Raw genomic sequence first — 71,071 nt, forward strand, 5'->3', positions numbered from 1 at the left:
TTGTTTGGTTTTCGTCTTGCAAGTGTTCTCCAGCTCGCTATGCACTAGAGGAAGGTGTTGAGCCACCGACACGTCAGTGGTACACCAACGGTACGTTCCACCTGAGGAATGGAGTTGGGTAGATGATTGATGAAGATTAAGCCACCCAAGAGGTGGCACGGGCATGAATAGCCCCGTAAAGGAACTCTCAAACACGAGTAAAAATAGTAAGCCAATCAATAGTAAACTTAAAAAAAAATAAAGATATTAAAGATATGAAGTAGATGCTCCCTCATTCATATTTCCCTCATTCATTCTCTCCCTATCTTACCTCTCTCTCTCTCCTTCCCTCCTCCTCCCCCCCTTTTTCCCCTCATCCCCCCCCCTCCCTCCATCCCTTCCCCCCCCTCCCTCCATCCCTTCCCCCCCCCCTCCATCCCTTCCCCCCCCTCCCTCCATCCCATCCCCCCCCTCCCTGATATAGCGCATGCGCGTTCCACCATTCACCTCGCGAAATTACAAGATGATGTGCGGTAATCGCGCCTGCTTGGAGCGGTTGTTTACAGCCGTGACTGTGACGCCGCTGGATTATGATTGCCTCCGACTCCGCTAACTAGCAACAAGGTGATGAGACTCTTCCTGTGCTTCTTGAGGACCATTTACATAATTTTATTCCGGGCCGGACGTAGCGCCAGTAATCGGGTAATTGCTCCTCTGGTCCGCCTTTTGTGCCTGGCTGTGACCTGGGTGAAGGGGGGGGGGTAAACATGACAAGCGCATGCGCACGCACTCATCATTCGCGCACCGGTGGGGGGGGGGGAGGGGGGAGAGGTTTGAAAAGCCTAAGCTACTCTATCCCTTTGCGATGTATTTCTTTCTTATGTCATTAAACATACTTGAACTTGAATTCGCGCACGCAAGCTTGCACGCTTACGTACTCAGCACAGGCATCATCGCAGGTATACGCACTCAACACACGCAAGCACGCTTGAGAACACAGCACACTCACTTATGCATGCAACCGCTTGTACTCAATACATTTACGCAGGCAAGTAAATGTCAATACAAAGCACACTCACGCATGCAAGCATGCTCGCGCACCTGAAACGTATGCACAACGCTACAAGCAGCCCTAGAAAACCTTCCAAGATTGTTCTAACAAGTGGCTATTAGAGTTCAGCTCAAGCAAATGCAAAGTAATGAAAATGGGTGATAGGGGCAGGAAGCCTTAGTGTACAAAAGAGGGAAAAACCCTAAAGAAGTCGGGCAGAGAGAAGGGAAAACCATCTGAATCAAAAATAAAGAGACTGACATCAGATCTGAACAATCTCAAAATACAATTGTTCAGCATATATTGAACAATTTCTGGAACAATCGCTATAACGAAACGTTCATTCCTCTTGTAACACAAAAATTTGAGGAAATATTTTGTGAGCGTAAGCCTAGCTGGGGAATGAATGAACTATACAACATTCTAAAAAGGTCATATGACGACCAGCGACTGGAAAGGCGGGGTCAGAGCGCTGAAGCTCGATCCTGCAGGCAGAAATAGGTTAGAGCCGTGAATAAATTGAAGAAATGCCAGTAACTAATTCAGTGCATCTGTCCTCTAGCCTATTACGTCAAATTTCTTACGGAATCGATTAATTTCTTAAAAACTGCACGCGAAAATAGTAAATACACACACACACATCTGTGGAATGGCTGACATGTTTTTAGTGGGATCCAAGAGCTAGAGCTCGATCCTACATGCACAAATAGGTGAGGAGTACACACACACACACACACACACACACACACACACACACACACACACACACACACACACACACACACACACACACACACGCACGCACACGCACACGCACACGCACACGCACACACACCACACATACACACACACTAAACATGGGATTAGGAAGCAATGTGTGCAGTTACGGCACAAACCCTCTGTATTCAGCAGATGAATTACAAAGCGCGGAGGTATGTGGCCATTATAGCTAGGTCGGGGTGTTTCTGGCAAGCAGGTCACTTATCCCTGTCAGGGTGGACACGGGGGCCGGCGACCAGTCCTTCATCCGTGGCAGCTTTATGACGGGAGGGGTTGGCAGCCCTGATGGATGTCAACAAACTGGGCAGCAGCCATCACCAACATGTCAGCCATCCCACAGATGTCGCACCTGTCAGCCTCCCCCCACAGATGTCACACCTGTGGGCTGGGGATCACCGCAGTCTCTGGGATTCCAGTTCACGATACGAATGGCCGGGACAGTGACTACGCGAATGGTGGGGAGGTACACGAACCAGGTATGGGAGATACAAGGTACCAGTGTGGCAGGCCCCCGTGAACCAACCACCCACCACAGCCTGGCAAACGACCCACCACAACCACTATTATATAAGGGTAAATATGCTGTGCACTTGCCGCCTCCCCACCATTAATTAGTGCAGGTCTTTGCTACACCGGTTAAATGACTCAATTTCTGCCTTGTTTATCGCTAGCCGTGTTTAGGGCTGAGTGACGCCCGGGTAACGACTCTGACTGCGAACAAAAATATATTACTTGCTGGTATGTTTTTGTTTGGGGGGGGGGTATGTTTTTGTTGGAGGTGGGTATGTTTTTGTTGGAGGTGGGTATGTTTTTGTTGGAGGTGGGTATGTTTTTGATGGAGGTGGGTATGTTTTTGTTGTAGGTGGGTATGTTTTTGTTGGAGTGGGCATATTTTTGTTGAAGGTGGGTATGTTTTTGTTGGAGGTGGGTATTTTTTTTGTTGGGGTGGTGGGTATTTTTTTGTTGGAGGTGGATATGTTGTCTTTGGGTAGGGCATATGCTTCCTACCTCTGTAGGAAGGAAGGAGTGGTACCTACCTGATTGCTTCCTACCCCTACCTTCCTGTTTATATTAGTAGCGACCCGCCTGTCGAAGCCGATGCTTACTTAGTAAACGTCACTATTATGTGCTTAAATTTTTACTAATGCATCGCATTTTTATCGGATTGGTCGATTTCCTTAAAGTGTGACGCATTAGGTAAAAAAAGACAGGTCATCTTAATATATTTATTTGTGTCCTGAGTAGTGAGTTATGGTGGGTCAAGTGGTGGGTTTTGGTGGGCCATGTTGGGTCTAACTTGACTTAGACCCCCATGGGAAGCCTTAGACTTAGCTGCCATGGGAAGCCTGATTTATTTAACCTGATTTAGTTCTCATGAACTTCTAGCAGCCCTTGAGTATTTTACATGTCTGGATCATGTATCCTCAGTGTACCCGTGGAAGCACAGACTAGATGATTCTGGAACTATCGCTCAACTGATAAGAATATATGTGAAGAGTAAGTGGAGACATGATAACCGCCTACAAAATTCTTAAGGGAATTGACAGGGTGGGCAAAGAGAAACTCTTTAGCACGGGTGGTACGCGAACAAGGGGGACACAGGTGGAAGCTGAGTACCCAAATGAGCCACAGAGACGTTAGAAAGAATGTTTTCAGTGTTAGAGTAGTTAACAGGTGGAATGCATTAGACAGTGATGTGGTGGAGGCAGACTCCATACACAGTTTCAAATGTGGATATGACAGAACCCAGTAGGCTCAGGAATTTGTACACCAGTTGATTGACGGTTGAGAGGCGGGACCTAAGAGCCAAAGCTCAACCCAGCAAGCACAACTAGGTGAGCACACACACACACACACACACACACACACACACACACACACACACACACACACACACACACACACACACACACACGCACACACACACACACACACGCATACTAAGACCTGTACAACAGCATAGGACGAAGACTGTGCTGTTGTACAGGTCTTAGTACGCCTGTGTGTGTGTGTGTGTGTGTGTGTGTGTGTGTGTGTGTGTGTGTGTGTGTGTGTGTGTGTGTGTGTGTGTGTGAACTCACCTAGTTGTGCTTGCGGGGGTTGAGCTTTGGCTCTTTGGTCCCGCCTCTCAACTGTCAATCAACTGGTGTATAAATTCCTGAGCCTACTGGGCTCTGTCATATCCACATTTGAAACTGTATATGGAGTCAGCCTCCACCATGTCACTGCCTAATGCATTCCACCTGTTAACTACTCTAACACTGAAAACATTCTTTCTAACGTCTCTGTGGCTCATTTGGGAACTAAGTTTCCACCTGTGTTCCACCCGTGCTAAAGAATTAGTCTTTGCCCACCCTGTCAATTCCCCCTGAGAATTTTGTAGGTGGTTATCATGTCTCTCCTTACTCTTCTGTTTTCTAAGGATGTGAGGTTCAGCTCCTTTAGCCTTTCCTCGTAGCTCTTGCCTCTCAGTTCCGGGACGAGCCTAGTGGCATACCGCTGAATCTTCTCTAACTTTGTCTTGTGTTTAACTAAGTATGAACTCCAAGCTGGAGCTGCATATTCCAGGAGTGGTCTGACATAAGTGGTATACAGGGGTCCTGAACGATTCCTTACACAAGTTTCTAAAGGCAGTTCGTATGTTGGCCCATCTAGCATATGCTGCTGATGATGTCCTTTTGATGTGGGCCTCTGGGGACAGGTTTGGAGTGATATCAACCCCCAGATCTTTCTCTCTTGCAGGATTTCACCTCCCAGATGGTACCTTGTGTTCAGCTTTCTGCTCCCTTCGCCTAGTTTCATTACTTTATACTTTATTGAGTTGCACTTTAGTAGCCATTTTCTAGACCATTCCTCCAGTTTGTCCAGGTCGTCCTGTAGTCTCTATCTTCTTCTGACTTGATTCTTCTCATAATTTTTGCATCATCAGCAAACATTGAGAGGAATGAGTCTATAACCTCTGGAAGATCGTTTACATATATTAGAATCAGGATGGGTCCGAGTACAGAGCCCTGTGGGACTCCGCTGGTGACATCTCGCCACTCTGATGTCTCCCACGCTCACAGTTACTAACTGTTTCCTTTTGCTTAGATACTCCCGTATCCACTGGAGCACCTTACCTTTTATTTCTGCTTGTTGCTCCAACTTTTGTAACAGCCTTTTATGGGATACTGTGTCAAAGGCTTTCTGACAGACCAAGAAAATGCTGTCTGCCCACCCTTCTCTTTGTTGCCTAATTTTTGTTGCTTGGTCATAGAATGCTATTAAACCCATGAGGCACGATTTACCATTCTGAGCCCATGTTGGTGGTGCGTTACAAACTCTTTCCCTCCAGATGCTCTACGAGCCTTTTCCTTACAATCTTCTCCATCACCTTGCATGGTTTACAAGTTAGGGAAACTGGCCTGTAGTTCAGTGCCTCTTGCTTGTCACCCTTTTTGTATATTGGGACCACATTAGCTGTCTTCCAGCTTTCCGGTAGGTTTCCTGTGATCTGTTGTACACCATAAAGAGTGGCGCACTTAGTGCCTCTGCACCTTCTTTTTAGTATCCACGGTGAGATTCTGTCAGGCCCAACAGCCTTTCTCACATTCAGCTCCAACAAATTCCTTTTAACCTCATCACTGGTGAGGTCAAATTCCTCCAAGGTTGCTTGGTTTGCCTCCTCTTCATTTAGTGCAGGGACTTCTTCTTGTTCTTTTGTGACGACCTCCTGGAATCTCTTGTTGAGTTCTTTACACACCTCTTTATCATTCTCTTTTCTCAGTTTCATCACTCTTTCCTTCACCGCTGTTTTCCTCCTGATGTGGCTGTGGAGCAGTTTTGGTTGGGTCTTGGCTTTACTGGCGATGTTATTCTCATACTGTCTCTCTGCTTCTCTCCTCACTCTGAGGTACAGTACTCATTTCTTGTTGACCAAACTACACACTAGAAAGTGAAGGGACGACGACGTTTCAATTCTCATTTGAAAGTATGTCCCACGACGTGCTCATTGCTTGCCCTCTGGTATCTCTCCCTACTCTCAGGTGTTCTGTTATTCCTGCAGTTTCTCCATGTTCTTTTACTCAAGTGCTTCGCTACCTTACATTCCTGGTTGAACCATGTATTCTTCTTATGCTTTTCGTTTTTCTCCTTTTGAACCGGGATAAACCTATCTGCAGCTTCCTGGTACTTCTGGGTGACATAGTCCATCATATCCTGTACGGTCTTCTCTCTGAGTTCTGTTTCCCATGATATTCCCCTTTGGAAGTTCCTCATCTCGTCATATTTTCCACTTCGGTAATTTAGTCTTTTCCCTTCCGATCCCATCCTTGGATAGGTTATTCCTACCTCCACCAGATTCTCAAATGTCAATTCACTGTGGTCACTAATTCCTATGGGGGCTTCAAATTTGATTTCCCATATTTTTGACTCATTCAAGGTGAATATCAGGTCGAGTCTAGCTGGTTAATCATTGCCTCTCATTCTTGTGGGTTCCCTGACATGTTGGCTCAGAAAGTTCCTTGTTTCCACTTCCAAGAGTTTAGCTCTCCATGTATCTGCACCTCTATGTGGAGTCCCAATTCTCCCAGTCCATCTTTCCATGGTTGAAATCACTCATGATTAAGAGTCTGGAGCCATTCCTGCAGGTAACTGAAACTGCTCTCTCTATTATATTATTGGTTGTCATGTTGTTGTTCCTATCAAACTCCTGTCTGGGTCTTCTGTCATTTAGTGGAGGGTTGTAAATGACTGCTACTATTATCTCAGGTTTACCCATTGTCATAGCTCCTGTTACGTAATCTCTGAATCCGTCACAGGTCGGAATTTCCATCTCATCAAACCTCCAGTCCTTCCTTATCAGCAGGGCCACTCCTCCACCTCCTCTCCCTTCCCTTTCTTTCCTTACTATGTAGTAGTTCTTTGGAAACACAGCGTCTGTTATGACTCCTGACAATTTTGTTTCTGTAAGTCCTATTACATCTGGGTTTTCTTTCTGCACCCTTTCTGCCAGTTCACTTGCTTTATTGGTAATCCCATCGATGTTTGAGTACATTACCTTGAAGCTGTGTGTGTGTGTATGTGAGTTTACTCACCTAGTTGTACTCACCTAGTTGTGTTTGCGGGGGTTGAGCTCTGGCTCTTTGGTCCTGCCTCTCAACCGTCGAACAACTGATGTACACCAGTGTTAAAAAGTTTATCCTTATCTACCCTGTCAATTCCTCTGAGAGGATTCCTGTGTGTGTGTGTGTGTGTGTGTGTGTGTGTGTGTGTGTGTGTGTGTGTGTGTGTGTGTGTATCTACCGTGTGTGCGTCTCTACCAATGTGCATTCCGCACGCTCATGTGCATCAATGTGTGCGTATATACGCGTATACGCCTGAGTGGGTTGGCCACACACCACAAAACATACGATAGCCGTGATAAAAAAAAAATCATGAAAGACCAAGTTGAGGAATACACAGTACCTCTAATTGAGTTTTCCCGCCAATATTGTTGAATTTCCACGTGATTGACAGTAAATTTAAATTTGATGGCAAATATGTTAGATTGCGTAATATGTGCGATAAATGTCATGTTTGTGTTAATTCAAATGCTTGTTACAGGGCTATTGACGTGCACAGCTGGTCGGTACGTGCTTTAAACGTACACTTGTGGATGGTACTGGGCTACAGGCGTACACAGACTGTCCTTACGTGCAGTTGGCGTATTCACGTTGTTAATATTACGGGGTTTAAGACCCAAACAATTGGTCATTACTGGGCTACAGACGTTCACATGTGGTCGGTACTGGGCTATAGACGTACACATGTGGTCGTTACTGGGCTACAGACGTACACATGTGGTCGTTACTGGGCTACAGACGTACACATGTGGTCGTTACTGGGCTACAGACGTTCACATGTGGTCGTTACTGGGCTATAGACGTACACATGTGGTCGTTACTGGGCTACATACGTTCACATGTGTTCGGTACTGGGCTATAGACGTACACATGTGGTCGTTACTGGGCTATTGACGTACACATGTGGTCGTTACTGGGCTATAGACGTACACATGTGGTCGTTACTGGGCTATTGACGTACACATGTGGTCGTTACTGGGCTATAGACGTACACATGTGGTCGTTACTGGGCTACAGACGTTCACATGTGGTCGGTACTGGGCTATAGACGTACACATGTGGTCGTTACTGGGCTACAGACGTACACATGTGGTCGTTACTGGGCTACAGACGTTCACATGTGGTCGTTACTGGGCTACAGACGTTCACATGTGGTCGTTACTGGGCTATAGACGTACACATGTGGTCGTTACTGGGCTATAGACGTACACATGTGGTCGTTACTGGGCTATAGCCGTTCACATGTGGTCGTTACTGGGCTATAGCCGTTCACATGTGGTCGTTACTGGGCTACAGACGTTCACATGTGGTCGTTACTGGGCTATAGCCGTTCACATGTGGTCGTTACTGGGCTATAGCCGTTCACATGTGGTCGTTACTGGGCTATAGACGTACACATGTGGTCGTTACTGGGCTATAGACGTACACATGTGGTCGTTACTGGGCTACAGACGTACACATGTGGTCGTTACTGGGCTACAGACGTACACATGTGGTCGTTACTGGGCTACAGGCGTACACATGTGGTCGGTACTGGGCTACAGACGTACACATGTGGTCGGTACTGGGCTACAGACGTTCACATGTGGTCGTTACTTTGCTACAGACGTACACATGTGGTCGGTACTGGGCTATAGACGTACACATGTGGTCGGTACTGGGCTATAGACGTACACATGTGGTCGTTACTGGGCTATAGACGTACACAGAGGCATACTCATATATTGGCGTTACAAGGTATAGGGTATCCATACCGTTGCTGCATACTCAAGGCTTTGTCTCACGTACGCAGCGTAACATATTCGGAATTATACCTTATTAGAGTTCTTGTAAGTGGTTCTCGTGTCTGCCATCCTTGTATATCGAATTGCCTCGTATTGGTGTGATGTAGCTTTTGGGAAATGGGAAGAAAGGGAAGGGAAGGGAACTATCAGAGGGAAAGCGCCAAGCCATTACGACTATGTAGCACTGGGAAGGGGTCAGGATAAGGATTTTGGGATGGGACGGGGGGAAGGAATGGTGCCCAACCACTTGGACGGTCGGGAATTGAACGCCGACCTGCATGAAACGAGACCGTCGCTCTACCGTCCAGCCCAAGTGGTTGGGCACCATTATGAATCTACAGCTATATCTCGCTCGTTAATGTGTATGGTAACGATCCGCGAATTTGACGTGATGTCCCGTTTTCTGTTGGTTTTCTGTTGTTACAATGCTCGTAAGAACGAACATTGTAACTTCACAACCCAAGCAAGGTTGTTACTGTTGTAAACAACCTCGTAACGCTTCGGAGCTCATAAACTGTTTAATAAACGTAAACAAAGCCGCCATGATTTAAGACAGATGTAAATGTTTCGTCAAGTGGACACGTAAATGCTAAATGAATTATGGCCTTGGTCGTTTTTCTGTCATCTAACACCTGTTTCTGGACAAACAGGTGTTAGATGAGACCTGTAACTGATCTTATATACCCGGAACTCCTGTAGTCAGGTTGTGGAGTAGTCATGAGGTCTGTCCAAGCATCTTTGGCACCTCCTCGTTAACTGCTTGGACAGACGGCATTTGTATCGCTTCTTACACCACTACACAAAACGTTCCCTCTATCTATCTATCTATCTATCTATCTATCTATCTATCTATCTATCTATCTATCTATCTATCTATCTATCGAACACACACACACACACTCGTTGACAGATTGATAGACAGACAGACAGGAACACAAGCAAAATATAGACATGCAGAGACACAAAAAATAACATGCGAGGGTAAAAACCCACTGACCGATCAGAACTAGAAAATGACTGACGGACACAACGGAAGAGGAGCAAATATGGGAATAATTAAAAAATTAAAGGTTGCAACTTCACACACACACACACACACACACACACACACACACACACACACACACACACACACACACACACACACACACACACACACACGCACACACACTGGAGTATGCGGCTCCATCATGGAGTCCATATCTAGTCAAGGATACGACTAAACTGGAAAAGGTTCAAAGGTTTGCCACCAGACTAGTACCCGGGCTCAGAGGTATGAGCTACGAGGAGAGGCTACGGGAATTAAACCTCACGTCACTGGGACTCAGAAGAGCTAGACGGGACATGATCACCACATACAAGATTCTCAGAGGAATTGATAGGGTAGATAAAGACAGGCTTTTTACCACAAGGGGCACACGCACTAGGAGACACAAGTGGAAATTGAGTGCCCAAATGAGCCATAGAGACGTTGGAAAGAATTTTTTCATTGTCAGAGTAGTAGACAAATGGAATGCATTAGGCAGTGATGTGGTGGAAGCTGACTCCATACACATCTTCAAGTGTAGATATGATAGAGCCCAGTAGGCTCAGGAACCTATATATTAGTTGATTGACAGTTGAGAGGCGGGACCAAAGAGCCAGAGCTCAACCCCCGCAAGCACAACTAGGTGAGTACACACACACACACACACACACACACTCACACTCACACACACACACACACTCACACACTCACACACACACACACACACACACACACTCACACACACACACACACACACACACACACACACACACACACACACACACACACACACACTCACACACACACACACACACACACACACACACACACACACACACACACTCTCACACACACACACACACACACACACACACACACACACACACACACACACACACAAGAAAGGGGATAGACAGGAGGCACTGAACTACAGGCCAGTGTCCCTAACCTGCATACCATGCAAGCTGATGGAGAAGATTGTGCGAAAAAAACTAGTGGAGCATCTGGAGCGAAGGAACTTTGTAACACAGCATCAACATGGGTTCAGGGATGGCAGGTCCTGCCTCACAGGGTTACTTGAATTCTACGACCAGGCAACAAAAATAAGGCAAGAAAGAGAAGGGTGGGCAGACTGCATATTTTTGGATTGTCAGAAAGCCTTTGATACAGTACCACACAAGAGGCTAGTGCGAAAGTTGGAGATGCAGGCTGGAGTGAGAGGGAAGGTACTCCGGTGGATAGAGGAATACCTAAGCAACAGGAGACAACGAGTCTGTGTGAGGGGTGAGGTCTCAGATTGGCGAGACGTCACAAGTGGAGTCCCGCAGGGGTCAGTCCTTGGACCTATACTGTTTCTGGTATATGTAAATGATCTCCCAGAGGGTATAGATTCGTTCCTCTCAATGTTTGCCGACGATGCAAAAATTATGAGGAGGATTGAAACAGAGGATGATAGTAGGAGGCTACAAGATGACCTGGATAGACTGAGTGAATGGTCCAACAAATGGCTGTTGAAGTTCAACCCGAGTAAATGCAAAGTAATGAAACTAGGCAGTGGAAACAGGAGGCCAGGCACAGGATACAGAATAGGAGATGAAGTACTTAATGAAACAGACAGAGAGAAAGATCTAGGAGTTGATATCACACCAAACCTGTCTCCTGAAGCCCACATAAAGAGAATAACGTCTGCGGCATATGCGAGGCTGGCTAACATCAGAACGGCGTTCAGGAACCTGTGTAAGGAATCATTCAGAATCTTGTACACCACATATGTAAGACCAATCCTGGAGTATGCGGCCCCAGCATGGAGCCCGTACCTTGTCAAGCACAAGACGAAGCTGGAAAAAGTCCAAAGGTATGCTACTAGACTAGTCCCAGAACTAAGAGGCATGAGTTATGAGGAAAGGCTGCGGGAAATGCACCTCACGACACTGGAAGACAGAAGAGTAAGGGGGGACATGATCACAACCTACAAAATCCTCAGGGGAATCGACCGGGTAAACAAGGATGAACTATTCAACACTGGTGGGACGCGAACAAGGGGACACAGGTGGAAGCTGAGTACCCAAATGAGCCACAGAGACGTTAGAAAGAACTTTTTCAGTGTCAGAGTAGTTAGTAAATGGAATGCATTAGGAAGTGATGTGGTGGAGGCTGACTCCATACACAGTTTCAAATGTAGATATGATAGAGCCCAATAGGCTCAGGAATCTGTACACCAGTTGATTGACGGTTGAGAGGCGGGACCAAAGAGCCAGAGCTCAACCCCCGCAAGCACAATTAGATGAGTACACATCATCATCCTAAATCCCCCCTATTGAAAAATCTGCTGTTCTCATTAGGGACATATTAACAATACATATTAATATGTCCCCAATATGGGAAAGTGTGCCATGTTGATAATTTTGGCGCTGTGTTGCACAGTGAGTGACGCCTTGTTTTGCTGCCCTCATTATACGGCGAGTGTTGCTGGGTGCAACAATGACTGACATTCTGAGTAGTTGCAACACATTTTCCGCTCAATTGGCAGTGTTCATAGCGGCAGTTTTAGTGCCTCAGATGAATTGCTATTAGTGGCTGCGGTATTTACGTGGGAGGGGGTTGTGTGTGGGCCGTGGGAAGGGGGGTGTGGTGTGTAGTAAGTGGGAGGATGCCACAATGTTGGGCACTGTGTCACAGTCATTGGCACTGTGCCAGAAAGGCGAACACTCTGACACAGTGGTAGGCTCTGAGCCGGCAGGAAGGGCACTGGGCCACGCAGGTAGACTGTGTTATCTGGTGTAGACAGGTGAGGCCGCTGTGCCCCCAGGCTGTGTACACAAGAACCAAGTGGAATATTACCAGCCACGCCCCGCCGACCCGCACGGCGGAATTAATCTGCCATTGGTGGTCAGTCTGGCTAAATGTGGAGAGCTCCGGCCGGTTAGTTGAAGGGACAAGTATATGGTATGCTCAGGAGGAGGGGTATCGAAGCCCTCTTTGGCACCCTTCTCCACAATGCCACCGTCCCCCCCTCTGTAGAAGGTCAGCGTTACCCTCTGTAGAAGGTCAGCGTTACCCTCTGTAGAAGGTCAGCGTTACTCTCTGTTGAAGGTCAGCGTTACTCTCTGTAGAAGGTCAGCGTTACCCTCTGTAGAAGGTCAGCGTTACCCTCTGTAGAAGGTCAGCGTTACTCTCTGTAGTAGGTCAGCGTTACCCCTCTGTAGAAGGTCAGCGTTACCCTCTGTAGAAGGTCAGCGTTACTCTGTAGAAGGTCAGCGTTACCCCTCTGTAGAAGGTCAGCGTTACCCTCTGTAGAAGGTCAGCGTTACTCTCTGTAGTAGGTCAGCGTTACTCTCTGTAGAAGGTCAGCGTTACTCTCTGTAGAAGGTCAGCGTTACCCTCTGTAGAAGGTCAGCGTTACTCTCTGTAGTAGGTCAGCGTTACCCCTCTGTAGAAGGTCAGCGTAACCCTCTGTAGAAGGTCAGCGTTACTCTCTGTAGAAGGTCAGCGTTACTCTCTGTAGAAGGTCAGCGTTACTCTCTGTAGGTCAGCGTTACTCTCTGTAGAAGGTCAGCGTTACTCTCTGTAGTAGGTCAGCGTTACCCCTCTGTAGAAGGTCAGCGTTACCCTCTGTAGAAGGTCAGCGTTACTCTCTGTAGAAGGTCAGCGTTACCCCTCTGTAGAAGGTCAGCGTTACTCTCTGTAGAAGGTCAGCGTTACTCTCTGTAGGTCAGCGTTACTCTCTGTAGTAGGTCAGCGTTACTCTCTGTAGAAGGTCAGCGTTACTCTCTGTAGAAGGTCAGCGTTACTCTCTGTAGAAGGTCAGCGTTACTCTAGATGGTCAGCGTTACCCTCTGTAGAAGGTCAGCGTTACTCTCTGTAGAAGGTCAGCGTTACCCTCTGTAGAAGGTAAGCGTTACCCCTCTGTAGAAGGTCACCGTTACCCTCTGTAGAAGGTCAGCGTTACCCTGTGTAGAAGGTCACCGTTACCCTCTGTAGAAGGTCAGCGTTACTCTCTGTAGAAGGTCACCGTTACCCTCTGTAGAAGGTCAGCGTTACTCTCTGAAGAAGGTCAGCGTTACCCCTCTGTAGAAGGTCACCGTTACCCTCTGTAGAAGGTCAGCGTTACCCTGTGTAGAAGGTCACCGTTACCCTCTGTAGAAGGTCAGCGTTACTCTCTGTAGAAGGTCACCGTTACCCTCTGTAGAAGGTCAGCGTTACCCTGTGTAGAAGGTCACCGTTACCCTCTGTAGAAGGTCAGCGTTACTCTCTGTAGAAGGTCACCGTTAGCCTCTGTAGAAGGTCAGCGTTACTCTCTGTAGGTCAGCGTTACTCTCTGTAGTAGGTCAGCGTTACTCTCTGTAGTAGGTCAGCGTTACCCCTCTGTAGAAGGTCACCGTTACCCTGTGTAGAAGGTCACCGTTACCCTGTGTAGAAGGTCACCGTTACCCTCTGTAGAAGGTCAGCGTTACCCTCTGCAGTTCGACTTTCATCTACATGATCCATTAGCGTTCAGGGTTCGACCCCAGTCTAAACCGTCCGTGGGAGGAGGAGACACTATGTAGCTCTAGTATGGACCCTTCGGCGCTAGGATCCTCGGTGGCAGCTTCCACTCACAGGCTGACACATCAATATCTAATCAACTGGGTTGCACTTGTGAGTTAGTAACTATAAATAGTAAACTAGATGTGTGTAAATCACGAAAATAGACACGTGATTAAAAATGTGACAGTGTCAGACCACGGAGGAAAATTGAAACAGGAATTTCCTTAAGTACTTTCGTATATTAATACATCATCAGAAGGAGTGAAGTAAACTAGATATATCAGGGTAATACAGGTTGGGCTCAATGAATTCACATGGAGTTTAATTGGTCCAAATTGGATCCGGATAGTGTAATTTGTGTTCATTTGGAACACATTGGATCAAGAGAGCACCATTGAACAATCACGTGGTCCACAATGGATCAGAATAGTAGAATTGGTCTTTATGTGGAACCAATTGGATAAAGATTGTGTAATTGAAAATGACATGATATGAAATTGGATTATGAGAATAAAAAGAGATGTAGAGGTGGTAGAAGAAGGCTGGGAGGAGGTATATGGTTAGGAAGGTGGGGGTCGTGGGGCTGTAAGTAGCGGGTGAGATGCTGGCAGGGCGAGCCCCTGTTGGCCGCAGGTAACAGGAGAATACATTGACAGCTGGTTGTGTTAAGCGGACCTTGCCGCAGCCTGTCTTCAAGCCTCCGCATTAATGGTCCAGGAAGTGCCTCCTCTCGGCTGAAATTCGAGTAGACGCCTTAGGATGAATTAAGTTGATTGTCGCTCCTCCTCCTCCTCCTCCTCCTCCTCCTCCTCCTCCTCCTCCTCCTCCTCCTCCTCCTCCTCCTCTTCCTCCTTCTCCTCCTCCTCCTCTTCTTACCTTGTTTACGAATGTTTTTGTTTCATATATTTTCAATAGTGTTGCTTTTTTCATTACCTTTCACATGGGAAGTTGGGCACCATTCCTTTCCCTCCGTCCCATCCCAATATCCTAATCCTGACCCCTTCCCAGTCCTATATTAGTCGTAATGGCTTGGCGCTTTCCCCTTCGCATGGGAAGAATTAAGACTAACTTATCTTATCCTGGGGGGGGGGGGACCTAGTTCAGTTGTCACCAAGTCAAGATGCTATGGATATATATTGCTAAATATATATGAAAGATATAATGCCGAACATAGGTTCATAGTTCAGTCGTGGCAGATATGCCGGTGTTGCAGGGACCTCACCGGACTCGCTGTAACCGGATCAGAAACTGTATCTGTCACCCTGAGAGTCCTGTCACGCTGAGAGTCCTGTCACCCTGAGAGTCCTGTCACGCTGAGAGTCCTGTCACCCTGAGAGTCCTGTCACGCTGAGAGTCCTGTCACGCTGAGAGTCCTGTCACGCTGAGAGTCCTGTCACCCTGAGAGTCCTGTCACCCCTGAGAGTCCTGTCACCCCTGAGAGTCCTGTCACCCCTGAGAGTCCTGTCACCCCAGAGAGTCCTGTCACCCCTGAGAGTCCTGTCACCCTGAGAGTCCTGTCACCCTGAGAGTCCTGTCACCCCTGAGAGTCCTGTCACCCCTGAGAGTCCTGTCACGCTGAGAGTCCTGTCACCCTGAGAGTCCTGTCACCCCTGAGAGTCCTGTCACCCCTGAGAGTCCTGTCACCCCTGAGAGTCCTGTCACCCCAGAGAGTCCTGTCACCCCTGAGAGTCCTGTCACCCTGAGAGTCCTGTCACCCTGAGAGTCCTGTCACCCCTGAGAGTCCTGTCACCCCTGAGAGTCCTGTCACCCCTGAGAGTCCTGTCACCCCTGAGAGTCCTGTCACCCTGAGAGTCCTGTCACCCTGAGAGTCCTGTCACCCTGAGAGTCCTGTCACCCTGAGAGTCCTGTCACCCTGAGAGTCCTGTCAAGTGTTCCGGCAAGCATCTGGGTCATATTGTCTCCTCAAACATCCCGCCTGTCAACGTTTGTCATGCCATCATGCTGAGGGAATGTCATACTGAGGGAATGTCATTCTGAGGGAATGTCATGCTGAGGGAATGTCATACTGAGGGAATGTCAAGCTGAAGGAATGTCATGCTGAGGGAATGTCATGCTGAGGGAATGTCAAGCTGAGGAATGTCATGCTGAGGGAATGTCATGCTGAGGGAATGTCATGCTGGGGGAATGTCATACTGAGGGAATGTCATACTGAGGGAATGTCATGCTGAAGGAATGTCATGCTGAGGGAATGTCATGCTGAGGGAATGTCATGCTGAGGGAATGTCATGCTGAGGGAATGTCAAGCTGAGGAATGTCATGCTGAGGGAATGTCATGCTGAGGGAATGTCATGCTGAGGGAATGTCAAGCTGAGGGAATGTCATGCTGAGGGAATGTCATGCTGAGGGAATGTCATGCTGGGGGAATGTCATACTGAGGGAATGTCATGCTGGGGGAATGTCATACTGAGGGAATGTCATACTGAGGGAATGTCATGCTGAAGGAATGTCATGCTGAGGGAATGTCATGCTGAGGGAATGTCATGCTGAGGGAATGTCATGCTGAGGGAATGTCAAGCTGAGGAATGTCATGCTGAGGGAATGTCATGCTGAGGGAATGTCATGCTGAGGGAATGTCAAGCTGAGGGAATGTCATGCTGAGGGAATGTCATGCTGAGGGAATGTCATGCTGGGGGAATGTCATACTGAGGGAATGTCATGCTGGGGGAATGTCATACTGAGGGAATGTCATACTGAGGGAATGTCATGCTGAAGGAATGTCATGCTGAGGGAATGTCATGCTGAGGGAATGTCATGCTGAGGGAATGTCATGCTGAGGGAATGTCAAGCTGAGGAATGTCATGCTGAGGGAATGTCATGCTGAGGGAATGTCATGCTGGGGGAATGTCATACTGAGGGAATGTCATACTGAGGGAATGTCATGCTGAAGGAATGTCATGCTGAGGGAATGTCATGCTGAGGGAATGTCATGCTGAGGGAATGTCATGCTGAGGGAATGTCAAGCTGAGGAATGTCATGCTGAGGGAATGTCATGCTGAGGGAATGTCATGCTGAGGGAATGTTATGCTGAGGGAATGTCATACTGAGGGAATGTCATACTGAGGGAATGTCATGCTGAGGGAATGTCATACTGAGGGAATGTCATACTGAGGGAATGTCATGCTGAGGGAATGTCATGCTGAGGGAATGTCATACTGAGGGAATGTCATACTGAGGGAATGTCATGCTGAGGGAATGTCATACTGAGGGAATGTCATGCTGAGGGAATGTCATACTGAGGGAATGTCATACTGAGGGAATGTCATGCTGAGGGAATGTCATACTGAGGGAATGTCATACTGAGGGAATGTCATACTGAGGGAATGTCATGCTGAGGGAATGTCATACTGAGGGAATGTCATACTGAGGGAATGAACAGTTATTTAATTAAGAGTGAGTGAGGCAGGTGTTGTGTACTCTTACCTGAGACACACTGACCCTGGCAAGCTGAACTGTGTATGGAAGAAATAGTCAAGACGAATCTTAGGTCTCCTGCCACGCACCCCTTGACCTCTCTTGCCAGGGCTTATGGCCACCCCTTGACCTCTCTTGCCAGGGCTTATGGCCACTCCTTGACCTCTCCTGCCAGGGCTTATGGCCACTCCTTGACCTCTCCTGCCAGGGCTTATGGCCACTCCTTGACCTCTCCTGCCAGGTCTTATGGCCACTCCTTGACCTCTCCTGCCAGGTCTTATGGCCACCCCTTGACCTCTCTTGCCAGGGATTATGGCCACTCCTTGACCTCTCCTGCCAGGGCTTATGGCGACTCCTTGACCTCTCCTGCCAGGGATTATGGCTACTCCTTGACCTCTCCTGCCAGGGCTTATGGCGACTCCTTGACCTCTCCTGCCAGGGATTATGGCTACTCCTTGACCTCTCCTGCCAGGGCTTATGGCCACTCCTTGGCCTCTCCTGCCAGGGCTTATGACCACTCCTTGACCTCTCCTGCCAGGTCTTATGGCCACTCCTTGACCTCTCTTGCCAGGGCTTATGGCCACTCCTTGACCTCTCCTGCCAGGGCTTATGGCCACTCCTTGACCTCTCTTGCCAGGGCTTATGGCCACTCCTTGACCTCTCCTGCCAGGGCTTATGGCCACTCCTTGACCTCTCCTGCCAGGGCTTATGGCCACTCCTTGACCTCTCTTGCCAGGGATTATGGCCCCTCCTTGACCTCTCTTGCCAGGGATTATGGCCACTCCTTGACCTCTCCTGCCAGGGCTTATGGCCACTCCTTGACCTCTCTTGCCAGGGATTATGGCCACTCCTTGACCTCTCTTGCCAGGGATTATGGCCACTCCTTGACCTCTCTTGCCAGGGATTATGGCCACTCCTTGACCTCTCTTGCCAGGGCTTATGGCCACTTCTTGACCTCTCCTGCCAGGGCTTATGGCCACTTCTTGACCTCTCCTGCCAGGGCTTATGGCCACTCCTTGACCTCTCCTGCCAGGCCTTATGGCCACTTCTTGACCTCTCCTGCCAGGTCTTATGGCCACTCCTTGACATCTGCCAGGCCTTATGGCCACTTCTTGACCTCTCCTGCCAGGGATTATGGCCACTCCTTGACCTCTCCTGCCAGGGCTTATGGCCACTCCTTGACCTCTCCTGCCAGGGCTTATGGCCACTTCTTGACCTCTCCTGCCAGGGCTTATGGCCACTCCTTGACCTCTCCTGCCAGGCCTTATGGCCACTCCTTGACCTCTCCTGCCAGGGCTTATGGCCACTCCTTGACCTCTCCTGCCAGACCTTATGGCCACTCCTTGACATCTGCCAGACCTTATGGCACCGTAAGTCTTGTTTCTCTATACAGGTGCTCACTCCTGCTGACTCGCCAGATCTTTGCTACAAATATCAGAAGGACTGTAAGAATATATTGGATATGACTGAGAGTATGACGACGTAGCAGACCTGCACCATAGAATATAATTACTAAAAAAAATTAGTGAGATAGTAGTTGTACCTCTTGGGATAATAATATTATTAAGGAATTTCTGATATATATATATATATATATATATATATATATATATATATATATATATATATATATATATATATATATATATATATATATATATATATATATATGTATAAATATATATATATGTGTGTGTGTGTGTGTGTGTGTTAGGTCTAAGATCTGATTTTATATTTATGCAACGGTTAAAAAAAGTTTGTCATTTGGCCAAATGGAAAACGACAGATTTATACACTGTGAAAATAACATGTGCTATAATTGAACAGTTTTGTGTATGCAACAGGAAACAGCGCTGATGAGAGATGGTGACGATATACACCGCGGGCGAGTTGCTCTTTGTTGTATGATAGTGTGGCATACACTGGAATGTCAAGGGGGGGGGGGGGATTATCGCATACACAGATTTGACAGAAGAGCATACACAGACGTGACAAAAAAGTATTACACACACACACACACACACACACACACACACACACACACACACACACACACATACACACACACACACACACACACACACACACACACACACATACACACACACACACACACACACACATACACACACACACACACACACACACACACACACACACACACATACACACACACACACACACACACACACACACACACACACACACACGACTCGTTGAACGTATGATATACACAAGCGGGTACCCAGAAATAGTGAAGACCGCTTCCAGGGTATTCATGATTAATTACAAGTACATATATACACAAATACACACGTACAAGTGTATAAGTACAATAATTTATTATACATAATCCATCACCAACTCAACATCTTGTTAAAGAAATATGATGTATAAAAGTATCTATATATTGAGTAATAATTACATATTTCAAAGTTATATTAAATGTGTGTATTAAAGAAACGTAATTTTGAAATTCTCGTTACCCCTATAACACTGGAAGAATGATTAACAAGCCACCATATCATACCAGGATACTGGGTCTTTTATAATGATTTAAAACAGTACAAAAAACTAGTTAAACTGGTTAAATAAAACCATAATATATATTGACTTTTTTAAGAGCGAAGGAATTTATATTAAAGTTTATACAAATTGAATGAATTTTAACTTATAAACGAGAGGTTAAAATTTTACATTTCAGAGCTAATGTTAATGTTATTTTTCAGAGATTATAACTTGAAGGTGACCCTTGACGCTACAACAGTCGCTACATGACCCTTGACGCTACAACAGTCGCTACATGACCCTTGACGCTACAACAGTCGCTACATGACCCTTGACGCTACAACAGTCGCTACATGACCCTTGACGCTACAACAGTCGCTACATGACCCTTGACGCTACAACAGTCGCTACATGACGCTACAACAGTCGCTACATGACCCTTGACGCTACAACAGTCGCTACATGACCCATGACGCTACAACAGTCGCTACATGACCCTTGACGCTACAACAGTCGCTACATGACCCTTGACGCTACAACAGTCGCTACATGACGCTACAACAGTCGCTACATGACCCTTGACGCTACAACAGTCGCTACATGACCCATGACGCTACAACAGTCGCTACATGACCCATGACGCTACAACAGTCGCTACATGACCCTTGACGCTACAACAGTCGCTACATGACCCATGACGCTTCAACAGTCGCTACATGACCCATGACGCTAAAACAGTCGCTACATGACCCATGACGCTACAACAGTCGCTACATGACCCTTGACGCTAAAACAGTCGCTACATGACCCATGACGCTACAACAGTCGCTACATGACCCTTGACGCTACAACAGTCGCTACATGACCCTTGACGCTACAACAGTCGCTACATGACCCATGACGCTACAACAGTCGCTACATGACCCATGACGCTACAACAGTCGCTACATGACCCTTGACGCTACAACAGTCGCTACATGACCCTTGACGCTACAACAGTCGCTACATGACCCATGACGCTACAACAGTCGCTACATGACCCATGACGCTACAACAGTCGCTACATGACCCATGACGCTACAACAGTCGCTACATGACCCATGACGCTACAACAGTCGCTACATGACCCATGACGCTACAACAGTCGCTACATGACCCATGACGCTACAACAGTCGCTACATGACCCATGACGCTACAACAGTCGCTACATGACCCTTGACGCTACAACAGTCGCTACATGACCCATGACGCTACAACAGTCGCTACATGACCCATGACGCTACAACAGTCGCTACATGACCCATGACGCTACAACAGTCGCTACATGACCCTTGACGCTACAACAGTCGCTATATCACCCATGACGCTGCAACAGTCGCTCCATGATCCATGACGCTACAACAGTCGCTACATGACCCATGACGCTACAACAGTCGCTACATGACCCATGACGCTACAACAGTCGCTATATGACCCATGACGCTGCAACAGTCGCTACATGACCCATGACGCTACAACAGTCGCTACATGACCCTTGACGCTACAACAGTTGCTACATGACCCATGACGCTGCAACAGTCGCTACATGACCCATGACGCTACAACAGTCGCTACATGACCCATGACGCTACAACAGTCGCTACATGACCCTTGACGCTACAACAGTTGCTACATGACCCATGACGCTGCAACAGTCGCTACATGACCCATGACGCTACAACAGTCGTTCCATGACCCATGACGCTACAACAGTCGCTACATGACCCATGACGCTACAACAGTCGCTACATGACCCATGACGCTGCAACAGTCGCTACATGACCCATGACGCTACAACAGTCGCTACATGACCCATGACGCTACAACAGTCGCTACATGACCCATGACGCTACAACAGTCGCTACATGACCCTTGACGCTACAACAGTCGCTACATGACCCTTGACGCTACAACAGTCGCTACATGACCCATGACGCTACAACAGTCGCTACATGACCCATGACGCTACAACAGTCGCTACATGACCCATGACGCTACAACAGTCGCTACATGACCCTTGACGCTACAACAGTCGCTACATGACCCTGATCAATCCAGTTGAAGGTTGCAAGACTCAGCTTCTGCGAGCGTTAAACCGCCAAGTATCCGGATTTTTCCTATTAAAATATACACGTTTAATCTGTATAATGAATTATATTCGGTTATGGCCTCAACAGCTGCATAAAAAGCATGCCGGCCATTTTTGTGATGATTTAAACTCGTTGCTCTTCGAATTAAGATCCTTTTTTTCCTTGCGTTAGTTTGCGAGTGACATTTCGTGAGTGTGAATGGCACATAAATTGGATTAAAAGTGGCACCCCTAGTGACAGGAAGTTTTATTAAGCGTGTTGAGTGACAGGTTAATGGCAGGGTCAGGAGGAGGAGTGTCAGGACCCCTTGGTGGTGGCCGTGTTTATGTCGCACTAACAACTCCACACTGCATAATAGTGCCCCAACCTCTGTCACCGCTACGCCTCATATTTTTGTTCTCGGCCGGAGCCTCGCCGCTAGTTTGTCTCACCTTCCTCCCTCGTCCGGAGCCTCGCCGCTAGTTTGTCTCACTTTCCTCCCTCGTCCGGAGCCTCGCCGCTAGTTTGTCTCACTTTCCTCCCTCGGCCGGAGCCTCGCCGCTAGTTTGTCTCACTTTCCTCCCTCGTCCGGAGCCTCGCCGCTAGTTTGTCTCACTTTCCTCCCTCGGCCGGAGCCTCGCCGCTAGTTTGTCTCACTTTCCTCCCTCGTCCGGAGCCTCGCCGCTAGTTTGTCTCACTTTCCTCCCTCGTCCGGAGCCTCGCCGCTAGTTTGTCTCACCTTCCTCCCTCGGCCGGAGCCTCGCCGCTAGTTTGTTTCACTTTCCTCCCACGTCCGGAGCCTCGCCGCTAGTTTGTTTCACTTTCCTCCCACGTCCGGAGCCTCGCCTCTAGTTTGTCTCACCTTCCTCCCTCGGCCGGAGCCCCACCGCTATAAAGGGTCCCAGAGGCACCAATCCAACACAGCAGAGCCATGCTATCCAACTAAAATTTTAGGCCTTCCCTGAGGTGCCACTGTGGCATGAAGGTGTTGGATGATCCACGTCCTGGTTATTGCTTGCCAAAGTAACACCGGTGAGAAGGCCTAAAGTCCCAGTTGAACAGCAGAGTTGTCTCTGAGTTCCGTCTCTATTGGAGGTGCCGGGGACTCAGTAGGTCGCGCTCCGGGCTCTGCTTTTGCGGTCTGCGTTTGGAGGCTCCTATAGTTCAGGTGGATGAAATGTTGTTATCCGAGGTATGGTAGTTAGCAATTTGTGATTGGGAGGTGAATCACCTAACACCTTCATGCCAAAGTGGCACCCCGGGCAAGGCCTGAAATTCCCGTTAGACAGCAGACGTGTCCTGAGCAACTTACTGAGCCACAATAAAGCGGGACAGTTTGGTGTCCCGCTTTATTGTGGCTCAGTAAGTTGCTCTACGGACTATCCTCTTGGGCTATACAGCCTACGGGCTATCCTCTTGGGCTATACAGCCTACGGACTATCCTCTTGGGCTATACAGCCTACGGGCTATATATATAATATTTGTAAAAGCAATATTGCATTTTGTGCAAAAACTTGTCGCGCAGGTAATCAGACGTTGTGGGAGGCAGAGGGTCGGGTACTCTTACTAAGTCAACACTGACAATGACATTGTGAGTGATTACCTCTGACACAGCCTCACTCAAGCAGCCCCGGGGGAGTATTGTCGATACTGTGAAAGACAGTGTGTCAGCTGCTTGGTACTGGGGAATGGGGGGTTGGTACTGGGGTAGGGGGTTGGTTGGTACTGGGGAGGGGGGTGGGGGTTTAGTACTTGGGAGGGGGGTGTGGTGGTTTGGTACTGGGGAGGAGGGGGTCGTGGTGTGGTACTGGGGCGGGGGGGGGATGGTTTGGTACTGGGGCGGGGGGGGGGGGGGGTGTGGTACTGGGGCGGAAGGGGGGGGGGGTGTGGTACTGGGGCGGAGGGGTGGTGGTTTGGTACTGGGGAGGGGGGGTGGTGGTTTGGTACTGGGGAGGGAAGGGGTAGTTTGGTACTGGGGGAGGGGGGTGGTGGTTTGGTACTGGGGAGGGGGGGTGGTGGTTTGGTACTGGGGAGGGGGGGGGGTGGTGGATTGGTACTGGATGGAGGGGGGATGTTAGATTTGTCCTATAAAATCTCTTCCCCTTCCCGCCAACCCTCCCCCCCCCTCCCCCCCCCCCCTCCCCCCGCCCCTCCCCCCCCCTCCCCCCGCCCATCCCCCCCCCTTGACACCACTACAGCTGCGTGACACCAACAATTGCCTGACTGTCATGCTTTTATTACATAATTGGCAGAACAGGCGTTCGACACCTGTCATTCACACCACACACCTGTGCTTAAGAAATAATCGCGAGGAAAGTTTGGTCCGGGGGTTGTAATTGGCACTTAATCTGTAATTGGCACTGAGCTTCTCCTCCCACTGTAAATGGCACTGTGCCTCTCCGTGCCTTGTGATTCCTGCCCACGCTGGATTGATCTCAGTAGCGTGAGAGAGAGTTTGTACTCACCTAGTTGTGCTTGCGGGGGTTGAGCTCTGGCTCTTTGGTCCCGCCTCTCAAGTGTCAATCAACTGGTGTACAGATTCCTGAGCCTATTGGGCTCTGTCATATCTACATGTGAAACTGTGTATGGAGTCAACCTCCACCACAACACTTCCTAGTGCATTCCATTTACTATCTACTCTGACACTGAAAAAGTTCTTTCTATTGTCTCTGTGGCTCATTTGCGTACTCAGCTTCCACTTGTGTCCCCTTGTGTGTGTACCACCCGTGTACATCCTTGTGTCAGTTCAATTCCTGTCAATTCCCTTGAGAATTTTGTATGTGGTGGTCATGTCTCGCTGAGCTCTTCTGTCTTCCAGCGGCGTGAGGTGCAGTTCAGGCAGCCTTTCCTAATAGCTCATGCCTCTTAGTTCTGGGACTTGCCTAATGGTATACCTGTGAACTTTTTCCAGCTTCGTCTTGTGCTTGACAAGGTACGGGCTCCATGCTGGGGCCGCATACTCCAGGATTGGTCTTACATATGTGGTATACACGTTCTTAAGGATTCCTTACTCAGGTTTCTGAAGGCTGTTCTGATGTGGGCATCAGGGGACAGGTTTGGTGTGATATCAACTCCTAGATCTTTCTCTCTGTCCGTTTCATGAAGGACTTCATCTCCCATTCGGTATCCAGTGACTGGCCTCCTGTTTCCACCGCCTAGTTTCATTATTTTACATTTACTTGGTGTGTGTGTGTACCTATCAGTACTTACCTCTCAGTGACTAGGAGGCAGTGAGGTCTAGCTCCTTATGCCCCGCCTTCCAGCCTTGTTGTATCTCTTCCATATATTTTTACTATTCTGACGTTCGAAATTCTTGTCGTATCTGACTTGAAAGTTGTGGATGGAGGTGGCTTCTACAACCTCTTCTTTCAGTGCAAAACTCGTGTTGAACATCCATACAGTATACGAATGTTTCCCTGTATTTTTTACTCGTTTGCATTTCCAGCTTCCACTTATGTCCTCTTGTCCTACTTTCTCTCAATTTCATAACACAGTCGTTGTCCATCTTGACTATTCCCCTCAGTATCTTGTATGTTGCGATCATAACACCTCCGATTCTTCTATCCTCTTGGATTCCATAGTCTACCCTCATAGCTTAACCCTCTTAGCTCTGGCACCAGTTTTGTTGCGAACTTCTGCACATTTTTAATTTTGGTTTTATACGTCACAAAGTGTGTGTTCCATGCTGGTGCCGCATATTCCAGTACTGCTCTGGATACATGGACCTGGACCTGGATGGGGTTCTGGAAGTTCTTCTACTCCCCAAGCCCGGCCTGAGGCCAGGCTGGACTTGTGAGAGTTTTGGTCCACCAGGCTGTTGCTTGCAGCAGCCCGCAGGCCCACATATCCACCACAACCCGGTTGGTCCGGCACTTCTTGGAGAAAAAGTCCAAGTAAAAGTTTATACTTGGAGGGAGGGTATTGAACAGTTGTGAACCTCTGATGTTCATAAAGTGTTCTCTGATTGTGTCTATGGCTCCCCTGTTCTTCACTGGCTGTATTTCGCATTTAATTCCATACGTTCACTCCCGCCATCCCATCCCAAAATCCTTATCCTGACCCTTTCCCAGTGCAATATAGTCGTAATGGCTTGGCGCTTTCCCCCTGATAGTTCCTTACTGTGCAAATTTGGGACCTGGCCCTCCAGTATTTTCCACGAATATATTATTTTATACGTATTTCGTCTTCTTTCTTGAGAATACATTTTGAGAGCTTTGAGACGATTCCAATAGTGTAGGTGCTTTATCGCGTCTATGTATGCCGTATATGTTCTCTGTATTCCCTCTATTTCAGTAATCTCTACTGCTCTGAAGGGGAAGTGAATATCGAGCAGAACTCAAGGCAGGACATCACAAGATATTTGAAGATGGGATACAAACATTGTGATGGGATCCCTGGATTTGAAAGTTCTCGTAATCCATCCTATCATTATCTGGCTGACGCAATATTTGCTTGGTTATGTTCCCTAAACGTTAGGTCGTCAGACACCATTATTCCCAAATCCTTGGCATGTTGCTCTCCTTCTATGGGCAGATTTGATTGTGTTTTATACCTGTAATATTTTAAAGTTCCTCATTTCCACCATGCCTAAGTACCTGACATTTATCACTCTTGAGCAGTGTTATTTTCTGCTCCCCAGTCGACAACTTTATTAATATCAGCTTCTATTTTTTCAATGACTTCTACATAAATAATCTATTTTTGTCTATATCTGATATGAAAAAAATTTAAAAGCAGATGACACAAGAACCAGCATGATGATTACTTGTGTGAGATAGATGTTAAACAGTGGCTTGTAACTTGTAACTACTGGTACACCAGTTACAGCCCGCTCCTGTGCCGGGAAAGTCCACTACGGGCTCGCCATAGCCCGTGCTACTTGCAACTGTTGTTCTTGGTCAAAATTATAATAATTATGATAATAACAATGCACAAAGATATCCTATTAAAGTGATGTATCAGTGAGAAAATTAGTAGGAGTCCTGGGAGAGGATTCGAACCTATGTTCTGGGTACTCCCAAGCACGCGCCTTAAACCACTACACCACGACATGGTAAAAAGTAATCCCCATGGCTGGGGATTGAACTGAATCCTCTAGGGGACCTGAGGCTTCCAACTGAACCCTATAACCAGGATTTCACCCATTTCCCCCCCCCCCTCCATGTCATGCTGTAGTGCTCAAAGGCGTGTGCATGGGAGTACCCAGAAAATAGGTTCGAATCCTCCTCAGGACTCCTGCAAATTTTCTCAATAATAATAATATCATAATAATAATAATTAAAAATAGGCGTAATAATAATATATAAAATTAAAAAATTATAGGCGTATAATATCGGTACCCCGAGGTGCGGTCAATGTTATTCACCACTAAGCTACCAATTTAACCACGATAGTAATTCCACCATTAAGGTGATTAATGAGGGTTGTTAAAAGAAAATGTTGGGTAACAATTTGCAGATCGTTTGTGTTAAACCCCTCAGCTCTAGGCCCACTGCTGTTAGCGGACACTCTCTTTAGCGACCACTGTGGTGACGCAGTAGTTCAGAGCCGCAAGCGGTAGTCCAAGGCCGTACGCAATAGTCCACAGCCGCAAGTGATAGTTCAAGGCCGCACGCAATAGTTCACAGCCGCAAGCGGTAGTCCAAGGCCGCACGCAATAGTTCACAGTCGCAAGCGGTAGTCCAAGGCCGCACGCAATAGTCCACAGTCGCAAGCGGTAGTCCAAGGCCGCACGCAATAGTCCACAGCCGCAAGCGGTAGTCCAAGGCCGCACGCAGTAGTCCACAGCCGCAAGCGGTAGTCCAAGGCCGCACGCAGTAGTCCACAGCCGCAAGCGGTAGCCCAAGGCCGCACGCAGTAGTCCACAGCCGCAAGCGGTAGCCCAAGGCCGCACGCAGTAGTCCACAGCCGCAAGCGGTAGCCCAAGGCCGCACGCAGTAGTCCACAGCCGCAAGCGGTAGCCCAAGGCCGCACGCAGTAGTCCACAGCCGCAAGCGGTAGCCCAAGGCCGCACGCAGTAGTCCACACCCGCAAGCGGTAGCCTAAGGCCGCACGCAATAGTCCACAGCCGCAAGCGGTAGTCCAAGGCCGCATGCAATAGTCCCCAGGCGCTTGTAATGACCCAAGGCAGCATGCAATACACAATGGCCGCACGCAACACCCCCACGAACGCACGCAAGAGCAGCGGTCAACACTAGTCACATGTCATAGACACCGCCGAGGACATTAGCAGCACACATGTTGGGATTAATATTCTAATTTGCGTGCGGGGTGACTGCGTGCGGCGCGCGCGTGCGTGGTCAGTGAGTGAAACGAGCGTTTAATTACGGGTGTTACTGGTAATGTGCGTGCGTTACGCCTGGGTCCTTGTGGACGCCTGGTGATGGGGGGCAGTATTGCGTGCAGGACCTGGTGATGGGGAGCATGTTACGTGCAGGACCTGGTGATGGGGAGCAGTGTTGCGTGCAGGACCTGGTGATGGGGAGAGCATGTTGCGTGCAGGACCTGGTGATGGGGAGCATGTTGCGTGCAGAACCTGGTGATGGGGAGCATTATTGCGTGCAGGACTTGGTGATAGGAGAGCATTGTTGCGTGCAGCCCCTGGTGATGGGGAGAGCGTGTTGCGTGCAGGACCTGGTGATGGGGGACAGTATTGCGTGCAGGACCTGGTGATGGGGGAGCATGTTGCGTGCAGGACCTGGTGATGGGGAGAGCATTGTTGCGTGCAGGACCTGGTGATGGGGGGCAGTATTGCGTGCAGGACCTGGTGATGGGGAGCATGTTACGTGCAGGACCTGGTGAGGGGGAGCATGTTGCGTGCAGGACCTGGTGATGGGGAGAGCATTGTTGCGTGCAGGACCTGGTGATGGGGGACAGTATTGCGTGCAGGACCTGGTGATGGGGGAGCATGTTGCGTGCAGGACCTGGTGATGGGGGGCAGTATTGCGTGCAGCCCCTGGTGATGGGGAGCATGTTGCGTGCAGAACCTGGTGATGGGGAGAGCATGTTGCGTGCAGGACTCGGTGATGGGGAGAGCATGTTACGTGCAGGACCTGGTGATGGGGAGCATGTTGCGTGCAGGACCTGGTGATGGGGAGAGCATGTTGCGTGCAGGACCTGGTGATGGGGAGCATGTTGCGTGCAGAACCTGGTGATGGGGAGCATTATTGCGTGCAGGACCTGGTGATGGGGAGAGCATGTTGCGTGCAGGACCTGGTGATGGGGAGCATGTTGCGTGCAGGACTCGGTGATGGGACGAATGCTAGTTGGAAGCACCGAGAAACACACGTACGCCAGCCTGGGTAATATCAGAGGATTGTGCTGTCGAATAAAACCAAGACAGAACGTGTATGAAACGTGTATTGAACATGTATGAAACATTTATGGAACGTGTTTGGAGCGTGTATGAAATGTGTATGGAGCGTGTATGGAACGTGTATTGAATATGTATTAGAAGGAAGTGTTGGACTAAGCTGAACACCACCTCCTAGTGATCATGCACTCACCTTAGTGATCATGCACTCACCCTAGTGATCATGCACTCACCCTAGTGATTATGCACTCACCCTAGTGATCATGCACTCACCCTAGTGATCATGCACTCACCCTAGTGATCAGGCACTCACCCTAGTGATCATGCACTCACCCTAGTGATCATGCACTCACCCTAGTGATCATGCACTCACCTTTCCCTAGTGATCATGTACTTGACTCTAGGTAACAGATCGCGTGTTTGGCTTCATCGATCACAAGTCCTTTAAAAACCTGCGACATTTGACTTTTAACTCAGTCTAAATTGTTCTTAGGTGAAGGAGTTGTTGTAACTCCACGTTCGGGGTTGTGGGAGAGGTAGGGGTTGAGGGTGAGTTCCGTGAGGGGTTGGGGGAGGGGTTGAGGTGTAGGGTGAGTAAGGTGAGGAGGATGTAGAAGCAGGGTGAAGGGTGGGAAGCTGAGCAGAGTAGGGACATTGGTTAGGTTTACTGGGATGTAACAGTGAAGGTAACTGTTCCTAACATTCAGTAACCTCCGGAGCACCAGCTCTGGAGGTCACCTCGAGGCTGGTGAAAGAAGGCACGACGGTCCACCCCTGCAAGGGCAAGAACGACCCCAACCTATATATATATATATATATATATATATATATATATATATATATGACAGTGTGGGTGCGTACATCTCACCCTTCTGAAGATGTTTTATTAAATACTTTCGTATTCAATAAATCTTCACACACATACACACACACACACACACACACACACACACATCTATATAAATATAAAAGGAAATGTTCGTTTGTGCATAATCGCTAATCTCCGAAAGTTCTTCACTGATTGCTTTGAAATTTTCACACAACGTTCCATTCGCATCCGAGCAGGTTTTTATATACATACTATATATAGATGTCGCGTCTGTGACGGTAAAAAAAAACAAAAAAAACATGCTTTTTCTGAAAAACTGTGTTTTTCATGGTTTTTTCATGTGAGGGAAATCTTCGAAACCACTTTACCGATTGCTTTGAAATTTTGACACAACGTTGCATTCGAATAGGCGCGTCTTTTTACATATCTACTATATACATGCCTCAACTATGACAGGAAAAAAACATGCTTTTGTGGAAAAACAGCGCCATCTGTCGGACGAAAGAGCAACACACGCTGTAATCTTCGAAACCCGAAACACCTATTGCTTTGAATTTTTGACACAACGTTGCATTCGAATAGGCGCGTTTTTTTATATACCTACTATATAGATGCCACCCCTGTGACAGGTAAAAACATGCGTTTTTGAAAAACAGCGCCATCTGTTGCACATAAGACCAACACATGCTATACTAACTATGTTACGATTCCATTTCAATCTTTCCGATTTCAATGATAAATTGAATTTTCATAAATTTCGATTTATTTTAATTTTGATTTAATTATTTTGTGTGACGTTGCATTGGAATTAAGCTGTGTTGTTTATCATTCCGTTCATTTTATAAGTATAAGTATAAATGCCACACCTGAGATAGGTAAAAACATTCTTATTTTTAAGAAACAACGCCATCTGTTGCAGGTAAGAGTAACTCACGCCATCCTAACTATGTTATACGATTCCGTTTCAATGTATCCAATTGCATTGAAAATTTTAATTTTCTTAGATTTCGATTGTTTTTCATCTGATTTAATTATTTTGTGTAACATTGCGTTGGAATTGAGCTGTGTTGTTTACCGTAACGTTCAGTTTGTGTGTAGAGTTTATACTTATATTTCTTCATTCTTTTTATTTCGTTTTTTTTAACTGTTTTTCTTATATTTCAGTGATGGGAACATCAGATGATTGGATGTTCCCAATTCTCTGATGGGAACATCAGATCATTTGGGAATACATCGGACGAGGGAGTGGGGAATGGTGGGGAGGACTGGGAGACCGGAGAAGGTTGCTGAGCCACAGCAACGCGTGGCCGGGTACAGCTAGTATATATATATATATATATATATATATATATATATATATATATATATATATATATATATATATATATATATATATATGACAATGTCAGACCACGGAGGAAAAATGAAACAGGAAATTTCCTTAAGTACTTTCGTATATTAAATACATCTTCAGAAGGTCATTTTACAGATCGAGTGATGGGTATAAATAGGCAGGAGAGAGTGGTGAAGTAAGGTGAGGTACAATACTTGGACAACGCAGAAGGCCCATTGGCCCATCAGATGCACCCAATTGGCCCATCCGATGTAGCCCAATGGCCCATCTGATACAGCAGACATACAAGCATAATACATAGGTAATTATAACATAAAGAGATAAATATATACAATAAATTAGTGAGACAAATGTTTTTCAATGATTCTACTTAAATCGCCCTTTAGCTGATCTATTAGAAATGGATCTAAGTTATATAGACCACTGCTAATATTCAAATTACTTTCTTTGGTGATCTGTATCAAAGCGGATTCAATTATGTTTCTGTTATAGGTGCTTTTACAATTTGTTATTGAAGACGCACTCTCCCAATCAATTTGGTGAGCTTTTTCTGACAAATGCACAAACAAAGCATTAGATAATTGGCCATGTCTTACAGAGTATTTATGTTGCGATATTCTACATTTTAAATCTTTAGATGTTTGCCCGACATAGAACTTATTACATTCCTTACAAGGTATTTTATAAATGACGCAATTATCACTACGAGGGCTGTTCCTTACTAATAGCTTACCAACAGTGTTTTCGTAGCTAAACATTACATCTATATTAAAAAGTTTCAAGGCCTTGACAATATTCTCAAACCCAGAGAAATATGGTAAACATAACACATTCTTTGGGCGAGTCCTTTCACTGCATACATTATTATAATATGTACGACGAGCTTTGTTACGACAAACTTCCAAAAAAATTCAGTGGGTAACAAAGCTTAAGACCAATCGAATCAATATTCTTAAATTCTTCATCTAAGAATTCTGGACTCACAACTCGAAGAGCTCTTAGATACATTGAAGCAAAAATTGACTTTTTTACATTGTATTTATGCCCTGAAAAATAATGAACATAAGATAAATTGTTCGTAGGTTTTCTGTAAACACTAAACTTTAATGAACAATTTATCTTATGTTCATTATTTTTCAGGGCATAAATACAATGTAAAAAAGTCAATTTTTGCTTCAATGTATCTAAGAGCTCTTCGAGTTGTGAGTCCAGAATTCTTAGATGAAGAATTTAAGAATATTGATTCGATTGGTCTTAAGCTTTGTTACCCACTGAATTTTTTTGGAAGTTTGTCGTAACAAAGCTCGTCGTACATATTATAATAATGTATGCAGTGAAAGGACTCGCCCAAAGAATGTGTTATGTTTACCATATTTCTCTGGGTTTGAGAATATTGTCAAGGCCTTGAAACTTTTTAATATAGATGTAATGTTTAGCTACGAAAACACTGTTGGTAAGCTATTAGTAAGGAACAGCCCTCGTAGTGATAATTGCGTCATTTATAAAATACCTTGTAAGGAATGTAATAAGTTCTATGTCGGGCAAACATCTAAAGATTTAAAATGTAGAATATCGCAACATAAATACTCTGTAAGACATGGCCAATTATCTAATGCTTTGTTTGTGCATTTGTCAGAAAAAGCTCACCAAATTGATTGGGAGAGTGCGTCTTCAATAACAAATTGTAAAAGCACCTATAACAGAAACATAATTGAATCCGCTTTGATACAGATCACCAAAGAAAGTAATTTGAATATTAGCAGTGGTCTATATAACTTAGATCCATTTCTAATAGATCAGCTAAAGGGCGATTTAAGTAGAATCATTGAAAAACATTTGTCTCACTAATTTATTGTATATATTTACCTCTTTATGTTATAATTACCTATGTATTATGCTTGTATGTCTGCTGTATCAGATGGGCCATTGGGCTACATCGGATGGGCCAATTGGGTGCATCTGATGGGCCAATGGGCCTTCTGCGTTGTCCAAGTATTGTACCTCACCTTACTTCACCACTCTCTCCTGCCTATTTATACCCATCACTCGATCTGTAAAATGACCTTCTGAAGATGTATTTAATATACGAAAGTACTTAAGGAAATTTCCTGTTTCATTTTTCCTCCGTGGTCTGACATTGTCACATTCTTAATCACGTGTTTATTTTCGTGATATACACACACATATATATATATATATATATATATATATATATATATATATATATATATATATGAAACAGGAAATTTCCTTAAGTACTTTCGTATATTAAATACATCTTCAGAAGGTCTTAATCACGTGTTTATTTTCGTGATATACACACATATATATTTTATTAAATATGACCGAAAAAGTAAGATTAATAATTCTAACACGAATTTTCTCAATCTTTCGTACATTATGCTTCACTGTTGGAGGTAAATCAAAAATCACTTCTCCAAAATTCATTTTTATTTCTAGTCTGACGCGACACGGGCGCGTTTCGTAAAACTTATTACATTTTCAAAGACTTCACAAATACACAACTGATTAGAACTTGCGTTTCCCTGATTTTATATCTACATTTGAGTGAGGTGGGAAGGGTGATGTGGCATTACATTTGAGTAAGGTGGGAAGGATGATGTGGCATTAGAGGATATTAATAGGGTATTAAAAGTATCAACACAAGACAGAACACGAAACAATGGATATTGAATAGAAGTGTTTGTAGAAAGCCTATTGGTCCATATTTCTTGATGCTTCTATATTGGAGCGGAGTCTTGAGGTGGGTAGAACTACAGGAAAGACTGCTACCAAAATATACACACATATATATATATATATATATATATATATATATATATATATATATCTTATAATAATAATAATAATAATAACCCAGCGGTCAGTGTTGTCCACGACCGTCCAGGATATTGAAAAAAACGACCGTAAGGCTATGATAATATCAGTAATGATTCCTTTTGCTCTGACAAGATTCATTTTGTTGTCTTGTGATCGACTGCTGACCTGAACTACCTTGTCGAGGTGGTCAGTGAGGGGTGGCACGCTAGTTAGCCTCCCCCCCCCCCCTCTACCTCACGGGCACAGCTCGGTGTTCAGCTGAACTAAGAACTTCATGAAGAGTGCCATAGAGCTCACTGAATCTCATCATACACGAGAGATGTTCATTCAGGTACAATGTGACAAGATCACTGAGACACAATAAATATGTTACCTCCTCCTCCTCCTTTTTCTTCCTCCTGTTCATCCTCCTCCTCTTCCTCCTCCTCTTCATCCTCCTCCTCCTCCTCTTCCTCCTCCTCCTCCGCCTGAGGCACAAATCAGCTCGTGTGTCGAGGAATTAAAAAATACGAAAAAGGTAAGTTAATAAAATGGAGAATGTAGATGACAGGTGCCTCGTGCCGTGTGAGGGGAGGCGGCCTCCCTCCCGTTTCTTTCCCCTATATATATCCTCTCCCATACCTCCTCTTCCTCTACTCCTTGGTTACCCCTTCCTCTAATTTCTAGTTATCCCTTGTTCCCTCAATCCGCTCCATAACACACTCACTCCATTCTTCAACTGCCTCATTCCCCTCTCTCTCTCTCTTTCTTCACCTCCTGCCCTCACCCTCCCCCCACCCCCCCCCCCTTCCCTCACTCCTCACCGCCTCCCTCACGTCCTTCCTCACTCTTCACACCCCCTCCCTCACCCCTCACCCCCTCCCTCACTCCTCACCCCCCTCCCTCACTCCTCACCCCCTCCCTCACTCCTCACAACCCCCTCCCTCACCCCCCCCTCCCAGACCGGCCGCGCCTCGTCAATATAAGATATCAGAAAATTATACGAAGAAATATGCAACAAATTTTTAAACATTTCGTGTTAGGGACTAGCAAGGCTGTGGGGGGGGAGGGGAGGGACCGAGGGGAAGGGGAGTGCTCATCAGGGCGCATTAGCTCACTTTGATCTGTTGTTGTCAAGCAATGGTGAATTGACACTTGACTCGTGTTGTCGCTGTCAACCAATGATAAGGTGACACGTCACTCGTACTCTCGCTCTCAACCAATAATATACTGACAGGTCACTCATGCTACCAATCAAAGTTGAGTTGACACGTTAAAAAAGAAAAAATAAAGCAATCCAATTGCTAATGCCGGAATAGGGAGCAAATCAGGAAATAGCTACATAAAGAAATTAAACTTGTAGAGTAGATTACCGGGCAGTAGATTATCGGGGAGTAGATACTGAACAAGGAACATCTAGGTCATTGAAATAAAATATTAAGGGAGACATAATGCGTTACAAGATTCTAAGGGGTTGACCATGCAGCCGGAGAAGTAATGATTAAATTACAGAACAGCAGAACGAGAGGTACCAATAGAAACTTGATACATCAATGTCCTTATAGGAACTTAACCGGTTCTCACACACATACACATACATGCACAAACACATATACATACGCGGACACACACATTTACACCCACTCAAACACCCACCCATACACCCACCCAAACACTCACCCAAACACCCACCCATACACCCACCCAAACACCCACCCATACACCCACCCAAACACCCACCCAAACACCCACCCAAACACCCACCCACACACCCACCCAAACACCCACCCACACACCCACCCAAACACCCACCCATACACCCACCCAAACACCCACCCACACACCCACCCACACACCCACCCAAACACCCACCCATACACCCACCCAAACACCCACCCAAACACCCACCCACACACCCACCCAAACACCCACCCAAACACCCACCCATACACCCACTCAAACACCCACCCATACACCCACCCACACACCCACCCAAACACCCACCCACACACCCACCCAAACACCCACCCATACACCCACCCAAACACCCACCCAAACACCCACCCAAACACCCACCCATACACCCACCCAAACACCCACCCATACACCCACCCAAACACCCACCCATACACCCACCCAAACACCCACCCAAACACCCACCCAAACACCCACCCATACACCCACCCAAACACCCACCCAAACACCCACCCATACACCCACTCAAACACCCACCCACACACCCACCCACACACCCACCCAAACACCCACCCACACACCCACCCACACACCCACCCAAACACCCACCCATACACCCACCCAAACACCCACCCAAACACCCACCCAAACACCCACCCATACACCCACCCAAACACCCACGTGTGGAGAAGATGGCGACCTGAGAAGACAGGAAACTTGTGCAGGTGGAGAAATTAAGAGAAGGAGTTTTGTGAGGTGTTTTTGGAGGAGTGAGACAGAGGAGATGGGTGTAAGGAAGACTAATTGTAAAAGTAGAGCTATAAAGGAGAAAAATTGGGTGTTGGAAGGTGTGGTGTCTGTGTGGGTGTGTGGCTGTCGGAGGTGTGGTGGTTGGGTGGGTGTGGCTGTCGGAGGTGTGGTGGCTGTGTGGGTGTGGTAGCTGGGTGGGTGTGGCTGTCGGAGGTGTGGTGGCTGGGTGGGTGTGGCTGTCGGAGGTGTGCTGGCTGGGTGGGTGTGTGGCTGTCGGAGGTGTGGTGGCTGGGTGGGTGTGTGGCTGTCGGAGGTGTGCTGGGTGGGTGGGTGTGTGGCTGTCGGAGGTGTGCTGGCTGGGTGGGTGTGGCTGTCGGAGGTGTGCTGGCTGGGTGGGTGTGGCTGTCGGAGGTGTGGTGGCTGGGTGGGTGTGGCTGTCGGAGGTGTGGTGGCTGTGTGGGTGTGGTGGCTGTGTGGGTGTGGCTGTCGGAGGTGTGGTGGCTGTGTGGGTGTGGCTGTCGGAGGTGTGGTGGCTGTGTGGGTGTGGCTGTCGGAGGTGTGGTGGCTGGGTGGGTGTGGCTGTCGGAGGTGTGGTGGCTGTGTGGGTGTGGCTGTCGGAGGTGTGGTGGTTGTGTGGGTGTGGCTGTCGGAGGTGTGGTGGCTGTGTGGGTGTGTTCGCTTTTGGTTAGACAAAACAGTTGCATTTTTTACGGAGTAGTGAATCGAGTGAACGGCCTGGTTCATAACTACTCTCACATCTCTCTCTTATGTTCGTATATGCGTTTTCTTGAGTTTCGATCAGTCACCCCCTATGTTTACATTGTCTAAACATATATAAAAGCTAATGTTTGTTTTGGGGCTAATCTCACAGACTTTGCACGGTGAAGAGTGATGGGTAAGTGACCAACACGGGTGGGTTGTGATTGGGCCGCATTGCTCCCATTAAAAGGTGGCAGCTCCCATTACGACCCTCATGAAGTTGGTAGCGACCCTGGTATCGGTGATGTCTATTAACTCAATGTCTTAACTCAATCTCTTAAGTCTATCTCTTAAGTCTATCTCTTAAGAATGTATCTTAACTCTCTCTTAAGCCTGTCCCTTAAGCTTCACTACCTCTGTAATTCACCTTAAAGATCTTTTCTGTTACCTAAGGAGACAAACAGCGTGACATCGTGCCCAATACATCCCAATATCTCTCTCTCTCTCTCTCTCTCTCTCTCTCTCTCTCTCTCTCTCTCTCTCTCTCTCTCTCTCTCTCTCTCTCTCTCTCTCTCTCTCTCTCTCTCTCTCCCTCCCTCTTGAGAGCCAGCAGTACGTCTCTGGGAGTGTTGTGGTGGTGACGGAGGCGCCCGGGTCCCCTCTGGCCGCCTCCCTTACAGTGAGGGTCTGGCCGCAGCTTGATCTATTCTCAAACGCTCCAAACTGTTGCAACCTTACTATATTGACACGTTGTTTGCTTTATTGTTGGGTTTGGGCCTGTTAATCTATGGAGGGTTGTACAGGCCTATCAACCTGGGCACGGTTATTATATAAGGCCTATCAACCTGGGGACGGTTATTATATAAGGCCTATCAACCTGGGCACGGTTATTATATAAGGCCTATCAACTTCTCAAGGGCTATTAAGACCACCATAATAACTTACAGACTTGATATATATATATATATATATATATATATATATATATATATATATATATATATATATATATATATATATATATATATATATACACAAAATGCTCTGTTCAACTCTCGTTGCATATATCCCTTCTCTCTACTGCTTCTTCATATATTATATATTTATGTAACCTAGGAATGTGTTGTAATTGTTGTTGAATTGTTGTTGTTGAATTCAGAAAGTGAGACGTATTTAGCAGTTTATACAAATTGTATTTTTTTTTTTAAATTGGGCTATTTAATAAATTATGTGACATAAATGTAAACAATGTCATCATGATTAGGGAAAGATGCACAGGTTTCGTAACTGGTTGTGTTAATACGTGGTGAATCCTGGCCTATGTATATTCCACAGCATATACCAGGTATCTAACCTAGTAGATACCTGGTTATGCCTGGCCGAGGACCGGGCCGCGGGGACGCTAAGCCCCGAAATCATCTCAAGATAACCTCAAGATAACCTCAAGATAGTAGGATAGAAATTCGTGACAATTCCCCTGGGGTCAAAATGACCGCCTGGTGCTGCGAAACCCGTCAATCATTTGCAAGTTTCTTTAGTGGCCCATGAGCCAGGTGCCACACTACGACATCGCCTAGTCTAAGGGTCCAGACAGGTGTCGCTGGACATTGTTTCAGGAGGTTGTGGCTTGTCACTAACGTCTAAGAAACTTTGAATACGTTTATTAAACAGTTTACGAGCTCCGAGGGGCAACGAGGTGGTTTCTAAGGATTAATAACCCTGTGTTGTGTAGTTCTCAAGCTCGTGAACTGGTTATTATATACAGACGAACGTGCCATAATCTTGAAAAGATGTATAGGTTTCGTATGAGGACTCCTGGTCCTGGTATATAAGAACAGGAGTGTGTGTGTGTGTGTGTGTGTAGCACCTTGGACTTGTGGTGTAAGGAGCGTGCACCCGTCACTCAGGGTACACACATACACCTAGAAGTGTAGCCACATTTGGGGGTGTATATGCTGAGAGAATATACTGTGGTCCTGGACGGGACACAAGTATACTTGTTGGTTGGTGAGTATGCTCTGGTGGTGGCCTTGATAACCCTTCAAGGTCTTGATAACCCTTCAAGGTCTTGATAACTTTTCAAGGTCTTGATAACCCTTCAAGGTCTTGATAACCCTTTAAGATCTTGATAACCCTTCAAGGTCTTGATAACCCTTCAAGGTCTTGATAACCCTTTAAGATCTTGATAACCCTTTAAGATCTTGATAACCCTTCAAGGTCTTGATAACCCTTCAAGGTCTTGATAACCCTTCAAGGTCTTGATAACCCTTTAAGATCTTGATAACCCTTCAAGGTCTTGATAACCCTTCAAGGTCTTGATAACCCTTCAAGGTCTTGATAACCCTTCAAGGTCTTGATAACCCTTCAAGGTCTTGATAACCCTTCAAGGTCTTGATAACCCTTCAAGGTCTTGATAACCCTTTAAGATCTTGATAACCCTTCAAGGTCTTGATAACCCTTCAAGGTCTTGATAACCCTTCAAGGTCTTGATAACCCTTCAAGGTCTTGATAACAGTACCGCACATGAGACTGCTGTTCAAGCTCGAGAGGCAGGCGGGGGTGGGGGGAAAGGTCCTAGCATGGATAAGGAACTACCTAACAGGAAGGAGCCAAAGAGTAACGGTAAGGGGCGAGAAGTCGGACTAGAGAACAGTAACGAGTGGAGTACCACAAGGATCGGTGCTGGGACCAATTCTATTTCTAATATATGTTAACGACATGTTTACAGGAGTAGAGTCCTACATGTCGATGTTTGCGGATGACGCAAAGTTGATGAGAAGAGTTGTGACAGATGAGGATTGTAGGATCCTCCAAGAGGACCTGAACAAGTTGCAGAGATGGTCAGAGAAATGGCTACTGGAGTTCAACACGAGCAAATGTAAAGTTATGGAAATGGGACTAAGTGATAGGAGACCAAAAGGACAGTACACAATGAAGAGGAACAGCCTACCTGTGACGACGCGAGAAAGAGACCTGGGCGTGGACGTAACACCTAATCTATCTCCTGAAGCCTATATAAATAGGATAACGACAGCAGCGTACTCTACACTGGCAAAAGTTAGAACATCATTCAGAAACCTAAGTAAGGAGGCCTTAAGGGCGCTTTATAATTGCCTACGTGAGGCCAGTCTTAGAGTATGCCGCCTCATCATGGAGTCCCCATTTGAAGAAGTATATAAGGAAACTGGAAAAGGTTCAGAGGTTTGCAACGAGACTCATCCCAGAGTTACGAGTGATGGGGTATGAGGAGCGCCGGAAGGAACTGTGCCTTACGACACTAGAAAGAAGAAGGGAGAGAGGGGACATGATAAGAACGTATAAAATACTCAGGGGGATTGACAGAGTGGACATAGACGAAATGGTTCACACAGAATAGTAACAGAACGAGGGGACATGGGTGGAAGCTGGAAACTCAGATGAGTCACAGAGATGTTAGGAAGTTTTCTTTAAGCGTGAGAGTAGTGAGAAAATGGAATGCACTTAAGGAACAGGTTGTGGAAGCAAATACTATTCATAATTTTAAAACTAGGTATGATAGGGAAATAGGACCGGAGTCATTGCTGTAAACAACCGATGCTCGAAAGGCGGGATCCAAGAGTCAGTGCTCGATCCTGCAGACACAAATAGGTGAATACAAATAGGTGAGTTCACACACACACACACACACACACACACACACACACACACACAGCGAAGGCAAACTCCTCATACAGTTTCAAATATAACTACGATAGTGCCCAATAGACCGAGATACTTGGTCACCACTTGATTGGATGTTGAGAGGCGGAACCAAATAAGTGAAGCTCAACCCCCACCGCCAGAACAATTAGACGAGTACAATTAGGTGAGTACAACTTTTGGAGTTCCTCTCCAGGTAACATTTAATTAGTTTACCTGTAGAGGGGATCGGTCCCCTCGTCACAAACTTCATCATCGAGGGGGACTCCCTGACCTGTCCTGCTGCCTACCTGTTGCCTCCTCTTGTGACCCCTCTTCTTGTTGAAGTGAGACGCTGGTACTCCTCCTTCTTGTTCTTCCCTTCAGTCTGAGGTACAGTGGTGCCATTTCTTCCCGTTCAACGTGGCACATATCCACACAGTACCGGGTTACAGCCACACAGTATTGGGTTAATACCCCACAGTACCGGGTTACTACCACACAGTACCACGTTACAGCCACACAGTACTTTGTTAATACCACACAGTACCGTTGACTCTATATTTCCTCACTGATCCCTTATGTTATTGTGATTTCACTGTGTCATTATCTTACATGCTTGGGAGGAAACCCTTGGAGTACTATGGGGCTCGAACCCTTGGTCCTCGATAACACCATGCTGCTTGTCCACTTACTTGTTAGCTTAGAACTGTTCTTGGTGCTGCTGTCACTTGCTTAGCGTTCTGTCTTCATCCCCCTCCCCCACCGCACTTCTCAGGCGTTCTCTGTTCTCTCGTGTTATTCTGCAAGGATTGAAGTCCTCCATGATAGAGTCGAGACCTATATACTCCTGCTCGCGACTCTCAGAACTCTTTCCCCGAAAGTAATGGTGGTCCTCTTGTTTCTTTTCCACTTTATATAGGTCGTTTATCCTTACCTTGCGTTGATTTCGGGGCTCAACGTCCCCACGGCTCGGTCCCTGCCCCGACCATCTGGATTAACTGTTTCTGTAGAGGTGCATATTACAGCTGCTATTATATTAGGCGCTTTCATTGTTATAGTTCATGTTACTGAGTTGTTTACAGCATGGAGTTGATACTTCCTCAAATCTCCAGTACTTCATGATTAACAGGCCGATGTTAGCCAGCCTCGCATAGGCCGCTGATGTTATTCTTTTGATGTGGGCTTCGGGAGACAGGTTTGGCGTGATATCAACTCCTAGATCTTTCTCTCTGTCCGTTTCGTGAAGGACTTCATCTCCCATTCGGTATCCAGTGACTGGCCTCCTAGTTCCTCCTCCTAGTTTCATTACCTTACATTTACTTGGATTGAACTTTAGTAGCCATTTGTTGGACCATTCCTTCAGTTTATCTTGTAGCCTCACACTATCTCACACTGTCTTGATCCTCCTCATAATTTTTGCCTCATCAGCAAACATCGAGAGGAACGAGTCAATTCCTTCTGGGAGATCATTTACATATATCAAAAACAGTATAGGTCCAAGGACTGATCCCTGTGGGACTCCACTGGTGACTCCCCGCTACTCCGAGACCTCACCCCTCACAGTGACTCGCTGTGTCCTGTTGCTTAGGTACTCTCTTATCCAGTGGAGTACCTTTCCTTTCACTCCTGCCTGCATCTCGTGTTTGTGCACTAATCTCTTATGTGGTTCTGTGTCAGAGGCTTTCTGGCAGTCCAGAAATATGCAGTCTGCCCAGCCCTCTCTCTCTCTCTTGCCTAATTTTTGTTGCCTGGTCATAGAACTCAATTAAACCTGTTAGGCATGATTTGCCATCCCTGAACCCATGCTGATGTTGTGTTACAAAGTTCCTTTGCTCCAGATGTTCCACTAGCTTTTTTCACACAATCTTCTCCATCATCTTGCATGGAATGCAAGTTAGGGACCTTGCCTGTAGTTCAGTGCCTCCTGCCTATCACCCTACTTGTAAAATGGGACTGCATTGACCGTCTTCCAAATTTTTGGTTGAGGATGAGGGAGAGTTGAATAGAGGGTAAAAACTCGTAGTCGGGGGACTGAACACTTGATGGCAATGATGTGTTCAATTCATCTTAAGTTTGGGGCACTTGACGTGAGCGAAGCATGGAAGCTACGTTGCCAGTCTGAACAACCAACGTCGGTGAAGCCTTGATATCTGTTACGTCAGGGTAATTGACGTCACTTAAGGGTATCGGGTCACAAAGAGCGACCCGTGTTAACGACCGGGTAATTATCCGGTTGCGTAGCTTTCTTTAGTTGCTTTTCAAACGGTTGTGGGAGGCATTATGGGTAGTGAAGGGTCAAAGTAAAGGGTCGTTGGGCACCTAGGCTGGACTATCGTGGCGGGAACAGTAACCAGCAACAACACTATCGGCCAAGCTATCGTAACGTGACCGCGAAAATGGATGCTCTTTGAAATAATGAAACCGCATTATTCTTATCCATGCACTAAGGCAATTTTGGAAGTTAGCGCGTTCTAAATTACCAAGATTCATGACCCTTTGCCCTAATGCCTTCCTCATGAATATGTAGGATGAGTGGATGAGCAGCGGGCGTCGACGAGCACTGGTGTGCGTGTTGGTTGTCTGGGCTCCTCTCCTGGCTGATAGATGGCGCTCTCGTCTCTTCTGGACGCTGGGAGACGGAGCCTACACACACACACACACACATTTTATATATATATATATATATATATATATATATATATATATATATATATATATATATATATATATATATATATATATATATATATTATATATATATATATATATATATATATATATATATATATATATATATATATATATATATATAATGTCGTACCTAGTAGCCAGAACTCACTTCTCAGCCTACTATGCAAGGCCCGATTTGCCTAATAAGCCAAGTTTTCCTGAATTTATATATTTTCTACATTTTTTCTTATGAAATTATAAAGCTATCCATTTCACTATGAAAGAGTTCATTTTTTTAAATTTGAGCCAAAACTAACGTAGATATATGACCGAACCTATCCAACCCTACCTAACCTAACCTAACCTAACCAACCCAACCCTACCTAACCTAACTTAGCATATCCTAACCTAAAGTAACATAATTAAGTCAATAATCTATGTTCCTAATATAATATTATAATAATTATTCAAATAAACCAATTGGAAACAATTTGTTGAAAAAAAAGAAAATCACTCGGCCTATTAGGCAAATCTGGCCTTGCACAGTAGGCCGAGAAGTGCGTTCTGGCTACTAGGTACGACATATATACACACACACACACACATATATATATATATGTCGTACCTAGTAGCCAGAACGCACTTCTCAGCCTACTATGCAAGGCCCGATTTGCCTAATAAGCCAAGTTTTCCTGAATTAATATATTTTCTCTATTTTTTTTCTTATGAAATGATAAAGCTAACCATTTCATTATGTATGAGGTCGATTTTCTTTTATTGGAGTTAAAATTAACGTAGATATATGACCGAACCTAACCAACCCTACCTAACCTAACCTAACCTATCTTTATAGGTTAGGTTAGGTTAGGTAGCCGAAAAAGTTAGGTTAGGTTAGGTTAGGCAGGTTAGGTAGTCGAAAAAGAATTAATTCATGAAAACTTGGCTTATTAGGCAAATCGGGCCTTGCATAGTAGGCTGAGAAGTGCGTTCTGGCTACTAGGTACGACATATATATATATATATATATATATATATATATATATATATATATATATATATATATATATATATATATATATACTCTGGTCTGACTCCAAAACTGACTCTAGTCTGACTAAGCAGGTATACTGGTGGTAGATACCTGACCTTAGTGCTATCTCCTTTAGTCTACAGTTTACACACATACCTAAATATACAAATATCCTATCAGAGTATGAATACAACAAAACATACATTCACGCATTATTATGCATATCCTTCATACACCAACCGGAAATGATTAAACGTTCGCTTGCATGATATACAGTTTGCTTAACTCATAACTACAAAAATACCCATAATATTTCCTCAATATTACTGCATTTTCCCACAGATTTTTGTCACATTCTAAAACAAGAAAAAAAAACATGTATTCGAAAAAGCAAAATTGTCAGCCTACCGGAATGTCTTGGAAGGGGAAGGGGGGGGGGGGGTAGGGTACCTTAAGAAGGTCCCCCGTTTAGGGCCCCAAACGATCGTTCCTTATTAAGGTGAGGTTGAGTTAGGGTGTCGTAGGGTGTCCAGACCCGACACACACTAATACCGCCTCCAGGAAGCCTCCTGATTTCTTATGCTCCATTATATATTTTCTCGGCTGAGATTTTAGCGAAATATTCAGGATGATATGGAGGAGGGGGAGGGGGAGGGGGTAGGGGTAGAAAGAAGAGGAACACAAGTGAGAGAAAATGAGTACGAGAGAAAGTGACTGTGACGGAAGATGAGTATTAGTGGGGAAGTATACGAGGAAAATGTGAGAAAAGATGAATATGAGAGAGAGTGAGGGGAAAGTGAGTGGTGGTGAATATGTGGTGGCAGTTGGACTCACTATAAGACGTGAGTATAATATATTCCCTCGGCAGTGGGAGTCTATAATATAATATAAAATATAAAATAAAATGTCTATAATATAAAAAATATAATATAATTTTTGAACGGTGCACCTTCGAAGGGCAGTTCTTGCAATATTTTATGAGGCAATGGTCAACCTCTGGTGGGTTGCTGTGGTCTGTGTCACCCTCTGGAGGGTTGCTGTGGTCTGTGTCACCCTCTGGAGGGTTGCTGTGGTCTGTGTCACCCTCTGGAGGGTGGCTGTGGTCTGTGTCAACCTCTGGAGGGTTGCTGTGGTCTGTGTCAACCTCTGGTGGGTTGCTCTGGTCTGTGTCAACCTCTGGAGGGTTGCTGTGGTCTGTGTCACCCTCTGGTGGGTTGCTGTGGTCTGTGTCACCCTCTGGTGGGTTGCTGTGGTCTGTGTCAACCTCTGGTGGGTTGCTGTGGTCTGTGTCAACCTCTGGTGGGTTGCTCTGGTCTGTGTCAACCTCTGGAGGGTTGCTGTGGTCTTTGTCAACCTCTGGTGGGTTGCTGTGGTCTGTGTCAACCTCTGGTGGGTTGCTGTGGTCTGTGTCAACCTCTGGAGGGTTGCTATGGTCTGTGTCAACCTCTTTGAGGGTTGCTGTGGTCTGTGTCAACCTCTGGAGGGTTGCTGTGGTCTGTGTCAACCTCTGGAGGGTTGCTGTGGTCTGTGTCAACCTCTGGAGGGTTGCTATGGTCTGTGTCAACCTCTGGAGGGTTGCTGTGGTCTGTGTCAACCTCTGGAGGGTTGCTGTGGTCTGTGTCGACCTCTGGAGGGTTGCTGTGGTCTGTGTCAACCTCTGGAGGGTTGCTGTGGTCTGTGTCAACCTCTGGAGGGTTGCTGTGGTCTGTGTCAACCTCTGGTGGGTTGCTATGGTCGTTGTCAACCTCTGGTGGGTTGCTGTGGTCTGTGTCAACCTCTGGAGGGTTGCTGTGGTCTGTGTCAACCTCTGGAGGGTTGCTGTGGTCTGTGTCAACCTCTGGAGGGTTGCTGTGGTCTGTGTCAACCTCTGGAGGGTTGCTGTGGTCTGTGTCAACCTCTGGAGGGTTGCTGTGGTCTGTGTCAACCTCTGGAGGGTTGCTGTGGTCTGTGTCAACCTCTGGAGGGTTGCTATGGTCTTTGTCAACCTCTGGAGGGTTGCTGTGGTCTGTGTCAACCTCTGGAGGGTTGCTATGGTCTTTGTCAACCTCTGGAGGGTTGCTGTGGTCTGTGTCAACCTCTGGAGGGTTGCTGTGGTCTGTGTCAATCTCTGGTGGGTTGCTGTGGTCTGTGTCAACCTCTGGTGGGTTGCTATGGTCGTTGTCAACCTCTGGTGGGTTGCTGTGGTCTGTGTCAACCTCTGGAGGGTTGCTGTGGTCTGTGTCAACCTCTGGAGGGTTGCTGTGGTCTGTGTCAACCTCTGGAGGGTTGCTGTGGTCTGTGTCAACCTCTGGAGGGTTGCTGTGGTCTGTGTCAACCTCTGGAGGGTTGCTATGGTCTTTGTCAACCTCTGGAGGGTTGCTGTGGTCTGTGTCAACCTCTGGAGGGTTGCTGTGGTCTGTGTCACCCTCTGGTGGGTTGCTGTGGTCTGTGTCAACCTCTGGAGGGTTGCTGTGGTCTGTGTCAACCTCTGGAGGGTTGCTGTGGTCTGTGTCAACCTCTGGTGGGTTGCTGTGGTCTGTGTCAACCTCTGGAGGGTTGCTGTGGTCTTTGTCAACCTCTGGAGGGTTGCTGTGGTCTGTGTCAACCTCTGGAGGGTTGCTGTGGTCTGTGTCAACCTCTGGAGGGTTGCTGTGGTCTGTGTCACCCTCTGGTGGGTTGCTGTGGTCTGTGTCAACCTCTGGAGGGTTGCTGTGGTCTGTGTCAACCTCTGGAGGGTTGCTGTGGTCTGTGTCAACCTCTGGTGGGTTGCTGTGGTCTGTGTCAACCTCTGGAGGGTTGCTGTGGTCTTTGTCAACCTCTGGAGGGTTGCTGTGGTCTGTGTCAACCTCTGGAGGGTTGCTGTGGTCTGTGTCAACCTCTGGAGGGTTGCTGTGGTCTTTGTCAACCTCTGGTGGGTTGCTGTGGTCTGTGTCAACCTCTGGAGGGTTGCTGTGGTCTTTGTCAACCTCTGGAGGGTTGCTGTGGTCTTTGTCAACCTCTGGAGGGTTGCTGTGGTCTGTGTCAACCTCTGGAGGGTTATATATTATGGAGGTGCGTGGAACATACTGTGACAGTGCTTGGTGTATATTGTGGTATAGTGTGTGTATTCACCTAGCTGTGTTCACCTACCTGTGCTTGCGGGTGTTGAGCTATGGTTCTTTGGTCCCGCCTCTCAACTGTCAATCAACTTGAGTGTGTGTACTCACCTAATTGTACTCACCTAATTGTGCTTGCGGGGGTTGAGCTCTGGCTCTTTGGTCCCGCCTCTCAACCGTCAATCAACTGGTGTACAGATTCCTGAGCCTATTGGGCTCTATCATATCTACATTTGAAACTGTGAATGGAGTCAGCCTCCACCACATCACTTCCTAATGCATTCCATTTGCTAACTACTCTGACACTGAAAAAGTTCTTTCTAACGTCTCTGTGGCTCATTTGGGTACTCAGCTTCCACCTGTGTCCCCTTGTTCGCGTCCCACCAGTGTTGAAAAGTTCGTCCTTGTTTACCCGGTCGATTCCCCTGAGGATTTTGTAGGTTGTGATCATGTCCCCCCTTACTCTTCTGTCTTCCAGAGGGAAGTCCCCCCTTCCCATGTCCCCCCCCCTTCCCATGTCCCCCCTTACTCTTCTGTCTTCCAGAGGGAAGTCCCCCCTTCCTTCTTCTGTCTTGTGTGTGTGTGTGTGTGTGTGTGTGTGTGTGTGTGTGTGTGTGTGTGTGCGCTAAACAACACACATGCCGTAGCTGTGTGCATATGTTTTACTTATGTACTTATGTACTTATTTACTTATGTACTTTACTTATGTACGTGTGTGTGTGTGTGTGTGTGTGTGCGCTAAACAACACACATGCCGTAGCTGTGTGCATATGTTTTACTTATGTACTTATCTACATAGTCCCGCTCCCCCCCCCCCAGGCCGCCCGAGCGCCATCTTGTGGCCGGAGAATGTTCCGTAAAGCGATAACAAGATGGTAACGAGGAGGGGGGGGGGGGTGGAGGTGATCATGATAGGGGTGAGATTGAGAGATGAAGTGATTACGGAGCAGTAACTAGGTGTGGGAAGCGGCGGAGGGAGAGAATGGGCGCTGCTCTGCATATAACGAGCTAATTAGGCTTTTTAAGAGGCTGTTTATAGTTAGGGGGAAGGTGCTGGTAGTTTGACGAAACATTGAGAAAAATTACATTTGAGTGATTGAGAGAGAGAGAGAGAGAGAGAGAGAGAGAGAGAGAGAGAGAGAGAGAGAGAGAGAGAGAGAGAGAGAGAGAGAGAGAGAGAGAGAGAAGTGATTTCAGGGGTGGGGAGGGGTTATGGTCCCCGCGGCCCGGTCTCCGACCAGGCCTTTGCTGCAACTATGATGAGAGTTCGAATTTAAAGGTTATTAATTCGTCATGAATATCCGGACGGGGTCCAGTATAACGATTGACGGGTCGCTCTCTCCGGACATGAGTACGGCTCCCTGAGTAAGGAAGGAGGACGTTACTCACAGGTAAATTACGCTTCCTATAATGTAAATGTTGTAAAATTCATTTGATTTTTTTTCACACATTGTGTCGATTTGAACTTATTGCTGTTAAAAGTGTGTGTGTGTGTGTGTGTGTGTGTACTCACCTAGTTGTACTCACCTAGTTGTGTTTGCGGGGGTTGAGCTCTGGCTCTTTGGTCCCGCCTCTCAACCGTCAATCAACAGGTGTACAGATTCATGAGCCTATCGGGCTCTGTCATATCTACACTTGAAACTGTGTATGGAGTCAGCCTCCACCACATCGCTTCCTAATGCATTCCATTTGTCAACCACTCGGACACTAAAAAAGTTCTTTCTGAAGTCTCTGTGGCTCATTTGGGCACTCAGTTTCCACCTGTGTCTCCTTGTGCGTGTTCCCCTTGTGTTAAATAGACTGTCTTTATCTACCCTATCAATTCCCTTCAGAATCTTGAATGTGGTGATCATGTCCCCCCTAACTCTTCTGTCTTCCAGCGAAGTGAGGTTTAATTCCCGTAGTCTCTCCTCGTAGCTCATACCTCTCAGCTCGGGTACTAATCTGGTGGCAAACCTTTGAACCTTTTCCAGTTTAGTCTTATCCTTGACTAGATATGGACTCCATGCTGGGGCTGCATACTGCAGGATTGGCCTGACATATGTGGTATACAAAGTTCTGAATGATTCTTTACACAAATTTCTGAATGCCGTTCGTATGTTGGCCAGCCTGGCATATGCCGCTCATGTTATCCGCTTGATATGTGCTGCAGGAGACAGGTCTGGCGTGATATCAACCCCCAAGTCTTTTTCCTTCTCTGACTCCTGAAGAATTTCCTCTCCCAGATGATACCTTGTATCTGGCCTCCTGCTCCCTACACCTATCTTCATTACATTACATTTGGTTGGGTTAAACTCTAACAACCATTTGTTCGACCATTTCTTCAGCTTGTCTAGGTCTTCTTGAAGCCTCAAACAGTCCTCTTCTGTTTTAATCCTTCTCATAATTTTAGCATCGTCCGCTAAATGTGTGTGTGTACTCATCTATTTGTACTCACCAATTTGTGCTTGCGGGGGTTGAGCTTTGGCTCTGTGGTCCTGCCTCTCAACTGTCAATCAACTGGGTGTGTGTGTGTGCGTGCATATATCATTTTTTCAGTATTTACAGTATACATGCAAGTGCATTTGCCAGCACACGTACAAGGGTAACTTGGCGTGTAGGGAAGGTAGCCGCGCACGCTGTCCGGACCTCCCACTCAATCACCAGTCCTTTATAGCCGGTTGCGTGCCTGGCGGGCGTATGTGACAGTCGATACTATAGCTGTCAAGCCCCACATGCTCCCTGGACCCCAATGGTTGCCTACAATCATTGTCAGTGTCGGTGATTTTTGTCATAACTTGCCCTCTAACGAGACAAGCTAATCAAGGCTATTGAACGTTAAATACTCGTGCAAAATTGGAATTTTATCATAGGAGGAGGTGTCTGTGTGTTGAGGTGGCGTTGTCTGTCTCTGATCCCCCGCCTTGGCTGTCTGTTCTTGCTCCTCTACTTGGTGAACAGTCTTGGTGCGTGGCTGACGACCTGCTCCATGCCTGTCACATGCTGTGTGGTTGGCGACCTGCTTCATGCCTGTCACATGGTGCGTGGCTGACGACCTGCTCCATGCCTGTCACATGCTGTGTGGTTGGCGACCTGCTTCATGCCTGTCACATGCTGTGTGGTTGGCGACCTGCTTCATGCCTGTCACATGGTGTGTGGCCGACGACCTGCTCCAAGCCTGTCACATGCTGTGTGGCCGGCGACCTGCTTCATGCCTGTCACATGGTGTGTGGCCGGCGACCTGCTCCATGCCTGTCACATGCTGTGTGGCCGGCGACCTGCTTCATGCCTGTCACATGCTGTGTGACCGGCGACCTGCTTCATGCCTGTCACATGCTGTGTGACCGGCGACCTGCTTCATGCCTGTCACATGGTGCGTGGCTGGCGACCTGCTTCATGCCTGTCACATGCTGTGTGACCGGCGACCTGCTTCATGCCTGTCACATGCTGTGTGACCGGCGACCTGCTTCATGCCTGTCACATGCTGTGTGACCGGCGACCTGCTTCATGCCTGTCACATGCTGTGTGACCGGCGACCTGCTCCATGCCTGTCACATGGTGCGTGGCCGGCGACCTGCTTCATGCCTGTCACATGCTGTGTGGTTGGCGACCTGCTTCATGCCTGTCACATGCTGTGTGGTTGGCGACCTGCTTCATGCCTGTCACATGCTGTGTGGCTGACGACCTGCTTCATGCCTGTATATTTATTTAGCATGCTTTAATCCCCCTTCCTTGTTTATTGCATATTTTGGCAAACGTATTGCTCATTAACATGAAAACACACCGCACGGTGGCCTGAATAATGACAAAGAGGCGCATAAAAAGTCTATAATTTAAACCAATAGAGCAGCATTATCGCTCTGAATGATGAACTGGGATGAGTCGCTGCAAGGATGTGAAAATTACAGAGTGAACATTTCCAGCATTTGTCTCAGTTGAGGCGAGCTGGGAGTGTCGCCGTCTTGAGCAGTGATGAGGAGGGGACGTTGGTGCTGGGGTCAGCCCTCGGGCAGCAAATCCTGCCTGACTTGGTGACATAAATTAGCATGCAATAGGATAGAGAGAAATGTGGGTAGTTAGAGAAAAGGTTAGAAAAGGGAGGATCAGTCTCAAAGTGTCTTAGAATAGTTCCATCTTTATAAACCTGAATTCAGGCCATTTCTTAATTCTCTAATTTGTTTTATATAAGATTTGTTACGGATCTTGCAGCCTACGGATGCTTGTAATTTGTAAATGACAAGACTGGTGATAAAGCTGCTAACCTCTCTTCCCGGGTCCGTTATCGCGGCTAGTGGAGTTTGTTATTTATGTGAAATACTCCAGTCTGACAGGAAACAGAGAGTCATGCTGAGATAATGTCAGAGCGTCGAGCTGTCACGAAGATCAATACTAGGACCCTTCCTACCTCCAGCACATGTCAGCAACCTGTCAGATGAAACAGGTTCATTCATATCCGTGTTCGCAGATGAGAAGGAATAGACCAACGAAGGATTATAGTGATTGTTGGAAGATGGATGGCTTCTAGACTTCAACCCCGAAAAGTGTAAAATTATGTGAGTTGCACACAGCTGGATATGGTCAGAAGAACTTTGTTGAGCCAGTTCAATAAAAAAATAAAAATAAAAAAACAAAAATAAAATTTGTTTGCAAAAATAAAATACAGAAAAGACGAGGATAGAGTCAATGTATGGATTAATTATTTACTGGAAAGCCAGCGTTCAGGAGCTGAGACTCAGCCTTGCAAAAACGTCTATTCTAGTAAATGTGTACACACGCAAGCAAACACAAACACACACACATTTACCAGTTAATTGACAGTTGACAGGCGGGACCAAAGAGCCAGAGCTCAACCCCTGCAAGCACAAATACGCGAGTACAAATAGGTGAGTACACACACATGGGGGCCTGATAGCTGAATGAACAGCGCTCTGGACTCGTAATCCTAGGGTCCAGGTTCGCTCCCCGATGATGGCAGAAACAAAATGGGCAGTTTCTTTCACCCTGATGCCCTGTAACCTAGCAGTAAATAGGTAAAGTGGGAGGTAGACAGCTTTTTCGGGCTACTTCTTGGGTGTGTGTACTTACCTAGTTGTGCTTACGGGGATTGAGCTCTTTGGTCCCGTCTCTCAACTGTCAATCAACAGGTGTACAGGTTTCTGAGCCTACTGGGCTCTATCATATCTACACTTGAAGCTGTGTATGGAGTCAGCCTCCACCACATCACTTCCTAATGCATTCCATTTGTCAACCACTCTGACACTAAAAAAAGTTCTTTCTAATACCTCTGTGACTCATTTGGGCACTCAGTTTCCACCTGTGTCCCGTAGTGCGTGTGCCCCTTGTGTTAAATAGCCTGTCTTTATCTACCCTATCAATTCCCTTGAGAATCTTGAAAGTGGTGATCATGTCCCCCCCCCCCTAACTCTTCTGTCTTCCAGCGAAGTAAGGTTTAATTCCCGTAGTCTCTCCTCGTAGCTCATACCGTGTGTGTGTGTGTGTGTGTGTGTGAGATAGGAAAAAAAAGTTGATTGACAGTTGTGAGGCGGGTCGAAAGAGCTCAACCCTATCAAGCACAACTAGGTGAATACAGACGCACACATACACGAAGGCGGGACCTGTTAAACGGGTAGGCGGGTCCAAAGAGCAGCCCACATCAAAAGGATAACGTCTGCGGCGTATGCGAGGCTGGCTAACATCAGAACAGCCTTCAGGAACCTGTGTAAGGAATCATTCAGAATCTTGTATACCACATATGTAAGACCAATCCTGGAGTATGCGGCCCCAGCATGGAGCCCGTACCTTGTTAAGCACAAGACGAAGCTGGACAAAGTTTAGAAGTATGCTACTAGGCTAGTCCCAGAACTAAGAGGCATGAGTTACGAGGAAAAGCTGCGTGAAATGCACCCGACGACACTGGAAGACAGAAGAGTAAGGGGAGACATGATCACTACCTACAAAATTATCAGCGGAATTGACAGGGTAGATAAGAATAAATTGTTTAACACGGTGGTACGCGAACAAGGGGACACAGGTGGAAACCGAGTACCCAAATGAGCCACAGAGACGTTAGAAAGAACTTTTTCAGTGTCAGAGTAGTTAGTAAATGGAATGCATTGGACATTGATGTGGTGGAGGCTGACACCATACACAGTTTCAAATGTAGATATGATAGAGCCCAGTAGGCTCATGAATCTGTACACCAGTTGATTGACGGTAGAGAGGGCGGGACCAAAGAGCCAGAGCTCAACCCCCGCAAGCACAACTAAAGGATACACCACACACACACACACACACACACACACACACACACACACACACACACACACACACACACACACACACACACACACACACACGCACACAACCCGCCCTTGTTAAACAGATAATCACGACCCATCGTTGCCTCACAAACAAGACCTGCTAAACTCGCCAGAAAGTGAGTCTTCGACACCCAAGTAGTGGTGTTTACGCGCCAGGCGGCAAGTGGTCATCCACCAGCAACCCGCCCTGCCTCAACTACCCTCACCTATTAACTGCCTCCTCAATGGCAGTTTGGAATCAATAAAAACAAATAGTACAAATTGAAATGATAGTCATTACCCAGAGTTTATGTCACCCGGGCTGGTCGGAAGCCCGCGGGATGGTCGTAAATTTCGCTAAATGTCTGGGGTTCAGTTCTGGTCTCTGTTCGTCTTTAATACGTCGGCGGCCAGGCGGCCAAGTAACGGTCGCTCAGGCTTGGGCTTCGTTCAGCGGGTGACTGAGAACGCTTCGTGAAGCGGTGTCAAGCCAAGCACTTGGACTCTGCCAATGTTTGTATGATAGCGGGATGAATAACGTGGACTTGGGTCGCTATTCCTCGGGGGAAGGAGGAGGAGAGGAAGCCTCGAGGGAGTAGTGACTCGGGTGAAGCAGCAGACGAAGGTATACGGGAGTGTTGTGGAACAAGGTGGTGGAGTAATGATTGTCTGAGTAACCTCTCATCCTGCAGGCTCCACCGACGGCCGCTCCCGCCACCACCAGCTGACTATAACCCCCATGGTCGTCTTCCTCTTGTTGTGAGTACTGTCTGGTGGTCGTGTTCCTCTTGTTGTCTTGTTGAGTACTGTCTGGTGGTCGTCTTCCTCTTGTTGAGTACTGTCTGGTGGTCGTGTTCCTCTTGTTGAGTACTGTCCGGTGGTCGTGTTCCTCTTGTTGAGTACTGTCTGGTGGTCGTGTTCCTCTTGTTGTCTTGTTGAGTACTGTCTGGTGGTCGTGTTCCTCTTGTTGAGTACTGTCTGGTGGTCGTGTTCCTCTTGTTGAGTACTGTCCGGTGGTCGTGTTCCTCTTGTTGAGTACTGTCCGGTGGTCGTGTTCCTCTTGTTGTGAGTACTGTCCGGTGGTCGTGTTCCTCTTGTTGAGTACTGTCTGGTGGTCGTGTTCCTCTTGTTGTCTTGTTGAGTACTGTCTGGTGGTCGTGTTCCTCTTGTTGAGTACTGTCCGGTGGTCGTGTTCCTCTTGTTGAGTACTGTCCGGTGGTCGTGTTCCTCTTGTTGAGTACTGTCCGGTGGTCGCTACTCCCCAGCTACACTCACAGTGTGTCGCTACACCTCAGCTACACTCCCAGTGTGCCGCTACACCTCAGCTACACTTCCAGTGTGCCGCTACACCTCAGCTACACTCCCAGTGTGCCGCTACACCTCAGCTACACTTCCAGTGTGCCGCTACACCTCAGCTACACTCACAGTGTGCCGCTACACCTCAGCTACACTCCCAGTGTGCCGCTACACCTCAGCTACACTTCCAGTGTGCCGCTATACCTCAGCTACACTCACAGTGTGCCGCTACACCTCAGCTACACTCACATTGTGCCGCTACACCTCAGCTACACTCCCAGTGTGCCGCTACACCTCAGCTACACTCACAGTGTGCCGCTATACCTCAGCTACACTCACAGTGTGCCGCTACACCTCAGCTACACTCACATTGTGCCGCTACACCTCAGCTACACTCACAGTGTGTCGCTACACCTCAGCTACACTCCCAGTGTGTCGCTACACCTCAGCTACACACCCAGTGTGTCGCTACACCTCAGTAACACTCCCAGTGTGTCGCTACACCTCAGCTACACTCCCAGTGTGTCGCTACACCTCAGCTACACACCCAGTGTGTCGCTACACCTCAGTAACACACCCAGTGTGTCGCTACACCTCAGCTACACACCCAGTGTGTCGCTACACCTCAGTAACACTCCCAGTGTGTCGCTACACCTCAGCTACACACCCAGTGTGTCGCTACACCTCAGTAACACACCCAGTGTGTCGCTACACCTCAGTAACACTCCCAGTGTGTCGCTACACCTCAGTAACACTCCCAGTGTGTCGCTACACCTCAGCTACACACCCAGTGTGTCGCTACACCTCAGTAACACTCCCAGTGTGTCGCTACACCTCAGTAACACTCCCAGTGTGTCGCTACACCTCAGCTACACACCCAGTGTGTCGCTACACCTCAGTAACACACCCAGTGTGTCGCTACACCTCAGCTACACACCCAGTGTGTCGCTACACCTCAGCTACACACCCAGTGTGTCGCTACACCTCAGTAACACTCCCAGTGTGTCGCTACACCTCAGTAACACTCCCAGTGTGTCGCTACACCTCAGCTACACACCCAGTGTGTCGCTACACCTCAGTAACACACCCAGTGTGTCGCTATACCTCAGCTACACACCCAGTGTGTCGCTACACCTCAGTAACACACCCAGTGTGTCGCTATACCTCAGCTACACACCCAGTGTGTCGCTACACCTCAGTAACACTCCCAGTGTGTCGCTACACCTCAGTAACACTCCCAGTGTGTCGCTACACCTCAGCAACACACCCAGTGTGTCGCTACACCTCAGTAACACACCCAGTGTGTCGCTACACCTCAGCTACACACCCAGTGTGTCGCTACACCTCAGTAACACTCCCATTGTGTCGCTACACCTCAGTAACACACCCAGTGTGTCGCTACACCTCAGTAACACACCCAGTGTGTCGCTACACCTCAGTAACACACCCAGTGTGTCGCTACACCTCAGTAACACACCCAGTGTGTCGCTACACCTCAGCTACACACCCAGTGTGTCGCTACACCTCAGTAACACTCCCAGTGTGTCGCTACACCTCAGTAACACACCCAGTGTGTCGCTACACCTCAGTAACACACCCAGTGTGTCGCTACACCTCAGTAACACTCCCAGTGTGTCGCTACACCTCAGCTACACTCCCATTGTGTCGCTACACCTCAGCTACACACCCAGTGTGTCGCTACACCTCAGTAACACTCCCAGTGTGCCGCTACACCTCAGTAACACACCCAGTGTGTCGCTACACCTCAGCTACACACCCAGTGTGTCGCTACACCTCAGCTACACACCCAGTGTGTCGCTACACCTCAGCTACACACCCAGTGTGTCGCTACACCTCAGCTACACACCCAGTGTGTCGCTACACCTCAGCTACACACCCAGTGTGTCGCTACACCTCAGCTACACATCCAGTGTGTCGCTACACCTCAGCTACACACCCAGTGTGTCGCTACACCTCAGCTACACACCCAGTGTGTCGCTACACCTCAGTAACACTCCCAGTGTGCCGCTACACCTCAGCTACAGTCACAGTGTGCCGCTACACCTCAGCTACACTCACAGTGTGCCGCTACACCTCAGCTACACTCCCAGTGTGCCGCTACAACTCAGCAACACTCCCAGTGTGCCGCTACACCTCAGTAACACACCCAGTGTGTCGCTACACCTCAGTAACACTCACAGTGTGCCGCTACACCTCAGCAACACTCCCAGTGTGCCGCTAAACCTCAGTAACACTCCCAGTGTGTCGCTACACCTCAGTAACACTCCCAGTGTGTCGCTACACCTCAGTAACACTCACAGTGTGCCGCTACACCTCAGCAACACTCCCAGTGTGCCGCTACACCTCAGTAACACTCCCAGTGTGTCGCTACACCTCAGTAACACTCCCAGTGTGCCGCTACACCTCAGTAACACACCCAGTGTGTCGCTACACCTCAGCTACACACCCAGTGTGTCGCTACACCTCAGCTACACTCCCAGTGTGCCGCTACACCTCAGTAACACTCCCAGTGTGCCGCTACACCTCAGCAACACTCACAGTGTGCCGCTACACCTCAGCTACACTCACAGTGTGCCGCTACACCTCAGCTACACTCACAGTGTGCCGCTACAACTCAGCAACACTCACACTGTGCCGCTACACCTCAGTAACACTCCCAGTGTGCCGCTACACCTCAGCTACACTCCCAGTGTGCCGCTACACCTCAGCTACACACCCAGTGTGTCGCTACACCTCAGCTACACTCCCAGTGTGCCGCTACACCTCAGTAACACTCCCAGTGTGCCGCTACACCTCAGCAACACTCACAGTGTGCCGCTACACCTCAGCTACACTCACAGTGTGCCGCTACACCTCAGCTACACTCCCAGTGTGCCGCTACACCTCAGCTACACTCCCAGTGTGCCGCTACACCTCAGCTACACTCCCAGTGTGCCGCTACACCTCAGCTACACTCCCAGTGTGCCGCTACACCTCAGCAACACTCCCAGTGTGTCGCTACACCTCAGCAACACTCACAGTGTGTCGCTACACCTCAGTAACACTCCCAGTGTGCCGCTACACCTCAGTAACACTCCCAGTGTGTCGCTACACCTCAGCAACACTCACAGTGTGCCGCTACACCTCAGTAACACTCCCAGTGTGTCGCTACACCTCAGCAACACTCCCAGTGTGTCGCTACACCTCAGCAACACTCACAGTGTGTCGCTACACCTCAGCAACACTCACAGTGTGCCGCTACACCTCAGTAACACTCCCAGTGTGTCGCTACACCTCAGCTACACTCCCAGTGTGCCGCTACACCTCAGCTACACACCCAGTGTGTCGCTACACCTCAGTAACACACCCAGTGTGTCGCTACACCTCAGCTACACTCACAGTGTGTCGCTACAACTCAGCAACACTCACAGTGTGTCGCTACACCTCAGCATCACTCACAGTGTGCCGCTACACCTCAGCTACACTCACAGTGTGCCGCTACACCTCAGCAACACTCACAGTGTGCCGCTACACCTCAGCAACACTCACAGTGTGCCGCTACACCTCAGCAACACTCACAGTGTGTCGCTACACCTCAGCAACACTCACAGTGTGCCGCTACACCTCAGAAACACTCACAGTGTGCCGCTACACCTCAGTAACACTCCCAGTGTGTCGCTACACCTCAGCAACACTCACAGTGTGCCGCTACACCTCAGCAACACTCACAGTGCGCCGCTACACCTCAGCTACACTCACAGTGTGCCGCTACACCTCAGCTACACTCCCAGTGTGCCGCTACACCTCAGCTACACTCACAGTGTGCCGCTACACCTCAGCAACACTCACAGTGTGTCGCTACACCTCAGCTACACTCCCAGTGTGCCGCTACACCTCAGCAACACTCACAGTGTGCCGCTACACCTCAGCTACACTCCCAGTGTGCCGCTACACCTCAGCAACACTCACAGTGTGCCGCTACACCTCAGCAACACTCACAGTGTGCCGCTACACCTCAGCAACACTCACAGTGTGCCGCTACACCTCAGCAACACTCACAGTGTGCCGCTACACCTCAGCTACACTCACAGTGTGCCGCTACACCTCAGCTACACTCAGTGTGCCGCTACACCTCAGCTACACTCACAGTGTGCCGCTACACCTCAGCTACACTCACAGTGTGCCGCTACACCTCAGCTACACTCACAGTGTGCCGCTACACCTCAGCTACACTCACAGTGTGCCGCTACACCTCAGCAACACTCACAGTGTGCCGCTACACCTCAGCAACACTCACAGTGTGCCGCTACACCTCAGCTACACTCACAGTGTGCCGCTACACCTCAGCTACACTCACAGTGTGCCGCTACACCTCAGCTACACTCACAGTGTGCCGCTACACCTCAGCTACACTCACAGTGTGCCGCTACACCTCAGCTACACTCACAGTGTGCCGCTACACCTCAGCTACACTCACAGTGTGCCGCTACACCTCAGCAACACTCACAGTGTGTCGCTACACCTCAGCAACACTCACAGTGTGCCGCTACACCTCAGCTACACTCACAGTGTGCCGCTACACCTCAGCAACACTCACAGTGTGCCGCTACACCTCAGCTACACTCCCAGTGTCACTACACCTCAGCAACACTCACAGTGTGTCGCTACACCTCAGCTACACTCACAGTGTGCCGCTACACCTCAGCTACACTCACACTGTGCCGCTACACCTCAGCAACACTCACAGTGTGCCGCTACACCTCAGCTACACTCTGCTCCTCAGCAGTCACAAATGACGCTCCTGTTGGCCTTTGTTTTCTTCAAGTGCATTTTTGGGTATGTTCCCCTCGCCCTTATCTGTTGTTGTTACTGTTACTGCTCCTGCTTCCCCCTCGCCCTTATCTGTTGTTGTTACTGTTACTGCTCCTGCTTCCCCCTCGCCCTTATCTGTTGTTGTTACTGTTACTGCTCCTGCTTCCCCCTCGCCCTTATCTGTTGTTGTTACTGTTACTGCTCCTGCTTCCGTTGGTTTATTGACTCGCTTCCTTTGGCTTATATTCCTCCTCCTGCCCCTGCTGCTGTTGTTGTTGTTGTTGTTGTTGTTACTGCTGCTGTTGTTGTTGTTGTTACTGCTTATGTTGTTGTTGTTGTTACTGCTGTTGTTGTTGTTACTGCTGCTGTTGTTGTTGTTACTGCTCCTGTTGTTGTTTCTGTTGTTGTTGTTGTTGTTGCTATTATTCCTGCTGTTGTTGTTGTTGTTGTTGTTATTATTGCTGTTGTTGTTACTGTTGTTGTTATTATTGCTGTTGTTCTTACTGCTGTTGTTTTTACTACTGCTGTTGCTGCTGTTATTGCTGCTGGTGCTGTCACTTCAGATACTAGTGTTACTCTTCTTTTTCCTTTATCCGCTGCTTATCTTCCTCTTCCTCGTTCTATTTATATGCAACTCCTCCTCCTCCTCCTCTTCTCCCACTCCTCCTCCTCCTTGTCTCCTGCACCTCTTTCCTGTTCCACCTGAGTCAGGAGATGCTGCTTCTCTCCCTTTTTCATCCGACTGTCCCTCCTTTTCTCTCTTCTTCCTGCTTCACTTCCCCTCTTTCAACTCCCTCAATTTCATGCACTCTTGTTTTCAACTATTTATTATCTATATTTTTCATTTCCGTCACTTCCTCTTCCGTCATCAACCTGTCTCCTCTCCCCTCCCACTCTTCCGTACAACCCCCTGCCTCTCCCCTCACCTCCGTCCTCCCCTTGTCATAAAGACGGGGGGGGGGGGGGGGGGAGACGGAGAAATATATATATATATATATATATATATATATATATATATATATATATATATATATATATATATATATATATATATATATATAACGTATATTTTAATTCTTGGATTATGTCCGGGACTTAAGTATGTTTGTTAATTGGTCAGCAAGCTGTTGTGGCGGCCTTAACAACCCTCCTGAGGATAATAGGTCTTTAGCTCAACACCGAAAGTCTATCTATCAATGTGTGATCTATCTTTCCAGCAACCCGTCCTTATACCAAGTCTATTCCATCCAGCGGTCGACCGGAAAGACGTAATTCTCCATTTTAATATTCTGTTCATTCAAAACAGGAATTTTCTCATATAAATTAATATTAATATATATTAGCATACTGTGCATATTTAGGCACAGTTAGGTGAGGTGTTTAGGTTCTGTTGGCGATTATTTGTATTTGTAGTACGTGGGTGAAGCATTTACAGCGTTGTGGTTCGAACAAAAGTCGTCATTGAACCACTTGTTCCGGAAGTGTTCGAACGCCATCAGTTGTGAGTCGTGTGTAAACCGCTTTTCATTTCTAAACAAGGGGGTTTCGCGGGTGCATGGAATGGAATTTGGGCCAGTGTTGATGAGGACGGTCTGTTTCACTCGACTCACAAATGATGATGTTTGAATTTTTCTCGAACAGTGCTTCAATCACGTCCTCTGCTCGAATCGCACCTCTATAAATGCTTCAGCCCGTCCTCCAAACAAAGACCCAAAAGTGATTCCATGCATCCGCCAAACCCCAGCTGTTTATGAATGAAAAACAGTTTACACACGACTCACAACTGATGACGTTCGAACACTTCCGGAACAAGTGCTTCACTGACGAATTTTGTTCGAACCACAACGCTGTAAATGCTTCACCCACGTATTACAAATACAAATAATCGCCAACAGAACCTAAACACCTAACCTAACCTATGCCTATATATACACAATATGCTAATATATTATAATATTAATTTATATATGAGAAAATTCCCGTTTTGAATGAACAGCATGTTAACATTTATGAATGTGTCTGTGGGATCGACCGCTGGATGGAATGGACTTGAGTCGAGGACGGGCTGAGATGCTTCATCCACCTCACCAAACCTAACCTAGGCCTTATTTTGCACGATATACATTCCAATATAATAAAATACCGAGTTTGAATACACACAATGCATCAATGGATTTCCACCAACAAAGAAAGGTCTAAAAACGGAGATATATGACGCAAGGTGTAAATACCGAGATGTGTGACGCAAGGTCTAAATATCGAGATACGTGACGCAAGGTGTAAATATCGAGATACGTGACGCAAGGTGTAAATACCGAGATGTGTGACGCAAGGTCTAAATATCGAGATACGTGACGCAAGGTGTAAATATCGAGATACATGACGCAAGGTGTAAATACCGAGATGTGTGACGCAAGGTCTAAATATCGAGATACGTGACGCAAGGTGTAAATATCGAGATACGTGACGCAAGGTGTAAATACCGAGATGTGTGACGCAAAGTCTAAATATCGAGATACGTGACGCAAGGTGTAAATCCCAAAATGTGTGACGCAAGGTGTAAATCCCAAGATGTGTGACGCAAAGTGTAAATCCCAAGATGTGTGACGCAAGGTGTAAATATCAAGATGTGTAACGCAAGGTGTAAATCCCAAGATGTGTGACGCAAGGTGTAAATATCAAAATGTGTAACGCAAGGTGTAAATACCGAGATACGTGACGCAAGGTGTAAATACCGAGATACGTGACGCAAGGTGTAAATTCCAAGATGTGTGACGCAAGGTGTAAATACCCCAGGTCGTGTTGACAACAGCTTCTGACGCCCAGATCTCCATCTAGTGTATTCCCTCACACACACCCGCTGTGGCCTCGCCTGTGCTTGCCTTAGTGCCGGATCACGGGCGAATTTCAACGCAGATATTACCTCTGCCTTGACACAAGCATGAAAAAAAAGTAAAAACAGAACCACTTAAACACACACGTAAATATTGGTGTGTGTGTGATTTTTTGTTTACGGTCGCTAAATGACATCTCGATGTGATGGTAAATAATTCAGACGTTTTGGGCGGAACTCGGAACCGGATTTGTATTATTGAGACGGTTTAGTGAGCCTGATAGGAGTGTGATGTCTTGTGAAATGGTGTTTGCATTGTGATGCACGGCATAAATACACACGTACACACTCAAGCATATACACACACACACACACACGTGCACGCACACGTACACACTCAACCAGAGAGGCACACGCAATAGGAGTGGAAATTGAGTGTCTAAATGAGTCACAGAGACATTAGAAAGAACTTTTTTTTACTGTCAGAATAGTTAACAGATGGAATGCATTAGGAATTCATTCCTAATGCAATTAGGAATGTGATGTGATGTGGTGAAGGCAGATTCCATACACAGTTTCAAGTGTAGATATGATAAAGCCCAATAGGCTCAGGAAACTGTACACCATTTATTGACAGTTGAGAGGCGGGACAAGAAGAGTCGAAGCTCAACCCCCCCCCGCCCGCAAGCACAACTAGGTGAGTACACACACACACACACACACACACACACACACACACACACACACACACACACACACACACACACACACACACACACACACATGCACACCCGACAAATCCACGTATTTCGGGGTGGCAGCAGTTGAGTCCGGGAGAGACTAATGACTGGGACACAGCAGACGGTGGAGCAGGGTGGCACTCTCTTCCCCCAAACACCACCAGGAGTGTCTCTCACACCCTCTCTTGTCCCTCAGTGAGGTCCGGTAACACCTCCCCGCCCCTCCCCTTCCCTCTCCCCCTCCCCACCATTAAACCCCGCAACAAACCTCTCGCCCTTTCAACCCCTTCCATGGTACCAGTTATCAACCAGGCATTGTAGGGATCGTATCGGGACGAAGCAAGGAGTAGTAGAGTGTGCCTCGTAAAGCCTTCCATTTTCCAAGGGATAGTAGACAGATCAAGTGTTTTTCCATCCTATAGGTTACCTTTGGGCATTGGGTGACCACAGAGCACTGTCTCCTCCGATTTGCATTTATATTGGGGGTGGGGGAATCTATCCGAGATTATAAACGTAACCTGAAGGATAGATAATCATTGTAGCAACAGTGCTAATGGCTGTCGTTACGCCAGGAAGGAGTAATTTGTGTATCATAGTGTCCAGCTCGTTCTTTCCACTTGTCACTCCGTAAAAAATGTAAATGTTTTAACTAGAAACATACGAACCCAAGCAACCCACTTAACCTCTCGAGGCCGATACATAGAAAAGACAATAATACGGTTTCCGTAAATTCCGTAATAAAATGTGACGTAGTTACTTACAATGTCATACATCTCTGCCCGAAGCTCCTGGGATCAGCTTACCTGAGTTATGATTCATCAAAGCACTTCCGGGTCCAGTTGCGAAACCTATACATCTATTTAGACAAAACTGTAAACAAATTGTACGGAGTGGTAAGTGGACAACACGGCCTCTTTATTTTCCGGTGGTGTGAGTTACGACAATGTTACTATTCGAAGTTATCGCTACGATAATACAGTTATATCGCAGGGAAATAATTAATATCGGATTATCTCTATCTTTGCAGGTGATTAGCCCCCCCCCCCGCCTCCCTCCCCTCCCCCCTGTCTCAACGCCTCGTAAAGGGTCAACTCTTTACTTCTATAATAACCAGAACTTGAAATACAAAAACATCGCTTATATATATATGTGATACAAAATTAAATAGTTGTGAACCTTTACAATTTACGACCTACAGCTAGAAAAGTCGGGGACCCAGGATCTGAAGCTCAACCCTGCACCCTTCAAATAAGGGTGTACAAATAAGCGTGTGAACGTACACACTACAACAGGGTTCCTTGTGGCAGAAATCTGAACATAATTGAACGTGCACTTACAAGTTTTCTCTTCCTTGGGAACTTTGAGAGAACTTGCACGGTGTTCAGTGTTTGAACAACAACAACAACTGTATTATTCATCTATTGGTTGTGAGTCATACACTGTATAATTCATCTAATGTTTGTGAGTGAGTGTAGCCTCGTCATGTAGGTCCGTGCCACTGGGGCAGGTATTCCCACACCTGACTAGATATAAGAGTCTGGGAAAGGAATTAAGCCAAGCAAACGTCACTAAGTGTAACTGAGGAGAAGGTAAGCAGCGAGTGAACATTTTTAAGGAAACGAGGAGAGATGTCGACAGTATGCGACACGACTTGGTCACCTGGCTTAATACGTCACTTGAGTTGTGACGGTCGGAAGAGAAGGACGAACGTCGTTGCCCCTGAAGAAGAAGAATAGTTGTGGCTTATGGAGAAGAACTTATGAGAAGCTACTTGAGTAACGAGTGAGGTGGCTGTTGGAAGATCATTTGGGCAGGTGTTCCTGATTGGCACCTGTACCGTGACCCCTCACACTCAAGTCAGGACTGGAAGGAGTCGATTAGTAGCAGTCCAAGAGAAATTTGTGGGTGACCTGTCAGTGCGTCGTGGACAAGCATCGTCACGTCATCCTTGTGAGGTAAGAACCTGATATATTGTCGTGTATTGCTTGTTGCAGCAAAGATCGTGTGTCTAGCGATCGTGTAGAGCGTTTGTGAATGTAGATTAGGAAGTTTGTGGAAATAATGAGATGAAAAAATGAGTTTGAAGTGAGTTCCATTGTGAGGGCGGGAGGAGAGTGTTGGTATTTTTTGCTTGTGTTAAACTACATGCATGAAGCCTGGCCCAGACGGCGAGGTGACTGATGGACAGCGGGTTGCTGGAGAAGATCAAGCCTGGCAGAGACAACTTGTTGGAGCACTGATATTATACAAGCGTGATGCTAGTTTATAGCACCATTACTTGATGATACCATACTATCATTTTTATTTATTATTGTCTGTAATAAATGTTGGTCAGACAACCGTGTTTGCCCTTATGAGGATTTATAAGAGGAAAGAGAGAGAGAGAAATAATTGCAGGCCGGACGCCAGCACACAGGAAACAAGAAGTGGAACTAGAAATATGTCTTTCTGAGACTAGGAGAGTGAGGGTAAGTCACGGTGGCTCAGTTACGGTGTGGACACGTGATAACGGGACAGTTATGAACCCAATCCCCAATAATATGACGTTGAGCCTCGTCTCCACATTTAAGTCCATTATCAGGTGACTCTCCAGTGTGGGCTCCGCTAGGGTTAGCAGTAGAGGTTGTGGATATATTTATTTTGTCAGCGACTCCCTTGACGAGGTGAAATTAAGCGCAGGGTAAAACTGGGCGACACCTGAGAGATACTTAAAGAGACCCCCTGATAGTCATACACTATGTATTATTCATCTAATGGTTGTGGTCATACACTGTATTAATCATCTAATTTTTGGTGGTCATACACTATTATTCATTTAACGGTTATGGGTCATACAACGTGTATTTAACAACATTTAAAGTTTGTGGGTCATACACTGTATATAACTCATCGTATAGGTGTGGTCATGCTCCTCAGAGTGTTCACATATGAATGTATATCCCCCCCCCCCCATCTCCAGAGAACTGGGTTCCCGGTTCTGCGAGGGAGCGCGGAGGAAGCGAGAAGGACCGCGTGAACCAGCGAACCAGTCCTCGTCAGGTCCATTATACACCAGCAACTTAAGTGTTGACTGTGATAACAGGTAAGCGAGTCTAAATTACAGTCAATTAAAGCAAGTCTTGTACTGTATCCTGAGTGAACATTACATATTCAGCAATGTTTATTTTTTTGTTGTTTGGCCTTTATACACTCGCTTAAATTGTATCCGGGAGCCTTACAGCACTTAAGTGACTGATAGTGTTCACAATCCCTCCCACAATCCCCTATTTTCTCACTATTATTCGTTCACAGTGTGTCAAGCATCTGAATAGCTTCTATTTTCCGAGAGGAAACGATATTTTATGGTAATTTTCGTTTCCCCTCGGGCGATACATAAGGGTGTCAAATTATAGGTTTTATTTTTTTTCATTTCAGAAAAGGAACAAATTTCTTTTGTGAACATGGTGAACATCCGTGTTCATTTTTGTTACATATTTGTAAGAAATGCTTGTCAGGAAAATGAATACTTATGTCTGTGAATGACATGACCCCCTGGGGTAATGTGTGACCATGACCCCTGGGGTAATGTGTGGTCATGACCCCTGGGGTAATAAGTGCCCGTGACCCCAGGGGTAATGTGTGGTCATGACCCCTGGGGTAATGTGTGGCCATGACCCCTGGGGTAATGTGTGGCCATGACCCCTGGGGTAATGTGTGGTCATGACCCCTGGGGTAATGTGTGGCCATGACCCCTGGGGTAATGTGTGGTCATGACCCCTGGGGTAATAAGTGCCCGTGACCCCAGGGGTAATATGTGCTCATGACCCCTGGGGTAATGTGTGGCCATGACCCCTGGGGTAATGTGTGGCCATGACCCCTGGGGTAATGTGTGGTCATGACCCCTGGCGTAATGTGTGGCCATGACCCCTGGGGTAATGTGTGGCCATGACCCCTGGGGTAATGTGTGGCCATGACCCCTGGGGTAATGTGTGGTCATGACCCCTGGGGTAATGTGTGACCATGACCCCTGGGGTAATGTGTGGCCATGACCCCTGGGGTAATGTGTGGCCATGACCCCTGGGGTAATGTGTGGCCATGACCCCTGGGGTAATGTGTGGCCATGACCCCTGGGGTAATGTGTGACCATGACCCCTGGGGTAATGTGTGGCCATGACCCCAGGGGTAATGTGTGGCCATGACCCCAGGGGTAATGTGTGGCCATGACCCCAGGGGTAATGTGTGGCCATGACCCCAGGGGTAATGACCTCGACCTCCAGGAACATCGCCAAGGTTCCTACAGGCAGTTTACCTTCCTCAAGACACACTCCACAACAGTAGCCTATCAGAGTCCTTTCTACTACTAGGTGAACAGAGGCATGAGGTGGAAAGGGAACATATCCCGGAACCTTGCGGTTGTGGACCGGCGCCAAGCTGCCAGATGTTCCTGGTGGTGTTCCGGGCCCCGGCGGAGCCTGCTCTACAACCCGTCTTCACAACCATTGAACCTCGGTTGTGATGCGCCACAATTTCGGTGCTTTAGTGAAAGTATGAGTACTGTGACGATGATGCTTCCTGTGAGTACTGTGACGATGATGCTTCCTGTGAGTACTGTGACGATGATGCTTCCTGTGAGTACTGTGACGATGACGTTTCCTGTGAGTACTGTGACGATGACGCTTCCTGTGAGTACTGTGACGATGACGCTTCCTGTGAGTACTGTGACGATGACGCTTCCTGTGAGTACTGTGACGATGACGCTTCCTGTGAGTACTGTGACGATGACGCTTCCTGTGAGTACTGTGACGATGACGCTTCCAGTGAGTACTGTGGCGATGACGCTTCCAGTGAGTACTGTGGCGATGACGCTTCCAGTGAGTACTGTGACGATGACGCTTCCTGTGAGCACTGTGACGATGACGCTTCCTGTGAGTACTGTGACGATGACGCTTCCTGTGAGTACTGTGACGATGACGCTTCCTGTGAGTACTGTGCATCGTGGCAGGTTGCTCTATATCGTTCGCTCCTGGTTCAGCAAACCTACTTGTGATATAACGTATATCAATCCCAGGTCACCATATAAGGTAGCACCTGTATAAGGGGGAACACGGACTCAGGGGAAAGCTATATAAAGGTATAGGACACTAAAGACCCTGGTGAAGGGGGGGAGGGGGGAGGGGGTAAGCTATAGTAGTTTAAAGGTACGTGTTGAATACAGGTAATTTTAAATACCAAAGTGACGGTAATTTGATGAATTTAGAACAAGGTAATTTTGCATTTAATGAGGTTATTGGACCCAGTTGTTGTCTGGGGTTGCTTTCTCAATTGTTGCAAAAAGCTCGCTTTGTTGCTTGCTTTGTTGCTTGCTTTGTTGCTTGCTTTGTTGCTTGCTTTGTTGCTTGCTTTGTTGCTTGCTATGTTGCTTGCTTTGTTGCTTGCTTTGTTGCTTGCTTTGTTGCTTGCTTTGTTGCTTGCTTTGTTGCTTGCTTTGTTGCTTGCTTTGTTGCTTGCTTTGTTGCTCGCTTTGTTGCTTGCTTTGTTGCTTGCTTTGTTGCTTGCTTTGTTGCTTGCTTTGTTGCTTGCTTTGTTGCTTGCTTTGTTGCTTGCTTTGTTGCTTGCTTTGTTGCTTGCTTTGTTGCTTGCTTTGTTGCTTGCTTTGTTGCTTGCTATGTTGCTTGCTTTGTTGCTTGCTTTGTTGCTTGCTTTGTTGCTTGCTATGTTGCTTGCTTTGTTGCTTGCTTTGTTGCTTGCTTTGTTGCTTGCTTTGTTGCTTGCTTTGTTGCTTGCTATGTTGCTTGCTTTGTTGCTTGCTTTGTTGCTTGCTTTGTTGCTTGCTTTGTTGCTTGCTATGTTGCTCGCTTTGTTGCTTGCTTTGTTGCTTGCTTTGTTGCTTGCTATGTTGCTTGCTTTGTTGCTTGCTATGTTGCTCGCTTTGTTGCTCGCTTTGTTGCTTGCTATGTTGCTTGCTTTGTTGCTCGCTTTGTTGCTTGCTATGTTGCTTGCTATGTTGCTCGCTTTGTTGCTCGCTTTGTTGCTCGCTTTGTTGCTTGCTTTGTTGCTTGCTTTGTTGCTTGCTATGTTGCTTGCTTTGTTGCTCGCTTTGTTGCTTGCTTTGTTGCTTGCTTTGTTGCTCGCTTTGTTGCTTGCTTTGTTGCTTGCTATGTTGCTTGCTTTGTTGCTTGCTATGTTGCTTGTTTTGTTGCTTGCTTTGTTGCTTGCTTTGTTGCTTGCTTTGTTGCTTGCTTTGTTGCTTGCTTTTTCTTGCCACATTTGTGTTGTAGTAATAATGACAAATTATACTGATGTTGCTATATATATATATATATATATATATATATTTATATATATATATATATATATATATATATATATATATATATATATATATATATATATATAAATATATATATATATATATATATATATATATATATATATATATATATATATATATATATATATATATATAAATCACACGCTATCCTAAATATGTTACGATTCCATTTCAGTGTTTCCAATTTCATTGACAAATAGAATTTTCATAGATTTCAATTTATTTTCATTTTGGTTTAATTATTTTGTGTGACATTGCGTTGGATTTGAGCCGTGTTGTCCACCATACCGTTCATTTCGTGAGTATAGTTTACTTTTGTTTTCTTTCGTTTTTTAACTGTTTTTCATATATTTTAGTGATGGGAACATCAGATCATTTGATGTTCCCAATTTACTGATGGGAACATCAGATCCTTTTGGAATGCATCGGACGAGGGAGTGGGGAATGGTGGGGAGGACGAGGGGACGGGGATGGTCTGTCTTCCAGCGACGTGACGTGCAGTTCACGTAGTCTGTCCTCGTAACTCATGCCTCTTAGTTCTGGGACTAGCCTAGTGGCATACCTCTGAACTTTTTCCAGCTTCGTCTTGTGCTTGACTAGATACGGGCTC

General features: G+C 47.0%; 3 protein-coding genes across 3 annotated transcripts in view; 1 reads left to right on the forward strand and 2 right to left on the reverse strand.

Moving 5' to 3' along the window:
- Window positions 1-17,726: 17,726 nt before the first annotated feature.
- On the forward strand, window positions 17,727-19,148 carry LOC123758096 (microtubule-associated protein 6-like). Its single transcript, XM_045742283.1, has one exon. It carries the CDS (start codon window positions 17,727-17,729, stop codon window positions 19,146-19,148), a length of 1,422 nt encoding a protein of 473 aa, XP_045598239.1.
- Window positions 19,149-22,279: 3,131 nt separating this feature from the next.
- Window positions 22,280-51,199, reverse strand: LOC138372801 (germ cell nuclear acidic protein-like). The gene is made up of 6 exons (XM_069338456.1): window positions 51,018-51,199; window positions 47,044-47,326; window positions 46,202-46,643; window positions 45,953-45,993; window positions 35,009-35,102; window positions 22,280-22,347 (listed from the first exon to the last, which is right to left on the reverse strand). Exons 1-6 carry the CDS (start codon window positions 51,197-51,199, stop codon window positions 22,280-22,282), a joined length of 1,110 nt encoding a protein of 369 aa, XP_069194557.1.
- Window positions 51,200-69,414: 18,215 nt separating this feature from the next.
- LOC123758095 (putative uncharacterized protein DDB_G0268364) overlaps window positions 69,415-71,071 on the reverse strand; it is a 6,695-nt gene continuing 5,038 nt past the window's right edge. The window contains exon 2 of the mRNA XM_045742282.1: window positions 69,415-70,387. Within this exon, the coding sequence (XP_045598238.1) occupies window positions 69,415-70,387 (973 nt within the window). The remainder of the gene's footprint in view (window positions 70,388-71,071) is intronic.

This window comes from Procambarus clarkii, chromosome 40 (assembly GCF_040958095.1).
Source record: "Procambarus clarkii isolate CNS0578487 chromosome 40, FALCON_Pclarkii_2.0, whole genome shotgun sequence".
Lineage (NCBI taxonomy): Eukaryota > Metazoa > Arthropoda > Malacostraca > Decapoda > Cambaridae > Procambarus > Procambarus clarkii.

What these genes read in the sequence shown, in the direction of transcription:
- LOC123758096 (XM_045742283.1), top strand. Translation starts at nt 17,727, where the DNA reads ATGGAAGAAATAGTCAAGACGAATCTTAGGTCTCCTGCCACGCACCCC.
- LOC138372801 (XM_069338456.1), bottom strand. Translation starts at nt 51,199, where the DNA reads ATGAAGCAGGTCGCCAACCACACAGCATGTGACAGGCATGGAGCAGGT. An exon ending in TATTATACTCACGTCTTATA is followed by an intron (nt 35,103 to 45,952) that starts GTGAGTCCAACT and finishes TTTGTGCCTCAG; the next exon opens with GCGGAGGAGGAGGAGGAAGA. An exon ending in AGAAAAAGGAGGAGGAGGAG is followed by an intron (nt 22,348 to 35,008) that starts GTAACATATTTA and finishes ATATTTTAATAG; the next exon opens with GAAAAATCCGGATACTTGGC.